The sequence below is a fragment of the Vitis riparia genome, chromosome 18, assembly GCF_004353265.1.
Source record: "Vitis riparia cultivar Riparia Gloire de Montpellier isolate 1030 chromosome 18, EGFV_Vit.rip_1.0, whole genome shotgun sequence".
NCBI lineage: Eukaryota > Viridiplantae > Streptophyta > Magnoliopsida > Vitales > Vitaceae > Vitis > Vitis riparia.
Window position 1 is genome coordinate 14,008,659 of NC_048448.1, and position 69,894 is coordinate 14,078,552.

At 31.9% G+C, this 69,894-nt stretch overlaps 5 protein-coding genes and 1 non-coding gene across 8 annotated transcripts; 5 read left to right on the forward strand and 1 right to left on the reverse strand.

Annotated features, from left to right (window-relative positions):
- Nucleotides 1-19,903: 19,903 nt before the first annotated feature.
- On the forward strand, nt 19,904-32,153 carry LOC117906860 (protein LAZ1 homolog 1). The gene is made up of 9 exons (XM_034820108.1): nt 19,904-20,131; nt 25,463-25,984; nt 26,191-26,247; nt 26,631-26,739; nt 27,846-28,030; nt 28,131-28,219; nt 28,741-28,996; nt 30,959-31,204; nt 31,312-32,153. Exons 2-9 carry the CDS (start codon nt 25,769-25,771, stop codon nt 31,603-31,605), a joined length of 1,452 nt encoding a protein of 483 aa, XP_034675999.1. The 5' UTR covers nt 19,904-20,131; nt 25,463-25,768; the 3' UTR covers nt 31,606-32,153.
- Nucleotides 32,154-33,740: 1,587 nt separating this feature from the next.
- LOC117908011 lies at nt 33,741-33,828 on the forward strand. Its single transcript, XR_004650131.1, has one exon. It is a non-coding gene; the product is annotated as a small nucleolar RNA Z221/R21b (small nucleolar RNA).
- A 2,949-nt stretch (nt 33,829-36,777) lies between these two features.
- LOC117906233 (pathogen-related protein-like) lies at nt 36,778-42,817 on the forward strand. Its single transcript, XM_034819207.1, has 5 exons — nt 36,778-36,932; nt 37,017-37,149; nt 37,234-37,278; nt 41,949-42,160; nt 42,257-42,817. The coding sequence occupies exons 1-5, from the start codon at nt 36,795-36,797 to the stop codon at nt 42,398-42,400; spliced, it is 672 nt and encodes a 223-aa protein (XP_034675098.1). The 5' UTR covers nt 36,778-36,794; the 3' UTR covers nt 42,401-42,817.
- Nucleotides 42,818-43,055: 238 nt separating this feature from the next.
- LOC117906232 (pathogen-related protein-like) lies at nt 43,056-44,317 on the forward strand. Of its 2 annotated transcripts, none has more exons than XM_034819204.1 (4): nt 43,056-43,247; nt 43,346-43,478; nt 43,569-43,870; nt 43,958-44,317. In XM_034819204.1, exons 1-4 carry the CDS (start codon nt 43,110-43,112, stop codon nt 44,099-44,101), a joined length of 717 nt encoding a protein of 238 aa, XP_034675095.1. In that variant the 5' UTR covers nt 43,056-43,109; the 3' UTR covers nt 44,102-44,317. The 2 variants fall into 2 exon arrangements, with proteins under 2 accessions (XP_034675095.1, XP_034675096.1); XM_034819205.1 differs by having other exon boundaries at nt 43,985-44,317.
- Nucleotides 44,318-46,916: 2,599 nt separating this feature from the next.
- Nucleotides 46,917-48,057, forward strand: LOC117907024 (pathogen-related protein-like). The gene is made up of 3 exons (XM_034820350.1): nt 46,917-47,239; nt 47,359-47,660; nt 47,732-48,057. Exons 1-3 carry the CDS (start codon nt 46,969-46,971, stop codon nt 47,870-47,872), a joined length of 714 nt encoding a protein of 237 aa, XP_034676241.1. The 5' UTR covers nt 46,917-46,968; the 3' UTR covers nt 47,873-48,057.
- A 224-nt stretch (nt 48,058-48,281) lies between these two features.
- LOC117907023 (uncharacterized protein C57A10.07) lies at nt 48,282-53,360 on the reverse strand. 2 transcript variants are annotated; one of them, XM_034820348.1, is made up of 4 exons: nt 53,223-53,360; nt 52,312-52,969; nt 49,391-49,515; nt 48,282-48,831 (listed from the first exon to the last, which is right to left on the reverse strand). In XM_034820348.1, the coding sequence occupies exons 2-4, from the start codon at nt 52,901-52,903 to the stop codon at nt 48,511-48,513; spliced, it is 1,038 nt and encodes a 345-aa protein (XP_034676239.1). In that variant the 5' UTR covers nt 52,904-52,969; nt 53,223-53,360; the 3' UTR covers nt 48,282-48,510. The 2 variants fall into 2 exon arrangements, with proteins under 2 accessions (XP_034676239.1, XP_034676238.1); XM_034820347.1 differs by having other exon boundaries at nt 52,312-53,075.
- Nucleotides 53,361-69,894: the final 16,534 nt, after the last annotated feature.

Sequence of the window (69,894 nt, forward strand, 5' to 3'; positions counted from 1 at the left end):
TTTAATTGAAAACATGAAATCATCCAATTTTAAAAGGATTTAAAATGAATTAATTCTTGGATGATTTTGGTGCATAAGTAAAGAATGTAATGCATGAAAAAACCTAGTGCACCAACAACCTTACAAAGAGATCTTATGAAGCTTGGGTCTTGAAAAGCACTTCTCTTTGAGGTGGTCTTCTTCTTCATGATTTCTCTTTGGCTTGATATGTCTTTGTAATTGCCACTTTGGAAATCATCTTGCCTAATCACACTTAAAATATAATCATTAGTTCTAAACCTTGTTTTGTTATCATCAAAATCAAGATTAACCAAACCTTGGTTTCACAGATGCATTTCAAATAATTTCACACCATTCTTTTAGAGCTAGTTTTCCTCCCATTTGCGGAAAAATAATCATCTTGTAATAATTTGTATAACATGTCATACTATCTTTTAGGTATATAAATGGGATAGTCACTAGGTAAAAATTTCAAAATTATAATGTATGGTTGTGTGACTTTGTAATGACTTAATGAATCATTGTTTATCCCGGGGGACCAAGTTGATCTTACAAGATTATTCTAGATTTAGCAACATAGAAAACATTATTTACATGAAATCAAATGCTACTAACGATGTGTGACTTTTTTTGGACTCTTTAATAAGGTTTTCATTACTTGAGATGGTATTAACATTATTTCTTATTAAGTTTGTACAATTAATGACACAAGAGTTTCATCAAAATGACACCTTATAAAACATACCATAAAAAACCTTAGAAGAATCTTATTATAGAGTGGGAGTTAAAATCAACAGAAAAATACTAGTCAATATATATATATATATATATATATATATATATATATATGTAACATAACATAACATAACATAACATAACATAAAAAACAAATATGTAAAAAAAAGAGTTTAATATACTTACCCCCAACCTATAGTGTGTTTTACATATTGCCCCATCGAGTTCAAAATCGAGCAATTTACCCCCCACAACCTTTATAATTGCATGCAATGTGCATTTTTTGAGAGACAATGTTAACTTTTTTAATAGAAAGACATGTGTTCTCCACGTGATTAAGGGTAAAATGAATAATTTTTTGGGTTTATTACACTTTACCCCCTAACATATAACATGTTTTGCACATTGCCCCATTGAGTTTCAAAATCGAGCAATGTACCCTCCATCCTTTATAATCATATGCAATGTGCATTTTTTGAGAGACGTTATATATATATATATATATATATATATATATATATATTTTATAGAAAAACATGTGGTCTCTATGTGATTGAGGGCAAAATGGTCAATTTATAAAACCCTAACCAATCTGCCCTCCTCTTCCTTTGTTTTTTTTCTTTTCTTTTCACTCTTTCTTTCTCCTCCCTCAATCGATGACTGCATCTCTTGAAATTTTAGCCTTAAAACCTAACTAGGGTAAGTATTCAGAAATGGGCTTTGAGGAAGGATGTGATGAAAACAACAAAAACCCATATTCCATTTTATTCAAACCAACAACTCCCACAATTCAACGTAATCAAGTTTATGACTATAAGGAGTTGAAAATTCAACTTTAATGTTAAAGCTCGAAACCCTCTAAAAGAGGAAAAAAAATACTTCAATTTGGTATGATTATCGATCACAACCAAAGATTAAAAAAAAAAAAAAAAAACAAAGCTTTTTGAAAAATCCCAAATCAAGAATCTGGAAGACCCACATCACACAATTCTGCAATTTTTTTTTGACAAAAATCTTAGGAAACCAAAACTTTTCCTTTGTGGGTATCTTTTTATAGGTGAAAAACAGATGTCTAAATGCTTATCTAGCATTGACCATAGTGGAAATAGAAAGAAGGGAGAAAAAGTGGAGAGAAGAAGAAGAACGAAGAAAGAAAAGGTTGGTTAGGGTTTTATAAATTGATCTTTTTGCCCCCAGTCATGTGAAAAAAACATGCTTTTCTATATATATATATATATATATATATATATATATATATATAATAATGTCGTCTCTCAAAAAATACACATTGCATACGATTATAAAGGATGAATGGTACATTACTCGATTTTGAAACTCAATGGGTCAATGTGCAAAACATATTATATGTTGGGGGGTAAAATGTAATAAAAAATGACTATTTTGCCCTCGATCACATGGAGAACACATGTGTTTCTATTAAAAAAATTAATGACGTCTCTCAAAAAATGCACATTGCATACAATTATAAAAGTTGAAGGGTACATTGCTTGATTTTGAACTCGATGAGGCAATGTGCAAAACACGCTAAGGTTGGGAGGGAGGGGGAGGGGGGAGGGGAGGGGAGGGGGGGATTAAAATGTATTAAACCCAAAAAAGAATTTAAAGTTATATATCACTTAATCCTATTACACATTTGATTTTGTAAGTGTAGAGCAATTTATATAAGAAATAATTCAAAACTATTTCATAATCAAACTAATTGTAATAATGCATTAATAATATTTATTCATGCATTTTTATGATTTAATTTAATATAAAAAATTGATTCATAGATGAAAATTTTAAGGAGATGTGTCATGATTTAAAACATCTTGCAATTTGTCCATACCTTAAAACTTTTAATTGAAACACCATGAATCTATCCAAAAATAATATAAAAATATAATAAATATATTTAAAATAACATATGAACCTAATGAATTCTCAAAATTATTCTTTAATGATAAAATGATAAATTTATGGTGTTGATAAAAACACCATATGTTGTAAAATGTAATATTAATAATATATGTTATTTAACTCAATTTTTTTTTTCAAACATACAAAACATTCCTTAAAGAAAATTGACATAAAATCAAATACGTCATTTATATGACCAAGTCATGATATATTTCATATATCACACCCAGAATCATAAAACTATGGTTTAATTTTAATATAAAGAGGTTAATCTATAATTATAAAATTAAAAATATGAATTAAAGGATAATTATATAATGTTTATAATATAGTATGTTAATAATTTATTTTTATATTTAGAAATTTTAATTGTTCAAATAACAACTAGTTTTTTTTTTTTAAAACTAAATATATGTTTTTAAATAATGGAAATAACACAACACTATATTTTACACTTTCCAAATTCAAAATTTTATTTCTTTTAAAAATTTAGATAACATGATCCAACAAAGATTTTTCAAATATGTCCTACGTGTTTTCGAAATTCTATTAAATATGGAAATATGTTCTTTTTAAAAGTTTCAAAATTTAAAATAAAAAATGATGGATACTATTGTTTTCATGTTGGTGATATGGTGATACTTAAAATATTTTTAATTTTTTTTTATCCTTGATAATTTCTTTTGGGCAAACTTTTTTTTTTTATATATATAATAAAAATCAGTAAAAACTATCAATGTTAACTAACATTGGAAAATTAGATTTTTATTTACCTAAAATTAAGTTCAAAAAGTATTTTTTTGGGTTATAGTGTTAGATATTTTATTATTTACATTGTTAGCTTAAAGCAAATTGAGATATAAATTATTAAATAATAAAATATTACATTTACTTAAATATAGTGTTGAGAGTAAAATCGTGCAAAGCTAATTGTGCCATACCTAACTAGTGAACCACTCAAATTGCACACCTTCATATTTTAATCATTTTGCGCACTTCCAACTCTAATTGTGCACCTTAAACTTGCATACCTCCAACCAACTTAAGTTTTGCACCTTTCCAGTTCTACACATCTTGACTTACACCTTTGCGTGGATTATAAATTGTGCACCTCTTCTACTTTAACTTAACTTGTGCACCATAACTACTCATCTCTCTAGTTTAAAACACTTTGCACACCTCTAGCTATGCACCTTCTCCTCTTTTATCTTAGGTTTGGGCACCAATAACACAAGCCACCTACACAATTTTTCTTCCCTTATTTTAAATTCAATATTTTTCAGTATTTGACCAAGTTCTATAAGTGTGAAACCAAGGTTTGGTTAATCTCAATTTTGATAATAACAAAATAAGATTTGAAATTAATGATTATCTTTCAAGTGTGATTAGAAAAAAACATTTTCAAAGTGGAAATCACAAAGACAAAATCAAGCCAAAGGAAAATCAATAAGAAGAAGAAGACCTCAAAGAAAAGTGTTTTTCAAGACCTAAGTTTCATAGGATCTCTTTGTAAGGTTGTTGGTGCACTAGGTCTTTCATGCATTACATTATTAATTTATGCACCAAAATCATCCAAAAGTAAATTTTGTTTTAAATTGGATGATTTCATGTTTTCAACTAAAACCTTGTATTAAATGCTTTCCAAACTTGTTTAAAAGGTTTTAAGTTGAAAAATATGGTTGTTGAGCCAAAAACGACTCAACCGATTGAACCGAATGAGGAACCGGTTGACTAGTTTAGCTCAAACGGTCGAGTGGTGCAAAAACCTTCTTTTTCTTCCAGAATGCTTGTTCAGCCGATCGACGGGCTGTTGAGATCCAACAGTCATGCATTAAATGCTAATAGCTAGTGTACCGGTCGAACCAAAGCTTGACCAGATGAATCATTAATGAGTAGTTTAGCATATTTCCTTAATAAAAAAGCTTCAATCTTCATTGTTTCTAGAGCTTAACTTTCCTAATCCTTTCTTCAATATATTTGAGCCTTGGCAGAGTGTTTTTTAGTGCACCATTGTTCTAAAACTTGCATATCATTAGTGCACATTTCAATCCTAGTTTTCTTGTACATTTGAGCCTAAAGTTTTGTACTAGGATTTTGTGAGAATATTTCTTATCATCATTTATGAATCTTTGAGAAGAAAAGTCTAAGTGTGAGGTATCACTTAAGGATTCTCAAGAGTGATGTATCTCTTAAAGATTGCAAATGGTGCTTGGAGCCTAAAGTCCAAAAGAGTGGATTGGAACCATAATCCAATCGTATTACTTGAAGGCCTGGTTTGGAAGCATTGAATTAGTGGAACCTCAAGCTTGCGATTGAAGCTAGAGGAGAGTGGACATAGGTCAGGTTGCGTCGAACCACTGTAAAAATATTGTGTTTGCATTCTCTTTTCCCTACTCTTTGACTTTATATGTTATCTTTATATTGTTTTATTATATATTTACATATAATTGTCTCTTGCATTCACATAATTTAAATTTGCAAAAAGAGACCATCACTCTATTCACCTACCCTTAAGGTGATTATCTTAGGTTAGACTAACCCAAATTTTCTAACAATAAGTTATCTTTTCTCTCCATTAAAGAACCATAAACACATGAGAAATTTTCTACAAAAATGAAAAATCATGAAATTGTCCAATCTAATAGAAAAACTAAAACAACATCAAACCATCTCAACCTATAATATCAAATATACACCTTATTTATTCTGTTAAAGTCTTATACATGCCATTTAAATTATTATATACAAGCACAACTATTACATACAACTCTAGTTTTTTGGTTCTATTAATATTACAAAACTCTCTAACATCAAATTGTTAACTACACTTTATGCAAAAATAAATATTTTCAAAAATGATTTTGGATGCATAAAGCATGATAGATGTAACGAATAAAAGAGGAAAAAATAATGATTATATTCTTGCCTTGATCCATAATACTGATAGTACTTCTGATGTAAGCCTAAGTCACCTTATGAATTATTAGGTCAAGGTTTTTAACACACTACTCTCATATAGTGGATGTGTCACTTGTGTGGTGTATGACGTTATTATAAGAAAAACAACTAAAAACATAAGAATGAGAGTGTAGCTTGGGACCTTAACCTTATAAAATAATAATAATTTAACTCTTAGTGTTCCAATTAAGGATTATATGAGAGTTATACTCATTATTTACAAACATTATGCAAAAATTAATGGATAATGGTGGGTTACCAATGTGAATGCTTTCATGTAATTACATAAGTTACATTCTTTCATCTTCTTCCATTGCTTAAAATTTATATGCAAATTAAATCACATAATGATAGGGCTACAAATGTTGTAACATCATATTTACATAAATGAAAATTTTTTAACTTCCCATTTATAATTTTACTTTTCTATATACAAGACTCTTAAATGTCCAATTAATTAATTCACCTACTTATCAATTGATACTCTTAAATCATATATATCAATCCATTACACAAATATAATTATAAAAGACCATACATTATATATATATATATATATATAAATACTAATTACAGTCTCTTACTTGGCCTACATAATTATATTTGTAATAGATTAAAACATAATATGACCATAGCAATTTCTCAAAAATGACATATCTTACGTTACAATTATGTTTCATGGACCTCATCAACTTTACGTACAAATTAAATCACATAATGATGAGGTTGCAAAAGTTATAACACCATATTCATATAAATGAAAACTCTAACTTCCCATTTATAATTTTAGCCTTTTATACACAAGATTCTTGGATGGCCAATCAATTGATTCACCTACATATCAATTGATACTCTTAAATAATATATATCAATCAATTTCACAAATATAATTTTGAATGACCACACATTATAGAAAAAAAAATGCTAACAATCTCTTTGGGCTATACACGACTTGGAGATTGATGGGAGATTTGGAAATGTAGGATTCTTTGGTATACACATCTTGGAGAATGAGAGAAGATTTGGAAAGGTAAGGTTCTTTGATATACATGACTTAGATAGGAAAATTGGAAGAATATGATTGGCACTAAATATATCAAAAATAAATAAAAATTGAAGCCAGAGAGAAAAAAGAGATTTGAGAGTGGATTCATGCCATATTGAGATTGAAAGGTAGGTACATGGTTTTGGAGAGTCAGAGATAAGAAATGACTCTCTCTTTAGAAAGAAAGACTCGTGATATTGACTTTTGTCTCAAAAGGATTCACACATAGGGATCATTGAGAATTTGAAGATACACAACATATGAAATTTTTTTGAGATTAAAGAGGATTCTTAGATATAGACATGGTTGCTAATAAGATTGGGTGCACGACTTAGAGATTTTTTGAGGAGGATAGGACTCTTTTTGAGAAAGATTTGTCGTTGCCATAGAGAGATAGAAGATATATCTTTATTTCGTGGTTTTGGAATTTTGAGAAAGAGATTATTTTATTTTTATTTTTTTTGGAGGGCATGACTACCATATTGACATTAGAGGGAGACTCACAATTATTAAGGAGAGAAGACACCACTGAAAAGGGAGAACATGATTGACACTAATTGAAAGAGAAGAAAATATGAAGTCTTGAGGGAAAAAAAGTGAAGTCTTAAAAAAAAAATGAAGTCTTGAGAGAAAATGTGAAGTCTTGAAAGAAAAAGTTGAAGTCTTGAGAGGAAAGAATGTGAAACATGACATAGGAAAGTAAGAAGGATAAGCAAGTTTTCATTTTTTTTGGAAGAGAGGTATGTTCTCTTTCATTTTCTGTTTATCTTGATTATGATAATCTCTTTATCTCTCTTTTTTCCATCCATCTTGTCTAGTTATGAGAAGTATCTTTGGTTGGTGTGGATGCATAGGTTACACAAATTGTTGGCATTCATTGGTTGGATGATTGTTAAAGATGATTGATTATTAATGCTTAGGATTTATTTTACTCATTATTTTTCTTAGTTTTCCTAGTTTGCTTGACTCACTGACTTTTGTGATGAAAAATCGAAATAAAGACATTTAGAGTTTTTATAAAATATTTTGATATTTTCATGATGTTTCTACCTTCCTAAACTTGTCAAATATATTTAATTTGGGTCCATTTTTCAATTGTGAGATTTAAATAAGTTTTTATACAAGTCCAATTTCGACCATTTTCTAGATACCCTAATTGATTTTGCATAATGAAATTATTTTTTAGGTTCTTTAATTTTATTTGGAATTTTTTCTTCTTAATCTAGACTTCTCAAAGTTAATTTTAGAATCTTGTTTTGTTGAAAATCAATTCCTTAAGTGGAAGAAAAAAAATTGTCTTTCTATACCTATTATATCGAACCTATTCTATAGTTAGGGACTATTTGGATTAATTTAAATATGCTCTTTATATAATTTAACCATGTTGTCATTTTTTCTATCATAAAGACATTTAATGTATTATATAATTTTTATTTTTATTTTTTTATTTTATCATGCTTCTATTTTTGTCAAATAAATTCATTTTGATATATTATTGAAATTTGTTTTGTTTCGGACGAATGTGATTGTGATTAAATTTGGTATTAAATAAGACATAATTAAATAATTTGATCTTTTGGGTTGTAATACATCATAGGGGATGTTATCCAATTTTTTTTCATGATGAAATTCCTTTTTAAAATATTTTTTTTTTAGGATTTGTGTTGCAAGTTCATCTATTCTAGTCGTATATTGATTATTTTGTAAAGTGTCCTAAGTATGAATTAATTTGGTATTGATTGGCACCTAATTAAATAATTTGACATTTTGGGTTGTAATCTAGACACGAGATATTTTTCAATTTCTTTCATGAAGAAATTCATTTATTAGATTTTTTTTAGGACATATTTTGTGGATGTCGTATTTTGTCATGTTGTTGAAAGTCTTGTTTGTTGTTGATAATTTAGCTTCCTTAGGCATTCTTTTAGGTTACTTTGACTTTTGTTATACATAATAGATATGCTATATATATACTACATGAGTTCTCTTTCATATCCTTATCCCTCTTTTGACATACTATTTGGAATTAATTTTTGAATGAATCTAGGCTGAATTCTTAAATCTAATTGTTGTGTATTATTTCATTTTACTTCACTTCTTTGTTCTTTAATTTGGATTTGATTGTATATGATATGAGACCTTGTCTATGATATTTTATTCACTATTTCATTCATTAAGCTAACACCATTGATCTTATGAAAACGCTCTATATGCTATCAAGGTTCGCTTTTTTTATCCCATGTTTACTTAATTTTATGGACATGTATGCCTTGTTTTTATATATTCTCATGCTTGATTACATCTTATTATGCCTTGATCACTTCTTAGATTCTTGATTTGAGTGGAATGCATGTCGTGTGTATTATAGGGGACATTTGCTATGTTATACTCGTTGAACTAGCCCTATTATTTTATGGAAGTGCTTTGAATTGCAATTGAGATACGTTCCTTCTCTTTTCTTATATGCTTGATTCCACTTGATATGCATGTCTTGTGTGAGTGTAGTATTTTGCTATACTTTTGTTATTATCACCTTTGCCTTATTCTTGTTCATAGTATTTACTAATTTATAAATCAATTATCATAATTACCTCATCTTGATTAGTAAAGACCTTTATTTAGGACTAGAGGGGTAACCTTATGGTACCTTCTCGATAGGTAACCTAAACCTTGGACTTAGACTCGATTTTTAAAGGCATGTTTTTCCAAATAAAGAGTCATTTTTTTAGGGTTTTATTTTTTAGTTTATTTTCCCTTTAAAAAAATAAAGAAAAATAAGTGGTGACTCCAATTTTTACAAAAATTAGTTTTTTACTAAAAAAAAAGAGTCTTACTATCGAGTGGAAATAAACATGAAAAATATGGGTTCACAATAAGATAAAAGAGACTATGAATATTTGCAATCTAAATTCAATGAATAAAGATTACCATTAAAGTGTCAAAGCTAACCAAACAAGAATTATAGAATAAGGAAACTCCATTATTTCTAAACTTTAATTCATAACCATAAAAATCAAGTCTTGGAACTGAAATTAGGTTTCTAGTAAAAGTAGGAACATAAACTATATCTACTATATCCATAATGAAACTATATCTAAAATTAAATGTAGAGTGTCAATAGCCTCAATTTCCACTTTTATTCCATTTCTTAAAGTAATGGTTTGCTCTTCTTTACTCAGTCTTTTTCTTGTAAGGTATTCATGCAATGAATTCCTTATGTGAATGCTTGCACCAATATTAATCCACTAAGAGTTTGGTGGTATATCAACTACATAGGGTTCATAAGAACTAAGCATTGAGTTTTACCCTTCTTTTCCAACCAAGCCTTAAAACAAGAACAATCTCTTCTTTTGTGACCTTTGTTGTGGCAAAAATGACATTGTATATTATTTTCATCCTTTTGCCCATTATAAGATGCATCATTACCTTGCTTCTTTTCTTACTTTTACTTATCTTAAAGGACTTTTTACTTGAACTCACAATAGTGAGATGAGTCATATCATGTTTTTCCACTTTAAGCCTCTTTTCTTCTTGAATACACATGGAAATTAGTTTATTCATTTTCCACTTATGCTTTTCAATATTATAATTAATTTTGAAATGAATAAATTGTGAAGGAATAGAAATTATTATGAATTGAATAAGAAAACCTTCAAAAATTTTCATGTCTATTCCTTTAAATTGAGAAGTCATATCACTCACTTTCATGATATGCTCACGAACACTACTATGACTATCGTATTTCATTGTTATTATTTTGATCATAAGAGTACTTGGAGGTTCCTAAGAATTGTTCTTCAACTAATTTAGTATAGTTCATTACATTATCTAAATTTGGGATTGTTTCACGAATTGTAGGAATGATTGAACTTTTCATAATCATTAGATTCATGCAATTAAGGTGCTTTCACTTTTCATATAAAACCTTTTATTCATTAGTACTTTCAAAAATAGGCTTTATGGGTGTAGGTTCTCTTAAAGCATAGTCTAAATCCATACAACCAAGAACAATTCTAATATGTTCTTTCCATTTTTAAAGTTATCCCCATTTTATTGTTCATTACCAGACAAATAGCTTGTAATAGCAGTATGATTCATTGTTGTAAAATAAAATTTAATTCAAAAAGAAAATTATTTCTATGTCATGATGATATTTAACACCACACTTTACAATAATATAACTATAACAAAAAAAGTAGTTGATATCACATTAATCATATCATAATTCTTTCATTGGACCGAACTACAATAACATAATACAAAAAGTATATTACTATAATCCTTCCATTGGGTTGAATTATAATAATTTATAAATTATATAAATATGACATAACTATTAAAATAAAAGTATTAAAACTTAAAGAAGTTTAATACCATTGGGGGAAAACTTAATCAAGCATAGTGATGATCCTCCGTTGGGTTGATTAACACTTGTTTCATAAGTTGAACAACATATAGCATGATCAACCACAAACAAACAAATAAATATACATACTAGATAAAACTATCTCTTAAGATCTCCATGATCACATGTTTAAATTACTAATCATATTTTTGCAACTTTCATAAAATTATGCAATAGATATGATTAAAATTATGAAACATTGAAAATGTATGTTAATACATCATTCATATACATCATATCATATATATTTTAGTTATCCATAAGATTAAACAATAATCAAAATTTAAAAATATGTTTTATGATCCAAAATTGGTTGACTCTGATACAAATTGTTAACTAAACCTTATGCTGAAATAATTATTTTAAAAAATCAATTTGGATGCATAAAAAATAAAAGACAAAAGGAATAAAGAAATTACAAAATAATGATTATATTCTTACCTTGATCCATGATATTGATAACACTTCTGATATAAGCCTGAGTCACCTTATGAATTGTTAGGTCAAGGTCTTCAACTCACTACTCTCATATAGTGAATAAGTCACTTGTGTGGTATATGTTGTTAAAAGTGAAACGATTACAAGAATAAGCATGAAAGCGTGTCTTGGGACCTTAATCTTATAAAAAAGATTTATAACTCTTAATCTTCCCATTAAAGACTACATGAGAGTTATACTTATTATTTACAAATGTTATGTACAAATTCATGGATAATGATGGGTTACCAACTTGAATGCATTAATGTAATTACATAGGTTACACTTTTCCATCTTCATCCATTACTCAAAAACTTTATGTACAAAATTAAATCACATAATATTGAGGTTATAAAAGTTGTAATACTATTTTCATATAATTGAAAATTTTCTAACTCTCCATTTATAATTTTAGTCTTCTATACATAGGACTCTTGGATGTCGAATCAATTGATTTACCCACCTATCAATTGATATTCTTAAATAATATATATCAATCCATTATACAAATATAATCATAAATGACTACATATTATAGAAAAAATGCTAACAAAAACAACTATACTTCCAAAAGCACATCATTTAAGGTCTCTTATTAGCAACATAGAAAGTCATCTCCTCCTTCATGCTTAACCCTTTCAGCTTGGTCTAGAAAAAAAAATGATTTTAAGTAAAAAAGATGGAGAGCTACAACTCAGAAAATGGTTTAATAAAATAAAAGAGTTTATAATATGATTGTTTAAAATACCTTGTACAACTCATATTAACAATTTATATAAACACATATTTTCACTTTACATGCAAAGTTAATCACATCCAACAATAGATATCACACCATATACCTTTTTTGAACTTATTTTCATAACTTGTAACAGTTATTGTAGTACATAAAGTATTTTGGGGCTCTTAGGGATGTTTTGGATCTCATCCCAAGGTTCTCTATCTTTCTTCCTTTAGGGATTTGCACTAAGGGATTATTCCCCCATGTGTTTTTAGCTTTCTTTCAGGCCACCCTTATTGGTGTCTTTTCCCTAAATTATACTAATGTTTTTAACACTTTTCCATATTACTAAAGTTGCAACAAGTTAGTTTCAACAAGAACAGTGCATGTTTCAACCAAAATAGAGTATATCACAACTTGTTTCAATTACCAAGTATATCAAATACATTAGCTCAAACTTGAAACAAGGAATTAAATCAATATTTTCAATAGCAATTTGGTAAGTTTAACTTCAATTTCCTCTCCAAAGAAAGTCTTGTTGTGCGCACATTTTGATTTTACTAAAACTATCAGGCATTTAATATTAAAACAATCTTAGTGTCCTTTACTTAACCAATTTCTTGCACCTTTAATGAACCCTTTTAGGAAGAAATTCAAGGTAGCAAATGACAATTAGTCACCAACTATTAAATTTACAACCACCTACTTAAGCACATAACTAAGTTGCTAGCTTGTTTCCTAAAAAAACACAAACTCCACTGCTGCCAATCCTTCATTAAATCAAGTTGTTAATCTTTATCAAGAGAATAAAAAAAAAATTAACTAACTCTAAATCAAACTCAGATCAATACATCATATACATCCAAAATAGAAAATTTATATAATCAAAAATTTTAAAAATGTCTCTAGAAAATCAATTATAAATCAAATATATACTTTATACATATTTATTTAAGTTTTCATATATTTTGAATACATCAAAACAAAATATTTATTTTTCAAAAAACATGGTATTAAAATACGTACATTATATTTTAAAAACTCTTCATAGCTGCAAGTCATAAAAATAGTATTATTCTATCAATCTCAAATGTCCAAAATTTTGAAATATTTCAACATTGATATTCATGTATAAAATCTTATGAAATATCACATATTTTCTAAGATATTCAAGGGATATATTTCTATATTCAAGTAAATATCTTCAAGTTTTAAATAAGGAAAAAAAATATATGAATATGTATTTAAAAATAAACCAAAATTTAAAATATATCCATATAAATATAGTATTTATTTCTACTCTTGATAAACAAGATCCATAAAAAAAAAAAAAAATTATTATAATAAATTATGTGTTAGGAAAACTATTTTTTTTTTTTCATATCATTTCCAACATTTACAACATAGAATTTTTTGCATTAAATTCTCAACACGTAACCTAAAACTTTTTCAACATAAGAGAAATTTTTATACATGCTTTTAGAATATTTGAAAATTGAAATTGTGTACATACAAATAACAAGATATTATCAAGAATTTTCACTATATAAATATACATAATATTCATAAATTCCAACTTTCTATATGAATAGCAAACATATTTCATTGTCATATACTCTCAAATATTGGAAAAAAAGATTAAAATTAATTTTAATTGTTATATAATATAAAAATATTCTTGTATATTAAACAACTAAAAATATAAATATTTAAATATCACTCTAAAACAAGAGTTCTAACTATAAGATCATGCCTTCATGTAACCCAAATTTAACTTCTATGTGCAAACATTTATACTGGTGACTTTATATAACTTCTAATTATAAGAATTAAAAAAATTATCAATCACTTACCTATTTGGTAAAGTTCAATATACAAAATGCTCATCTTTGATAATGTGTAAATATTATCTACATGTTTATTGCAAATAATATCTACATGTTTATTAGTATAACTTCAAACTATAAACTATTTTTATATAATTACAACAAACTGTAAAAATAATAATTGCATATGCTTTAAGTTATAAAATATTTTTCTAATAACTTTTGGTTATATTTATTCTTTATAGTTTTTAGTTATAAGAAAATATATATTAACAACTTTGACATGTCTTTTGACTATATTGCAAATATTATTATTATTATTTTTTTTTGTCTTCACAATCTTTGGTTATGGACATAATAATTATATAACTTTGGGTATATATAATTTAAGTTTATAATAAAACATTTTCTATATAACTTCTAGTTATATGAGTTTTAACATTTATTAATTTATTAATTTTTCTATATAATTTCAAATTATGAATAATTAAATTTAAGTGATCATGTAAACATAAAACAACTGATAAATTATAATAATTACAACAAGAATAAAAATTATATTATCATATAATTTTTGGTTATACAACTGAATCTCTTGTATAGTTTTTTTACTATAAAGTAGTTTATTGGATCAAACTTTGACCATCTCACCTGAAGCCAAATTAATGTCCAATAAGGGTAGGTGTAGACCCTCTATTTTGTCCTCACAACATATGTTATTCATCATATTTATTACCCTTACCTTGTGTTTTCTTATAGTATGTGCATAGGATCCCCTTCTATTTAGCTATTCATTGCACTCCTTAATGGTTTTCTTGTTACGTACTTGACTTGGGTACTAGCTTTTAGGCTCTATTTGGAGGGAGTTTTTGGATCCGTCACGTAACTTTAGTGGCATCCTAGGTTTCCTCAAAGTTCCGATGCTATTGGAGCTTGTTTGAGACTATTTTGTGAGACCTGTGATCTTTTTGGGATAAAACTGATTGAGGTTAATTGGTTCAATCGATTGATCGGGTTTTGCGTGTTTTAGGTCTATTTTGAATCCTTTTCGAACCTCGCTTTTTTGTTGGTCTGTTAAGGTTCTCAAGAGTGCTTTAGGTTAGTTTTTGTGAACCTTAGCTCGGGATTAGAGGTCCCTTCAATTTAGTTTAAGAAGGTTTTAGATGTTTTGAGCTTTGGAAGAGACGAAGACAAGTGTCCAATCTCCACTATCCCTTATCCTATAAAAAAAGAGCCTTGGGAGCTCGATTTTGAAGAATTCTCTAAGGATTTTAGGAGGAGAAACTTTACCAATTTTAGAGAGAGGGAGAAGGAGAGAGAGAGAGAAAAAAAAAAAAGCTTACCTTGGAAGAAGATTTGGAGATTGCAAGAATGCAAGTGACTCACTTGTGTAGAGATAGCTTGGTAAGTAACTTTGATTTCATTGTCTTATCCTCATTCACTGTTTATCCTTTTTCTTTAATTGTATCTTAAGATTATTTGCTTATTCAGTGTGGATATTGGAGGCCACACATTTGATTATTGGTTTTTTGTTCATGATCTATGGTTATTCTTCTTTTTTTTTCTTTGATTCATATTGATTGCTTGATCATCAATTTATTTTGATGTATAATGGTTTTTGAGCTTTGTGTAATTTGATTTTGATATCTTTTGGGTATTTTTACCAATTTTTAAGCCCATTAATCACTCATGAGATAAGGGTTTGTTAGGATTTGAAATCTTAGTTTTCTTTTGATTTTTCTCTTTTAAGGATTTCACTTTTCCCTTTATTTCATTCAATTTTGAAAATATTTTTGATTGATTTTGAAATAAAATTTGAGAGCCACAAGTGTTTGTTTATTTGCCAATGATTTTTCATAAATAAATAAATAAATATATATATATATATATATATATATATATATATATATATATATATATATATTGAGGCCATTTTTGGCATCTTTTGATTTTCTTTTCAAATTTGATTGTAAAATCCATTTCCAAACCCTCTTTGATTGAGATTTCAAGCATTCTTTAATGGTCATTTTGGTGGCCAAAGATCAAGTCTCTCATCATAGGCTTTGATTTTACATTTATGCATGATTAAATAGATAGTTGCTTTCTTGATTTATGTGATTTTGAAATGTTTTTTCCAAATTAATTCTTAATGAGCCATTGTCAGCCCTTTTGAACCTCTCTTCATGGTTAATTAGGGTTAGAGATTCTGGTCATTAATGGCTACCATGTTCATTGGTACACAATGCATGTTTTTCACATTAGAACATCTTTATTTCTAGGTGTTCTTTATGCATTTTAGCTCTCGTTTTCATGTGTGAGTGTTAACTTGGTCCTTCATGCCTCTTATGAGCTCAGTCCATACTTATTTAGGGGTTGAGGAGTGAATGCCCTGTGGATTGGTCCATGGCTCACTCATTTGGCCTACATCACCATTTTTCTAACTTATGAGAAACATAAACTAATCTTACAAATATTAATTTAAAGGGATTATCTCCAACCCTCTTGAGCTTCCTTCCATGATCATTAAAGGGTTAAAGATGTGGATTAATCCATGGAAATTAATTTGGACCTTGGTAATGCCCACTTTCTTTGATTTTTAAAATTCATTCACTTGTTGACTTGTTTTTAACCCCTAAACTGTTTTTCTAAATTTGGACTTTTTATCTTGTTCTAAAATATATTTGAGGCTTGGATGATGTTTTAGACTTCTCACATATATCAAAGAATTTTTGGTTTTGTTGAAAAAGCCTTCTCCAAGCTTGTTGAATAAATAAGTTTTTCCAAGTGTTCATATTCTACCCTTTTTGTAACCTCTAGAATGTTTTTGTAAATATGTATTAGCTCGTGGGTTTTTAATTATTTTTTATATTTTACCTGTATACTAGACTTCTTAGATAAGGGTTTGGACTATGATTTCATTCAAAAATCATTTTCCAAGCTTGAACATTAATTCTATCTTTCATTGCTTATTGTGCTGACTTGAATTTGGAGTTGTGAGTTGTTATTTGAAATCTAGGATAATTGGTGCATGTTTGAGCTTCATAAAATTTTTTCATGGATCTAAACACTTTTAATAGGTTGTGAAATTTTTGTTTTGATTTTATCTTACTTCTATGGTTGTCAAATAATTCAATCTTTGCATGACTTGTTGTTTTACCCTATTTTTAAGCAGCAATATGGTTGGCTGAATTTGGATTAATTGGTGTATGTTTAGGCACTTTAGGATTTTGGATTGTATTTTAGATGCTTTGAACATATTGTAATTTTTTTTTTAATTTTATCGAATCGTTAACTATTTTATTTTGATTTATTTTATAAGTACCTGCTTATCGTCCAACTTCCGTATCTCTTAAATAAACTTGGTAATTTAGCCTCCTTTTGCATACTTCTAGCCTTCTTTGATTCTTGATTTCCATTATAAAAATATTGTACATGTTATCCAATCCTTCCTTTATATCATGATCATCCTCTAACAATTTTATTTGGATTTATTTTGTGAGTACCTGTTTGTGGCCTTGTTCTGATCCCTGTGCATGATTAGTGTATATTACTTTATTTTGATCCTAGTTTAGTCATCTTTGATTCATTGATTTGAATTGTATATATGTTGTACATGTTGGGAGGCCTTTTTTTTGATACCATATCTTTTATCTTGCTTGTGAACTAACCTTCTTTTCCTTATGTAAGCATGTTGCCTTATTTTAGGCATTTTTGTGGTATGCTCCCTTTCTTTCTTGTTTACTTGATTTCTTTGATATGCATGTCATACTTTGAGTGTTCTTCACCTTACCTAGTTGATTATATTCATTTTGTTGTTTCTTAATATCCATTGGTTTATTAAGCAATTGTCTTAGTTTCCTATACTTGTTTAATAAAAACCTTTTTAGGGCTTAGAGGGGTATTATTCTATGGTACCTTTCCAATAAGTAACTTGACCCCCCTCTTCGAAATTGGACTCGATTTTCATAGACATACCTTTCTTTTCAAAATGAGTCATTTAAAGTTTTATTTCTTATTTTGTTTTTTCTTTTAGAAATAAATAAAAATACACGATGGTTCTAACTTTTTTCAAGAATTAATTTTTTATAGTAAGAAGTGAGTCTCGTCGTCAAGTGGGGATACATGTGAAAAATGTGGGTCTATAGTAGGCTAAGTCTTTTATGACATTTGATCACCATCATTTTGGTGAACCATCCACTGGACTTAAGAACAATATTGTTGCTCCCAACAATCCTGCAAGCTCAAACTCATGACCTTGGCTTTGATTCCAATTATTGGATAGAGCTTTGACCATATCAATTGAAAACCAAATGGTGTCCAATGAGAATAGGTTAAGAAAGCATTTGCGTGTTTCTATTTGAAGTGTTTTTAGGGAAGTATTTTTAAGAGAACCATCTAAGAAGTGTTTCTTTATAAAATATTATAAGTGATTTTTCAACACTATAAGTAATTTTTAAAATTTTTAGAAGTGTTTCCTAAATTTTGCCAAACACATAATATTTTTTCAAAAACACTTTTCAAACTTAAAAACACTCCCTAGAATCATTGTCAAATAAAATCTAATCCTTTTATGACATTTGACCACCATTATTTAGGTGATCCTTAAGAACGATATTGTTGCACCTCAATATAATTGTCAATATAGATGGTATCCAAAGCTTTTGGTTATGAAAAAAATTTCTTTATGGCTTTTGACTATTACAAAATTAAAATATCAATGATTACAAACTTTTGACTATAAGATATGACTTATATAACTTTTGGTTATGAGATAAAGTAAATAAAAATTATAACATTAAAAAAAGAATCGATTGATGTATCACTTTTTATATATGTTTTAGAACAAGAGTTTTTTAAGAAAATAAGATTGAATACTTATAAAAGCTCTTATAAATAAAATGTTTCTCTTTTTCTATTTAGAGTGTCGTGTTAATATCGTGTTCATACATAATAGAAAATAGACGTAGACTTAAAAGGGAAGAAGAAAAGAAATCAAAATGATAGAATAACTTAATTCTTTTTTTTTTTTTAAATATATATATATTAATTCATAAGCCCATATTTTCAAGTTAAGGGTAATAACAACATTATAAAAGTACAAATATGATATAGTTTCATCATCAACAAACCAATATAAATATTTATGACAATTTTAATAACTTTCTTATTTTTCATAATTGTTTTCAATGATTTAGCTTATCAATCACAAAATCAACAAGTCTTTAAAAATATTAATATATATAAGTATTTATGTAATTTAAAAAAATTTCATCATATCATATTGAAATATTGTCCAATCACGTTAAATTCATAACTCGTCATGATTTGGATTTGGATTGACTTTTTAATTTACAAATTGAAAAACATTATTTTAGATAATAGAAAGCTTTTTTCATAATTTATGAAAAAATTATTTTATATTTAATAGCAAAATTTAAAATATCATATTGCTATCTATAATTATTTTATATTAAAATTCCCATTAAAGTCAAAATGTAACAACTATACTAAAATAAGAATTTGGTATTTCAAATTTTCAATACTAGCGTTATGCATAAGCCTCTTAAATTGAAAGTTAGTTTATTGGTGAAGACTGGTTGGTTTGAGGTGCTTCAATGACAAGAAAGAAGAAAAATTGGCTTAGTCAGACCTAACAATGACACCTCATCCAACCGGTCCACTGATGAGGTGGACACCCAATAATACACATCACCACTGCCATGTGTACTTCCTTGCGTGGTACACTTTCTAGATCCATCCTAAACTCACCTCCTTTTCATGACCTCTCTGGTCACAGCCCCATCCATCACCGCCATATTCAAAGCCAGGGGCAGCTACGGTTCAGATCCACGGGGCAGAGCATGACTGTCACCGAGAATTGCTGCACCAAGTGGTGATCCTCTCTTGAATAGTTTTAATAATGAGCCTCGCAAAATAGTGTTGTGTGTTCCCAACCGCCGAAGCAAAATCGGTTCATGCGAACTTTCCTTCTATTTTCTCTCGGAAAATCGCGTTTGTTTCCCGAGAAAAATTTCTACAAACAGGTTTGAGTTTAATCCTCTATTTGTAATCCTTTGTAATATCGCGCAATTTTCAGATTTATATGATATTTTTTTTGTTCGCTCTGGGAATAGGGTTATTCGTTTCCAGAAGTACCGCTGATTTTCTGGAGCTTTTTGTGGCTTTGTTTTGATTTCCTCAGTGTATATTTAATTTATTTTGGAAATGTCTTTTTTTAAATGTTTATTACTGATTTTTCTTGTTGCAGATTACATTTCTTACCGTTGTTTGGTTAAATTTTTTGAACACTACATCTGTATGGAGAGCAGACCTTGACTTAGCCAAATAGATGTGCTGGGTTCAGTTGAGTGGACGTTTATGTTTCCTAGGGGTCTCAGAAGGTTCAAAAGTTTAATGTATTCTATTGTCCTGCATTCTCCCAAGAACAAAATGGAGTATTTGTTTTTCCTTTTTTTCTCCCTTGGATGGGTTGCTCTCTAAATCGCTCTGACAATTCTTTTTTCATTTTTTGAGATGATAGTCGTGAAGTTCTTGGCTTAATATCAGTACCGTCAATAGTTGATGGTTCGATTTAATTGGTTCCAGAGCTTGGACTCAACAACTCAACATAGTGAAGCATTAATCTCAGCTATTTAGCGTTGGTTCAGAGAGGGCAAAAATTACTGCATTCTCTGAATTGCCTAAGAGGCGTTACCAATAGAATATGGTTTTTGAAGAGAAAACTATATGAGAGCTGATTTAATGGGTTTCAAACGAGAGAGTTTCTAGGTCTAACATGAGCCTCTTACCTGCCTTTTATTTAGTAAGGTTTAAGTGTTTCAGTTTTGAGATTGCTTTTACATTTTTTATTTGTATGTTTTTCTTTTTGAATCAGGAATACGGCTGGGCTTTTTCTCCCCACATCTATACATGGTTGATGCAAATAAAAGGAATGGTTCCAAATATTCTGTAATAAGATAATAGCGATTGTTTGGGTCAGAAAATGAAAACATGCAGCATTATAGGGTGTGGAAGGCAATTAGGAGTGGGTTGGATATTTTCAAGGGTAGAACTGGTTTCAAGGTGAGTAGTGAGTATAAGGTGAAAATTTTGAAAGGATAAGTGGTATGATGACACTTCTTTGAAGAAGTTATTCCTAGAGCTCTTCTCAATAGCCTCCTCTAAGGACACATGCGTTGTTAAGATGTGGGAGGGGCCAGTTGGAATCTTGAGTTTATAAGATGGTTTAATGATGGGGAGTTAGAGGAGGTGGAAGCCTTCTTAAAGGAAGCTGCATGAGCCCTCCATCATGAGGGACAAGATAATTGGTTTGGTTGAACTTCAAGAGTGACCTTTTTTCCATTAGGTCAATTTTTATTTTTTATTTTTTATAATATGATCCAAACCTAGTTCCATGCCAAAATACAAGTGTTGAAAATTGACAACGCAGGAGATTATTTTAATTCTATCCTTGGGGAATTCTTATTAAAAGAAGGTATAGTTCATCAAAGTTCTTGCATTGATACTCCTCAACAAAATGGAATAGCCAAGAAAAGGAATAGACACTTGTTAAAAGTTGTAAGGGCCCTTATGCTCTCCTCCCATGTGTGAAAGAATTTTTGGGGAGCGATTGTACTTACTACAGCCTATCTCATCAATAGAATACCTTCTCGTGTCTTGAGTTTCCAAACATCGTACAAAGTCTTTATCAAATCATACCCTAGACTCGACTCATTTCCTCCATTCCATTGAAGGTATTTGGTTGCTCAACCTTTGTTCACATTCCCTAACAACATTGAAGTAAGCTTGATCCTAGGGCTATTTAGTGTATTTTCCTAGGATACTCTCCAAACCAGAAGGGCTATAAGTGTTACTCTCCCGTTACAAAAAATTTCTATACCTCCATGGATATGACATTCTTTGAAAATCAGTCCTATTACTCCAAAACCGATATTCAGGGGGAGAATAGAATTCAGGAATACCAGTTTTGAGAAATAGAAACCATGACCGAACCTCGAACACTTGAGTCTGTTATTGTTCACAACTCTAATCTTATCTCTCTTGCTCCAAGTCTCCCACTCCAAACTACTAAATTTGTATACACTGAGCCAACCTCTTCACCTAAACCAATCTTAGATTGTTAATAACAATGAGTTCATTGTCTACTCAAGGAAAAAGAAGAAGTCTCAAGAAAATATAGAGCAATGAACACATCTCAAGCTAGTACATGAAACTGAACCAAATTTAGTCCTAAAAGAGACACTCAGGTAATATTGATTCTAATCTTAAAGAGTCAGAAGATGATGAACTCAATTTGCCAATTGCGAAAAGGAAAGGAGTAAGATCTTGCATAAATCATTTGATTTATAACTTTATCCCTTATAAGAGTTCATCACTAGGCTATCGAGCTTTTGTTACCAGTCTTACGAATATTCGAATTCCCAACAATATCTAGGAAGCCCTGCAAATACCTAAATGGAAATTAACCATTGAAGAAGAGATCTGAGCTCTTAAAAAGAATGAGACATGGGAACTTGTTGAGTTTTCAAAAGGAAAGAATCCGGTCAGGAGTAAGTGGATCTTCATAGTCAAGTACAAAGCAAAGCTCAACTAGTTGTTAAGTGATTTATGCAGTCGCACAGAATTGACTACCAAGAAACCTTTGCTCCAATTGCCAAATTGAATACAATTCATATTCTATTGTCATTAGTTGTTAACTGAGATTGAACTTTTCATCAATTGGACATCAAGAATACCTTCCTCAATGGTGACCTAGAAGAAGAAGTGTACATGGAAATTCCTTTAGGTCTTGAGATGAGACAAACATTAACAAAGTCTGTAGATAAAAAATTCCTTATATGGTCTCAAGCAATCTCTTCAAGCTTGGTTTGATCATTTCACCAAGGTTGTGAAGAGGTTTGGTTACTCCTAGTGTCAATTTGACCCCACTTTATTTGTAAAACATACTGCTGAGGGAAGAACTGCCATTATCATTGTTTATATGGATGGCATAATGTTGAGTAGAGATCACGATGAAGAAATAGACAAGCTCAAGAGTTTTCTTGCCCATGAGTACAAAATTAAAGACCTGGGGAATCTTAAATATTTTCTTGGGATGAAAATTGCTAGATAAAAAATGGTTATTGTAGTCTCCCAATGTTAGTATGTCCTAGACTTGCTAAAGGAGACTAGATGCTTGGTTGTAAACCTGCAGACACACCTATGGACTACACTGCTAAACTAGGAACAGTCAAATGAAGTGCTTCAGTGGATAAAGGGAGATATCAAAGACTTGAGGGAAAACTCATCTATCCTTCTCACATAAGACCAGATATTGCTTTTTCAATAAGCATGGGTGGTCAATTCATGAACAATCCAATTGAGGAACATATGAAAGTTATGTATCATATTCTAAGATATCTCAAAATGATTCCGGGAAAGTGACTATTTCAAAAGAACATAGAAGATAATATTGAAATGTTTTCAGATGCAGACTAGGTTGGCTCCATAATTGACCGAAGATCAGGATATTGCACCTATGTGTAGGGGAATTTGCTTACTTGGCGAAGCAAGAAACAATCTGTTATAGCTTGTAGTAGTGCAAAAGCAAAATTTAGAGCTATGACACATGAAATTTGTCAAGGAATGTGGTTAGAAAGACTTCTAAACAAGCTGAAAATTCTAGTAGAAGATTCTATGAAGATGTTCCGTGACAATTAAGCTGCCATAAGTATATCTAAGAACCTGGTTCATCATGATTGGACAAAGCGTGTGGAAATAGATTGTCTTTTATTGAGGAGAAGATAGAAGAAGGGATGATTTCATTGGTTCACACTCCAACAACTCTCTAGATAGCAGACATTCTTACCAAGACACTTTCTAGAACCAACTTTGAAGACTTGAGATCCAAACTGGAAATGATCAACATCTACAACCCAATTTGAGGGGGGATTTATGAAGGAATTTATCCTAAAATCAAGGATTAAATTTCTTTTTCCTAGGGTAGATGACCTTAGTTATTCATGTATTAATATCGATGCAAGAATCAATTTGTAAGTTGGGTGATTTCTTCATAAACTTCTAATTCTTGAAGAGTCTTTTTTATACCTTTCATATAAGAATTAAATACAAGAGAAGCATAAACTTGTAAATAAAATTATAAACATTTTTAAACAAAAAAAATAATTGTACACATATCATCATTTCTTTTATATTTTTTTAATACATCCAGATTAGATAGGTTATCATTTTAGTATTAAACGTTTTTTCAAGTTCTCTATATTATTATTGAACGTTACAAATTTTATTAGACATGTGTTGTTATCTTCAATAAAACAACTTCAATATGTGTATTATTGCTTGTTTGATCATTTCTTTGAATGGAAATGGTTTGATTAAGATTTTTACTCTAGGTCAGTTTAAAAGAGAGGTTTGTCTTTGGAAAATTGATGCCTATGAGGTTTTTTCGTCTTCCTTTTTGGTACTCCTTGGGTGAATCCTTTTTTTTTTTTTGGTGAGAGAGACCTCATTAGGTTGGAATAGACCAATAGGAGTTTTGTGGGCAAAAAGTGGAGGAAGGTGTGGAGGTTTTGTTTGTTTTGGACATGTGTAGGAAGTGGTTTAAGTGTTAAAAAACTCCTCCATATGTGCCTACTTCTTTGGCGGAGAAAGTCCTGTGATGCAGGGTCTTTGTCTATGTTAGATATCATTGACTGGTTTTGTTCTTTTAATTGGAGGGTGCTGGATTATTCTATTGCTTTTGCTTTTGAATGCCCTTTACATACTTCATATGTAATTGGGTTATGCCTTGTTTTTTGTTACATGCTTTTAATAAAATTTATCTTTGCCTATATGTGAAAAAAAATTAGGGTTGTTTAGATGAATATATTGTGATGGACATGCAGAAGGCTGTGGAAAGTTCAGATTAGAAATGACTGGAATCTAAAGAGCTTATAATCTTGTGGATTTGGTGAGGCATTTCAGTATAAATTGGTGCTACAGCAGGGAATCATTTTTTGTTGTACAATTGTTTGGGCTGGGAGCTTTGGACATTTATTTGCCTTCCAGATATCTATGTTGTAGAGCACATTTTTATTTTTTCATTTTTAGTATATTGCCTATGTACTTTGAATGTGCCCCTACAAAGGAATTTTAGTAATTACAAATGGAAACTATATATTGAAACTAGTGGTGCTTCCTTTAGATCATGTGTTGAATTTGCCTTCAAGTGTCATACTCTTAAGTGTTTGGACCATCCCAACTTTGTATGTTTTGATTTCTTAAAGCATTGGTATTCATTGTTATGGGGTTCTACCAATATGTTTCTGGTTTTCGTACAGTGGTTTGTTGATCTACTGGTTCTATTTTCATTGCAGGTTTCCTGAACCTGGCCCATGAATGTTGTTTCCCTTTTTCTTTCTTGAGCAATTGGTTCTTACCGAGTTGTTTAGGGTTATTTTTGTAAGGAATAATTGTGGCAGGCAAGCTCGTTGGCTTTCCTCATTTACAATATTATGATTTTGAGGAGATGAGTTTTGCTAGTAACGGTGTAAAGAGAAGTCACTATAACAGCATCCTGGTCTACTCTTTATGCATTGATAATGTGAAGTCTTGAATTGAGTATTGTATACTCTTGATCATACACGATCCATATCAAGTTGCATTCTTCATAATTCCGCTCTATGGGATGGAGGGGGAGCTTCTACTTTTTATTTTTTCTTCTTACTCTGGTGGAATCCTCAAGCAGACCAGGGACAATGTGGTTACTAGATCTTGATGCAAAGTCTCCATCAGTCTACAGCTGGGCAATCTCCAGTGCAAGCATATTTGTACTTGTTGCTCTTGTGCTGTCCATGTATCTTATTGTCGAGCACCTAGCTGCTTATAATCAGCCTGAGGTTCATTTCATTTCTCACATTCCCTTTGATTATTTAGTGTTCTAGTGATTCCATTGACATGATATTTAATGCTATGCTTGTGTTCATATTTCCTCATGTGGTGATCTTCATTACATGTGGCTTGGCTTGTAAATATTAATTTTACCTTGTTATTTCTTTTGATATTATCTTGTGGAGTTGATAGAGTTGTTGGTTTGAAATTTCAGGAGCAGAAGTTTCTAATTGGACTCATTTTGATGGTCCCTGTGTATGCACTGGAATCGGTATTGATCAATCTTATTATCATCCTTAGTAGTACTGCTACTATTACTATTACTATTATATTGTTATTATCATTATTGTAATATCTTCATCCTTTGGGCATTCATTGTGTTGTTACTGGGGTTCTGGTTATTTCTGTTGAATATGTTCAAACTGTTTTCCGAAGGAAAGTGTTCTGAGCGCATGGTAGGATATGATAGAATTAGTTTTGGTTTTCTTTCTTGCGAACAGGTAGACAAGAACATAATGTTGTTCCATGAGTATGTTGGACTCTCCCAACCTGCATTTCATTTTACAAATCTAGTTTATGTTGTCTTGAAGTTATCATCAGCATTTATGTGAGGACTGATTGTGTTTTTGGATTGCCAATGTTTTCTTGCAACAGTTTTTGTCACTGTTGGATTCCAATGCTGCCTTCAACTGCCAAATAATTCGGGACTGTTATGAGGCTTTTGCATTATACTGCTTTGAGAGATATTTGATAGCCTGCTTAGGTATGCTGGAAGACTGAATTTGTCCCCTGCTTATTACATTTACTAAGAAACATCATATCTTCAATGATTCAATTTGGTATTTGTAATATGCTGTTAATGAATTCCTTGACTGGATTTTTTCCTCTTCTTCGTTTATATTTTATTTGTGTTTATGTTCATGGTGTCTTCAGAGATTAAGGTCAAAATTCAAGATTCTGACCTCACTTGGTTGGTCATTATGGAGCAAAAGTTAGGAATATGCCATTGTACTTCTCAATGCAATATAGTGAACTCCACTTCATTAATTATACATCCACAGTATATAATAGTTCTGTCAAGGCCTTGAAGGGACACCAAATAAATCCATCCATGCTAGTTGAGGCATGGTCTAGGGAACCAATACTCTACTATATTTTCCTTTGTAAATCATTTATGTAATGTTAATAATACATGCAAATTATTGCTCAGTAGAGTAAATTTTCCTTATCTGAGTGGTTGGATTGCATTTGGAACTCTAGAATTATTAAAAGGGAGAACACAGAAAGAGTTATATTACACAAAACGGTGCTTCACAAAGATGGTCTATAATTAACCCTTGCATATTTCCTTGATTCTTAAATGATTATCAACTAGGTGAGGATCATTTACTGTTGGGTTCTTTTGTTTCCAAAAAACACTTATGGTATGTATGGGCAAGGGCACTTGCTGAAACTATATTATTTTTCCTTTTGGGCAGCTTGGATAGGCAATGCCCAGGCTATGCCTTAGGTGACACCTTGACTACATTCTTATCTACAATATTTATTATGTGTACTCTGGCAGAAACATGTATACATGCATATGGATACATACAAATACACAGACTCATAGATAATGAGGACAGAGATATATGCACAAGCAATCATGTATGCAAGCATGTATATTTCAATAATTGGTGCTTGCTGAGTTGCCATAGTGGCAGTGAAAAATCTGTACGAGATGAATATTTTTTTCTTCTCTCTGCTGGTTTACTTTTTCAGCTTAAAATTTTGTCTTTTTCCATGAGCTGTTCACCAAGTGGTTGGAATCTTTTGAATACACTTGATAAGGTTTACATACCTGTTTTTGATGAGATTTTGCACTGAAAGGTGGTGAGAAGAGTACAGTTGAATTCATGGAAAGTCAACGGCTAATTGATTGCAGCACACCACTTTTGGAAGAAGCGTATACTTATGGGATTGTAGAACATCCTTTTCCATTAAATTTCTTTCTAAGGGAGTGGTACCTTGGTCGGGACTTCTACCAAGCTGTTAAAGTTGGCATTGTTCAATATGTATGTACCCATTTGTTTGTTACAGTTTATTTGAATTTTCTATCCTATTTGAATTTCACAGCCTTTAGTTAAGTGCTTCACTGAAACATCTACTTTTCAGATGATACTGAAGATGATCTGTGCACTATTGGCAATCTTTCTTGAATTTTTGGGGGTTTATGGAGAAGGGAAATTTGAGTGGAGATATGGGTAAGATGCTCATTCTGTTGGTGTTTCCTGTAATGCAAGTTTCTTGCCTAAATTTGACAACTAAATTTATTACCTGAACTTAAATTTATTATTTTCCACTTGGTGGTTATTAATTATTTTCCTGGACCTTTGGTAATTTGAATTATTATCTAACATATGTAGCTTGAACGCTTGTTAAGGGGAGTGGCAGCCATGTTGACCTGATAATCCTCTGATGCTCCTAAACACAGCTTGAATGCTCCCCAGATGTGTCTAAAATTTTTATTTTCATATTTCATGTGTGGCCTACACAGCCCAAGCACATATATTGGAACACAAATTTTGTTTAATGTGAAATAGAATATAATTTTGAAGGAAAAAGCTAGAATAAGAGAGGGGCAATACTAGCATGTGTGTGTGTGTGGGTAGGTATAGTCTTCAAGCTTCTTGTTCCTTACTATGCAATAGGTAGTGTGTAATATTGAACTTATATGTTGTTTCTAGTTATGCCCTGAAACTCTTCTTTTGTTTTTTGCTTGCAGCTATCCTTACTTGGCAGTTGTTCTTAATTTCAGTCAAACCTGGGCCTTGTATTGCCTTGTACAGTTCTACACTGTCACTAAGGATAAGCTGGAACCTATTAAACCTTTGGCCAAGTTTCTTGTATTCAAGTCAATTGTATTCCTGACATGGTGGCAAGGTGTTGCTGTTGCATTTCTTTTCTCAATAGGTGCCTTTAAAGGGTCTTTGGCTCAGGAGTTGAAAACACGCATACAAGACTATATCATCTGTATTGAGGTCTGCAATGGATGATGACCTCTGAGTATTGTTCCTTGCTTCCATTGGTTTATTTTAGCTTGGAAGATGTCTATATATGAAATTCACGTAAGGCAATTTTCTGAATTTCTTCTCCAAATAGGCACACAATGATATATGGATGTAATTTTTTGAAAAATTAGGGATGATTACTTGTTTCTATTTGGAGAAGCAATTCAGAGAATTCCTTAATGTGATTTAGAATTACTTAATACATTCTACACTGCTTATACATTTACATTACATACACTGCTGTTTTATGTGATATTTCTGAGTACAGATTAGACCATGTGCTTTGCATTGCAACTGGTGCTTTTCATCCCAAAATAATGCCTGAACAACCTTTGATGTCAAGAATTCTTGAGAGTCCAAAAGATGCCACCAGACCAATGATGAACAGGTCATTGGTCTTATTATCTATTTCAAAATTTCTTTTTCCTTGATGGAAAAATAAAATTTATTAAATAGCACCTAACAAAAGGGTCCCTGCCTAAGTACATTGTAAGTATAAAAAGAGTACTAAAGGCAAGAAAAGGGAAAACAAGCTAAACTACCAGCTAGCTCTTCCTAAACCATAAAAAAATCAATTAAGGCCATTTCAAAATTCCGAAGTGAGTACATGCAAGTGTGTACAGTAGGTGTTTGCCCAAGTTGATATATGATATTTGAAAGAACATTGTACTTAATAGGTTTGGTATTGCATCAAGCTTGTTTAGAGAACTAATGTGCTCTAGTGGATAGTGTTTTGGTCTCTCATTATTTCTCACAATTTAATTTATTTATTACTCAGCGATGAAAAAAGAGGGTGTTGAAGTATAGAAAAAAGAGGAAGATCAACCAAATGTTTGGGGTCTCATTATTTCCCAATAACCTTTAATCTATATTAAAATTATTCAATATAGATAAAACCAGTCTTCTTAAGTCCCTCCATCTCTCTCGCTCTCCTTCTATCTCCATGGTGTTTCAATTTCTCAATTTCTTGATAGCAACCTCATTGTTACTTCATCCACAGTAGGGTTTCGTTGCCTGAGAAAAAAGGGAAAAACGTGGGAGGCTGATAACCTCTTCTCCCTCTTATCTGCCAACAGATTGATTGGGGATTTGGTGACAAATCAAGGCATAAAGATGAAAACCTTCCTTTTAAATGCTGGCAGACTACTTAACTGTTTTCTTATGTGTTTCACATTTGCATAGCTTATATTTATTTTTTCTTCAATCTCTATGTTTTCCAGCTTGCTTGGTGACCATGTTATTTGATATCCTTTTGTATGTACCTTTATACTCCTTTAGTTGTATCCTGCATTGCTCTAGGTCAAAAGCCCAGGGTTTGCGTCATTGGCTGTGCTAGGCTAAAAAATTGCAGCCTAAGCTTGGTCTTGTAGTAGGTTTGTAATCGGCAGTTGATTGATTGGACAAACTCAACATGTCCCTCAGGGATTAGGTCCAATCTGGTCTGTTGTAAGGTTTCTATGCCATGTCTAATGCATGGCTTCCCTGGCTGGATGTCTGCAGCAGGCCGTTTAGGCGAAGTTCAACATAGTTCCTTGAGGAAAAGTTTGCTTTTCTTGGTTTTCCGCGACTCCAGAGCTGGTTTGGGAATGTCAACTCCTCTACGAATATTCTTGATCTTCCTTCTTTTTGTTTTCATAGTTCTAGGAACTATTGAGAGACCATGCATACACTAGGCATTTTACACAGTGCTGAGATGGTGATTCATATTTTGTTGGTTTCTGAACACAATTCAAGAGACCACCTTTGGACAGTTTGTATAAATTTGTGATGGTGCATTAAGTTGGACTTCTCAAGATAGTACCTTTTTTTTTTTCCTTTTTGTTTAGTGAGCTTCTATTGGTGTTCATGTCTAGATAGAATCTTCCTCATTTAATTTTTGAAACTATTCCTGTTGGAGGTTTCTAATTTAGAGATTGTCAATCTTATCAATAGATGGGTGTTGCTGCTGTGGTGCATCTTTATGTCTTTCCTGCAGTACCTTATCAACGTGGAGAAAGATGTGTCCGTAATGTAGCTGTAATGGCTGATTATGCATCATTGGATACTCCTCCAGATCCTGAGGAGGTTAGAGACTGCGAGAGATCTACAAGAATACGTTTGGCTCGTCATGATGAGAGAGAAAAGCGTCTGAATTTCCCCCAGAGTGTTCGTGATGTGGTCCTTGGAAGTGGTGAAATTGTAAGATTGCTTTTACAGTCTTTCCACTTACTGCCTTAGAATTTCTTGCTAACCATTCATCCTTTTTAACATGTTGGTGACTCCTTTGTTATTATGTGTTCCCTTAGATTGTTGATGACATGAAGTTCACAGTTTCACACGTAGTTGAACCGGTTGAAAGGGGAATTGCAAAAATAAATAAGACTTTCCATCAGATATCTGAAAATGTGAAACGTCATGAGGAGCGAAAGAGGAATGCTAAGGATGATAGTTATGTTATACCCTTGAATTCGTGGACAAGGGAATTTTCTGAAGTCCATGATAATCTTGTTGAAGGGAGCATTAGTGATAGTGGATTGTCCAATGGGAAGAGACAACATTACCAAACCAAAGCTACAGCTTCTCGGAGATCTGCCCGATGATTCACTGCTATTTATCATACTGAAGAGGAATGTTAAAATGCCATTTGTGAGTTTGACGAAGTTTTTTGACAATGACAATATATGGCAAATAGATTTGCTCTGGTGGTTGTCTCAGTTTGCTTGCCTTGTAGCAAGATCATACATGCAAAGTTTTGAAGGGTTGATTTGTTCCTACGGTGGAGAAAATTTGGAGATTGAAAACCTTCATGTCTTCCACTGTAAACCTGTACAGAGCCTCGGAAGAAGGCTGGCACCAATGGGATCTGACTAAAACTTTCCTGCACAGTCATGGCTAGGAAAATTCTGATGCTGCAACAGGTATCAGTTTGTCATATGCTTGATTATGAATTGTAAGCAGTTCTATTGTCAAAACCAAAAGTAATGTACATAATGATGACTTTACATCAATTCTCGCATGGGAAGGGAGCATTCTTTTGGGCGTTAAAAGAATTGAAGACTTGCCCTTTGAATTGAAAATATACTGTCACCCTCAAATGAAATTTCAGTTGTGCTAATTTGAGTAGGATTATAAAATTTTTGTGTTTGTTTATACAACTGATTTAGAATTTGTATGGTAGTTGATTATAAGAAGTGCTTATAATCATTTTAGTACTTGAAAATTTTGTCAAAGAATCGATTGTGAGTGTAAGAAAAACTAGAAATGTTTCTTAAAATTACTGTCTAATAAGCTTTTAGTTATCAGTAAGTACTAAGGAAACAAAAAAAAAAAAAAAAAAAATTTAAATGATTTTCTTATGTTTAATTGTCTTATAGAAAACATTTTTAAATTATTTAATGTTTATAACGAAAAGATGAAATAAGTAAAATGAGTTTAAAATAACACATAACAATAACTTATTAACTTTAAATTTATGTTTTATTTTTCTTCATTTTTTTTTGTCTCTAATTTTTCTTTTATATTTTCCTTCCTCTATTTTACCTCAGATTTTTGGGAGATGGTTTTAAAAAATTCGATGGAAAATGTGAGCTAAAGAAAATAAATAAGAAAAGTGAGGAAAGAAAAAAGAACGAAATTAAAAAATAGATTTAAAATCAATAAATCGTTTTTATATTTTTCTTCAAATTTATTTTACTTTTTCTCCCCCATTACATAAACATAAAATAATTTTAAAATGTATAAATTTTTAATAATTTTTAATTATATTTTATTTTTATTTTTATTTTTATAATTAAACTAAATATATAAAAATTATTATTTTTTCTTCTTTTCTCAATTCTTTTGGAAACCCATGGGGGATGCCCGCTTCTTTTTTCTTTCTCATTTTTGTTCTTTGGAGAAATACTTACCTTCTTATTTTGCTCACCCAACGGGCTTACTGTTGGGTGAAATTTTAAATGTGCTTTCAAAATTTAAGTGTGATTTGGATACTTTTTATTTATTTTTTTTATATTTAAAAATAAAAAATAATAATAAAATTTACATAAAATATAAAATGTTTTTAAAATTTATATTAAATAAATATTTTTTTTTAAGAATTATTAAATTTTTTATTATTTCATATTTTATAATATCCATGCTTTTATATAAAAAGTATTATTTTTATATAAAATTATAATTATTTTTTATTTTTAAAAATAAAAATAAAAAATATATCGAAACAAACACTTAATTAGTGGTTTTGTTGGTCAGTTATGATTTGTTGACCTGGTCAATTGAATGGAAATTTCAAATTTTGAAAAAAGTGCGAAAAAAAAGAGACAAATTAGTAAAATATATAAATGGGCAAATGGGTCGTTTCATTTTTATTATTATTATTATTATTATGAATGAATGAAAATTTGTATAAATAATAATAAATAAAAAAAGTTAAAATTAAATTTCAAAATCCTCCGGAGGTGGAAATAATTGGGTAGGGTAAGTTGGTAACGGTAGCGGAAGGCGAGGGTAGAAATGTAATAACGCATGGCCGATTTAGGATTAGGGTTTTAGTTCTCTGGGAGTAGGTGGGTATCTCGCCGACCCTTATATATATATATATATGGGATAGATTAAGACTGAAGCAGCGTTCTCGTGTTGCTATTGCGTTTGATTGTTTTAGGGTTTTCTCTTCCTTTCTCTTTTATACTAGTAGATGAAGAAGAAGTCGGTCGATGGACTGAGGCTTCTAGTTTGGGGGCAGTGATGAGATTGAAGAAAGTCATGCACCACTCTGATTGATCTGTGCTGATAAATCTTTCTTACCCATTTTTTTTTCTGAGCCCCTTTTCTTCTTTTCTTCTTTCCGCTTTCATCACATTTCCCTTCCTTTCTCTTTCTGTTTTCTTGTGGGTTAAGTTTCAGAATTGTTTATGTGATTTCTTGATTTGATTTGATTTTTCTTTTCATATTCTTGGAATTAAAATGGATTGAATTGTTGAGAGATGAAAAGGTAAAAGGAGCCAAGTGATGGGGTCTTGTTTTCCAAAGAAGGCCAAAACCATGATGCGGACCGCATAAAGCAATGGCTTTGGCTTTTGCTTCTGGGGATGAACTTTTGGTTTCTGATGGTTTCCTCCTTTAGAAATTTTCAGTTTTTTCATTGCTCCAATTTATTTATATTTTCGTTTTAAAGGGTTTTATTTTTTATTTTTTATTTTTATGTTTGCTTATTTAAATAATTAATAAATATTTAAATTTATGTTGAAGGGGAGTTATATCAGCTTCACATTCTTCCTATATTGAGGTTTTATTAATTTTCGTTTTCTTCTATGTTGTTGTGTTGAAATGATCTTTTTAAATTTGAGGTAAAAGGCAACACAGTCATCCAATTGAAAACCCAAACCCTTTGGAGAAGAAATCCTCAAATTTGGGGTGTAGATTAAGCCCTTATTTAATTCTCAAATCATAACCTACAAAGAACTTTAATCCCTGAATCATCATCATATTCAAATCTCACACATTATTGAGATGATGAGGGGAAGAACTGAAGAAGTGGTCACCCAAACTTATTTATTTGTTTATTTAGGGTTTGTATGAGGAATGGCTCTAAGCTCCAATGGGCCTTGTTGGTGGGTGCGACCCAATGTTTAGTGGGTCATTATGTCCAATGTGTCGGGTTAAGCTAGTCTATGTAAACCAAATGGATGACTCGGTCGTTGGCGAGATCCATGGGTAATTCATTTGTTAAAATTTTTAATTTAATTTTTTAAATCATTTTGTCTTAAAAGGTTTTTTTTTTACTTTAAATCTTTAATAATTATATTTTTAATTTTTATATATTTAACTTGTATAAAATTTGTTGAAATATTAACCTTCTATTTTTAAAAATAGTAAAAAATTTATATTTGAATTTGTAAGAAGTAAAAATTATTATTTGAGTAGGTGAAGTGGGCTAGGAAGACAGGCAACACAACAAGCCGACATAATGGCATGATGACTCAACACAACTTTCTCCTTTGGGTTGTGCTGGCTCGGGCCGTTATAGTAACCGGGCTGTGCTAACCCGGCCTGACCTTTGGGCCATGGGCCAACATGGGGCCTGGCCCATAGGACACCTTTATAAGCCTTCAACCATTCCTGAGAATGAATGAATATAGGGAATGTGGGTCTTTCTGTAGGGTAGGAAAATAGAGAGGGTGGAGGTGGAGACGTTAAAAATGTATGCTTTGGATTCCAGGCACAATGAGCAACGTAGTGAGTCACTGAATGAAGATCGGAGTACTGAAAAACGTGAATGGAATATAAGACTGAAAATTATGAAACAAACAACGTTTGAAGGAAAGATACTCATGTGGGTGCATTTGGGCTTTGAATTATATACATATATGATAAGATTATATAAGAATTTTTTTACTAGGGGATTGAGACAAACAAAGAGTAGTGAATCTCTCAACATACTTGTCTTTGTAGTCGATTTTCAAGGATGACATAAAATCATTTCATTGCATCATTTAGAATATCATACCTAAATGAAATCATTATCAAATTTTAAAACATCTTATATTTTTTCATTTCTTATACAACCTTTATCTTTCCCACTTTCTTATCCTTTCTAAATCATCTTATATTTTCATATTTTTATATCTATATTGCGAGTCATAATGACTCGTATCTCAATCTACTATAGTTTTCGTATTTTCATCTCATAATTATTTTCTCAAATACTTAAAATACTTGTAAAAATATTTCTAATAACTTTTCTCAATTTACAATAGGCACTTTCTAGTAGCTTTCCTAAATTTGTAGGAAATTCAACACAACTTGGCTCTATCAATGCAACTTATCTGAACATTGTGTGACTGATAAATGGATAGGTGGATAATGGAAAGTACCGAGGCAAATCTCGCCCGGTCCCCCCCCCCCCCCCCCCCCCCCCCCCCATCTGGCATGTGTGTGTCCTTATTTACATTAGATTTTTTCTATTTTTTTTTAAACAAAAATTCAAATTAAGTTTAGAATCTAATGTCTGTTTCAAATCAAGAAATCATTTCCGGTTAGAATTTACATTTTTTTTTCTGGGTTTTTTTTTTTTTAACCCAGAAGATAAGAAAGGAAAAAAAAAAAATTAAATCCCAACCATTAGATTTACATTAGATTTTTTTTTTTTTTTTTAACAAAAATTCTAATAAAGTTTAGAATCTAACGTCTGTTTTCAAATCAAGAAATCATTTCCGGTTAGAATTTACTTTTTTTTTTTTTCTGGGTTTTTTTTTAACCCAGAAGATAAGAAAGGAAAAAAAAAAAATTAAATCCCAACCATTAGAAACATATATGTTCAAATTGTTTACATGTTGATGTTAAGTTTCATGTCTTACAAAGCCGTATCCAAATTGTTTTCCCGGTGATAATAATAGGAGGGAGATTAAGGTGGTATTTGTTTTTTTGCTTTTTTGCTGAAAACAATTTGTTTTCATAATTTAGATTATTTGTTTTTTTACTTTTTCACGACTTATAATAAATTTTTTACTAAATAGAAAAAGCCAAAATATGTAATTTTTTTTAAATAGAAAAAATAACATATTGATTTTTCTTTACTTTTCAATACCTAATAAAAATAAAATATTAAAAAAAAACAACTTAATATTTAACACTATTAAGCATTAAGATTCTATTTAGAATTGAGTAAAAAAAACAAACACCACCTAAGACTATTCTTCATGATGTGAGGGATTTTGGCTCTATATAACTTCTCCTTTGTCCATGGAGATTAATAATAAGAGATCAGTAGCCAATCTGTAGTGCCAGGAAAATGGCATCTTCAGTTGGTGAGGGTGACAAATATCGGTCTCATTTGGATGGAGAGGAGGAGAAGAACACTGAATGGAGATATGGGGCTCCTCCTAACTATGAGGTTGTGAACAAGCTCTTTGAAGAAGGCAGGACTAAGGTTTGTGGATGTGATTATATATCAATCTGATGAATCTGAGAAACTGTATATGTATGAATTAACTAACTTGTTCATGCATTGCAGATATGGCCTGCTGGATCACTCGAAGAAAAAGTGCAGAATCTTGTGAAGACATGGGAAATGGAGATGTTCCATAAGGTCAATTTGGATGACTACAAAACGACTGATCCCAAAAAATATACTTTCAACCTGAATGGTAATTCCAAAAGCTAGAGATCCACACTTCTTTTATGGGTGTTAATATTTTGGGTTTAAGTATATTCTAACTCACTCTTGATAGGGAGGGAACCTATGAACTATGAAGAGATCATGAAAAATGGAGGCTATAATCCTGTTGGGCTTTGTGGAGCCTAGTTTTGTTTGATCTAGTTTGATGATCCGACTCGAATAATATTGCATGACTTTTTAATGGGAGATTTACTAAGGCATGTTGGGCTCGTTTAGCCCATTGTGGAACCACCTTTTGTAATTGAGGTTTTTTTTTGTGTGGTGTGGTTGCTGTGTTATATATAGAGAAAAAATATTGTAGCCGCTGTGGTTGTACTCTGTATTTTTCCCTGATAATAGTGATATCCCTACAACTCCATGGACGTAGGCAAAATTGCTGAACCACGTAAATACTATCTTGTGCGTGTGATTGTTTTTCTTTGGTGTGTGTTTTTCTCTATTTTTGTTTCTCACAGGTTGGGAATTCGGTTTAATTCCCTACAACTGGTATCAGAGCCTAAGGTTAGGTTTGAGTGGGAGCAATGGCAGAGGAAGTAGGAAAGACATCTGGAATAGAAAAGTTCAATGGCACAGATTTTCCATATTGGAGGATGCAGATTGAAGATTATCTCTATGGGAAGAAATTGCATCTGCCTCTTTTGGGGACAAAACCTGAGAGTATGAAGGTTGAGGAATGGGCGCTTCTTGACAAACAGGTTCTAGGAGTTATTAGGTTAACTATGTCTAGGTCTGTTGCACACAATGTTGTAAAGGAGAAGACCACAACAAATCTGATGAAGGCTTTGTCCGGTATGTATGAAAAGTCGTCTACAAATAATAAGGTGCATCTGATGAAAAAATTGTTCAATTTGAAGATGGCAAAGAATGCATCAGTAGCACAACATCTGAATGAATTTAATACAATCACAAATCAATTGTCGTTTGTAGAAATTGATTTTGATGATGAGATTCGTGCTCTGATCATCTTGGCTTCTTTGCCAAACAGTTGAGAGGCAATGAGGATGGCAGTAAGCAATTCTACAGGAAAGGAAAAGCTCAAGTACAATGATATACGAGATTTAATTCTGACTGAGGAGATTCGCCGAAGAGATGCAGGCGAAACCTCAGGATTTGGTTCTGCCCCAAACCTTGAGACAAGAGGTAGAGGTAATGACAGAAATTCAAACCAGGGTAGATCAAAATCCAGAAATTCTAATCGGAACAAAAGCAAATCTAGATCAGGCCAACAAGTACAATGCTGGAACTATGGGAAAACAGGTCACTTTAAAAGGCAATGCAAAAGCCCTAAGAAGAAGAATGAAGATGATTCTGCTAATGTTGTAACAGAAGAGGTACATGATGCATTACTTCTTGCAGTAGACAGTCCACTGGATGATTGGGTTTTGGATTCAGGAGCTTCGTTTCATACCACTTCATATTGAGAAATCATATAGAATTATGTTGCAGGTGATTTTGGTAAGGTGTATTTGGCTGATGGTTCAACCTTAGATGTTGTGAGTTTGGGATACGTTCAGATATCGTTGCTCCATGGGTCTGTTTGGTTATTGGAGAAGGTTCGACATATTCCTGACCTGAGGAGGAATTTGATTTCTGTTGGACAACTTGATGATGAAGGACATACAATACTATTTGTTAGTGGTACTTGGAAGGTTACAAAGGGAGCTAGGGTATTGGCTCGTGGAAAGAAGACTGGTACTCTGTATATGACCTCATGTCCAAGAGACACAATTGCAGTTGCTGATGCAAGTACTGATACAAGCCTATGGCACCGTAGACTTGGTCACATGAGTGAGAAATGGATGAAGATGTTGTTGTCAAAAGGAAAACTACCAGAATTGAAGTCCATTGATTTTGACATGTGTGAAAGTTGCATCTTAGGAAAGCAAAAAAAGGTGAGCTTCTTGAAAACTGGCAGGACATCGAAGGCTGAAAAATTGGAACTAGTACACACTAATTTGTGGGGGCCTTCTCCGGTTGCATCCCTTGGAGGTTCAAGGTACTACATCACTTTTATTAATGACTCAAGCAGAAATGTATGAGTTTATTTTCTAAAAAATAAATTTGATGTATTTAAAACTTTTAAGAAGTGGAAGGTCATGATTGAGACAGAAATAGGTTTGAAAGTAAAATGTTTGAGGTCAAATAATGGAGGAGAGTACATAGATGGAGGGTTCAGTGAGTATTGTGCTACACAGGGAATTAGGATGGAGAAGACTATTCCTGAGACACCACAACAGAATGGTGTGGCTAAGCGCATGAACATAACTCTCAATGAGTGTGCTAGAAGTATGAGGTTGCATGCTGGACTATCAAAAACTTTTTGGGTTGATGCTGTTAGCACTGCAGCTTACCTGATAAACCGAGGACCATCAGTTCCCATGGAGTTCAGACTTCCTGAGGAGGTTTGGAGTGGTAAAGAGGTGAAGTTTTCACATTTAAAAATTTTTTGTTGTGTTTCTTATGTTCATATTGATTCTGATGCTCGTAGTAAACTCGATGCAAAGTCAAAAATATGTTTTTTCATTGGCTATGAGGATGAGAAATTTGGCTATAGGTTTTGGGATGAACAAAACAGGAAAATCATTAGAAGTAGAAATGTGATATTTAATGAACAGGTTATGTACAAGGACAGGTCAACTGTAGTGTCAGATGTTACAGAGATAGATCAAAAGAAATCTGAGTTTGTCAACTTAGATGAATTGATTGAAAGTACTGTCCAAAAAAGGGGTGAAGAAGATAAGGAGAATGTAAATTCACAGGTAGATCTGAGTACACTTGTAGCTGAAGTTCGCAAATCTTCCAGGAACATTAGACCTCAGCAACGTTATTCACCTATTTTAAATTATCTCATCTTGACTGATGGTGGTGAGCCAGAGTGTTATGATGAAGCCTTGCGAGATGAGAATTCTAGCAAGTGGGAGTTAGCCATGAAGGATGAGATGGATTCCTTGTTGGGGAATCAGACATGAGAATTGACTAAATTGCCAATAGGAAAGAAAGCTTTGCACAACAAGTGGGTATACAGAATAAAGAATGAACATGATGGTAGCAAACATTACAAGGCCAGATTAGTTGTTAAAGGGTTCCAGCAGAAGGAGGGCATTGACTACACAGAGATATTTTCTCCAGTTGTGAAGATGTCAACAATCAGACTTGTACTAGGAATGGTGGTTGTAGAAAACTTACATCTTGAGCAGTTAGATGTGAAGACAACATTCCTTCATGGTGACTTGGAGGAAGACTTTTACATGATTCAGCCAGAAGGGTTCATTGTTCAGGGATAAGAGAATCTAGTATGCAAACTGAGAAAGAGCTTGTATGACCTTAAGCAAGCTCCTAGACAGTGGTACAAGAAGTTAGACAATTTTATGCATAGAATTGGGTTCAAGAGATGTGAAGCTGATCATTGTTGCTATGTTAAGTTTTTTGACAATTCTTACATCATATTACTGTTGTATGTGGATAATATGCTCATTAGAGACAAGGCTAATGGTACATTGAACCTTTCATAGTCAAAGTATGTGAAGAAAGTTCTCAGCAGGTTCAACATGAATGAAGCTAAACCAGTGAGCACACCCTTGGGGAGTCATTTTAAACTAAACAAAGAACAGTCACCGAAGATAGAAGAAGAAAGGGACCATATGAGCAAGGTGCCCTATGTCTCAGCTATTAGCAACTTGATGTATGCTATGGTGTGTACAAGGCCAAACATTGCACATGCAGTGGGATTTGTGAGCAGATTCATGAGTAGGCCTGGAAAGCAGCATTGGGAGGCAGTCAAGTGGATTCTAAGATATCTAAAGGGTTCATTAGATACATGTCTTTGCTTCACAGGTGCAAGTTTGAAACTGCAGGGTTATGTAGATGCTGATTTTGATGGTGATATTGATAGTAGGAAGAGTACTACTGGGTTTGTTTTTACTCTAGGTGGTACAACTATATCATGGGCTTCAAATCTACAAAAGATTGTTACTTTGTCTACTACAGAAGCTAAGTATGTTGCAGCAACTGAAGTTGGAAAGGAGATGATTTGGCTACATGGTTTCTTAGATGAATTGGGTAAGAAGCAGGAGATGGGCATTCTACACAGTGACAGTCAGAGTGCAATTTTTTTTGTCAAAAATTCGGCTTTTCATTCAAAGTCGAAGCATATACAAACAAAATACCACTTTATCTGTTATCTTGTTGAAGATAAACTGGTAATACTTGAGAAGATTTGTGGATCTAAGAACCCGACAGACATGTTGACTAAGGGTGTCACTATTGAGAAGTTGAAGTTGTGCGCAACTTTAATTGGTCTTCTAGCTTGAGGACAGGAGGATAAGTTGCAGGGATGAGAGATTGGAGGATAGCGGTTTGATGTTGGTGATTGAACTAGTCTCCAAGTGGGAGATTTGTTGGGCTTTGTGGAGCCTAGTTTTGTTTGATCCGGTTTGACGACCCGACTCGAATAATATTGCATGACTTTTTAATGGGAGATTTACTGAGGCTTGTTGGGCTTGTTTAGCCCATTGTGGAACCATCTTTTGTAATTAGGGTTTTTTTGTGTGGTGTGGTTGCCGTGTTATATATAGAGAGAAAATATTGTAGCCGCTGTGGTTGTACTCTGTATTCTTCCCTGATAATAGTGATATCCCTGCAACTTCATGGACTTAGGCAAAATTGCCGAACCACGTAAATACTGTCTTATGTGTGCGTTTTTCTTTGGCGTGTGTTTTTCTCTTTTTTTGTTTCTCATAGGTTGAGAATTCGGTTTAATTTCCTACAATAATCCACTGCTACAAACCTCCTTGCCTGAGAATCTCCGGGTCTATAACCCAGCTGATGAAACTGCACAGTCATCTCACCTGGCTTTCACCACAACCTTTCCACGAGGTTTTGCACTGGAGATTCTCCATGTCTATTCTGGGCCACCGGTGATTAAAGGACATGCACCCACTGGAGAAATGGTAGAATTCTTTGGGATGGCAGTCCTTGAGGTACCCTTTAGTAGTACTAAGATCTGCCTTTTGCTTATTGTAGGTTCCTTTTTTTCTTGTATGGCATGGAATTAATTTTCTGTTGTGTTGAAACAGTTGGATGAACGTATGAAAATTGTTAAGGTGGAGTTCTTTTACGACTCTGGTGATCTGCTTGGAGGTCTTGTGAAGGGTCCTACCCTGGATAGCACTGCAGATGGGGCGTCAGCAGGCTGCCCTGTTCTGAGGAACACAGGGTAGCATTACAACAAATTTGTTATGTGTGATGTTTCTGCAGTATGGGGTTGAAATTAAGAGTACAGTTTCACAAACAATAGGCAGCTAAAGATCTTTAAGAACTTTGGTTTCTTAAAATTCCCTTTTTATGCTAGAAGTGCAGATCTCTTGCTGGCTGCATGTTCTAATATCTGTGTGTGCTCTGTGGAAGAAGACATAAATGTATTTGCTCTTGTTCTAGAGAAAAATATGAATCTGTTTGACCGAATCCTTTAATCTTTGTTTAATGGTTCTCCCACCAATTCAATGTAGGATGATTGATTTGGGCATTGAGCTTGTGTATGTTCCAACCCTCCGACTATGTCAAAAGCCGAAAACTTTGTATGATGAATTATAGACCACTACTCATAGTACTACTCCAATACATATTTTACATGTTCAGAAAACGACTTTGATCATCCTACCTAACTATATATAATTTGTCACTATATTGATTCTGATAATCCCACCTAATATAAAATCAAATCATATAAATTGCTTATCTTCAAAGAATTGGTAATAGAATTATGAAGCTGGACTCAGTCCAATTAGAAACAGCAATTTTTAAGTTGTTTGTCTCTATGAGACCATGAATATTCTAATCATGTTAGGTGGTTTTTGCTCATATATAATCACTTTGCATCCCAATTGATGTCAAAGCAGAGCTAATCTTCTCTTGTGTTTTGGAGTGAAAATGGCATCTTCGGTTGTTGAGGGTGATAAGTACCGTTCCTACTTGAGTGGGGACGATGAGAAGAATACTGAATGGAGATATGGTGCTCCTCCTAACTATGATGTTGTGAACAAACTCTTTGAAGAGGGCAGAACTAAGGTCTATGTTGTGTATGCATTCTGTATATATGTTATAGTCATAGACTAATCTAATGTATGAGAAGGTTTCTAATTGATAAATTTGTTCATGTATGGCAGATATGGCCTGCTGGGTCACTGGAAGAAAAAGTGCAGAATCTTGTGAAGACATGGGAAATGGAGATTTTCCATAAGACCAACCCGAATGAATACAAATCACTTGATCCCAAGAAGTATACTTTCAGCCTTAATGGTAATACCAAACTGTTCGACAAAAATTGACAGTTCTTTGTTGTATGTGCTATGTTTTTGTGTTCAAGCAATTTATATACATGATTTACAGGAAGGAAACCGATAAATTTTGGGCAACTCCGCCAACTTGGAGGGGGCTATAATCCATTGATGCTGACCTCCTTGCCTGAGAAGCTCCGGGTCTATAACCCAGCCGATGAAACCGCACAGACATCTCACCTGGCCTTCACCACCGCCTTCCCCCGAGGTTTTGCACTGGAGATTCTCCATGTTTATACAGGGCCACCAGTGATTGTGTACAAATTTAGGCACTGGGGCTTCGTGGAGGGTCCTTTTAAAGGACATGCACCCACCGGAGAAATGGTAGAATTCTTTGGGATGGCAGTCTTTGAGGTACCCTCAATGCTCAAATCCGTCTTCCTATTCTTCTTCTTTGGCATTGAATTGAATTGAATTTAATTCTCCTATTTGATGAACCAGTTAGATGAACATATAAAAATTGTGAAGGTGGAGTTCTTTTACGACCGTGGGGAACTGCTTGGAGGTCTTCTAAAGGGTACTGCCATGGATGGTCCTGCCATTGAGGCATCTTCAAGCTGCCCTGTCCTGAGGAGCACAATGTAGAATGATGCCCTTCCTCCTACATGTGTATACTTTTGTGGCGCCGGGTTGAACGCAAGAGCATGGTTTGATAGTCAATAAGCACTTAAACAATCTCCAGTCCCACCCTCTAGCTTTGGGTTTTCAAGTTGGCTGGCTTGGATCTAATGTATGTGTATATTTTCTGTTTCACAAAGATAAAAATAAGTATATTTCTTAAGATTGTTAAGGTTGCTTGGATCTTCTACTGTACGGAATTCATCCTTCCACACGAAGGTTTTAGTCCGGATGGTATTTATCTCATGGCAAAAAGGCTGAGGCAATGCTTGATGGAAGGCTACGGTCCACATGAATTATAGTGACTGCGTCATCTTCCAATCTGATTAATGGGATTTTTGACAAATTTACACTAAATTAAAAAAAAAAAAAATTGTAAAAAGTGTTAGTTTTAATAAATTTATCAATTAAATTATTATCAACATTCAATAAAAGTCTTGTATCATTATTATTATTATTAATCATGTCTTTGAAAATATGATTTTTATAAAATACACTAAAATCGTATTTTAAGTTATGAGTTTTGTAAAATTCATTAAGATCATATCTTCGAATCATAATTTTAGTAAAATGCATTAAAATCTATGTGGGGCTTTGTTAGTATAAGATCTCATAGATTTGAAAATATTTTTTAAAATATAGTGTTCTAAAAAATGTTTTTTAAAATTATGGTATTTCATTTTTTTTTTTTTTAAAAAAAGCCTGATTTATGACTAGGAGGGGTGTTTTCAATATCATTGCCGAAAAGGGGGACAAAAGAAAAGTCATACCTACAGTCTTTACATTCATTCTAGCCATTTATAATTTCTGCACCATGAATGTTACCACAAGTTTCATATACCATTTTTCTTTAGAGGAGAAAAAAAAAAAAAAGTGGACTTGGTCAATGATTCTTGGCCACCAAACACATCCATTAGCTTGGTGATGACAACGAAATTTCGTGGATTATTCATGGGCAACGAAGTCTAGGATAATGCCAAAAAAAATTGTGGCGGACAGGCTCCCCTGGCCATGTTCAGATCCCAAAAACAAATTCTTTAAGCTAGCTTGATTTGATTTGAAAACCGGTAAGGCTGATTCAGTGCATGGAACCCATAATCGGAGCGTTGACTCAAAATATTACGTTAAAGTACCTCATTTCTAAAATAATGTCCAATCTAATGTATCTGTGCCATATAAATTACCACGTCATAAAACTGTAGTTGGTAACTACGGTTTTATTTTTTAAAAATAATCAAAACCGTAGTCACCAACCATAGTTTTAACTTAAAGTTAAAACCATAGTTGGTGACTACGGCTTTAATTTTAATTTTATATATAAATATATATTTATATATACATTTAACTTTAATTTTTTTAAATAAAATATTATATTATATTGATTTTATATTGATTAAAAATATATAAGTGGTGTAATAAAAATATTTAACTTTAATTGATCTTATTATTTAAAGAATAATAATATATAAAATTAAATAATTGATGTCTTTAATTTGATATAAAAATATATTTTGATAATTTTATGAAAATATTTGACACTACATTCAATATAAATACAATTAGTTATAAATATATTATTTTGTAACCTTGTGCAAAAATTAAAGACAATTATGCACTTGTTCAAAATATAATATGACTTCAAGTGGGTAAATAATTGGAAAATTACTTAAATACAACAATTTTTTTTTTTTTTTTCCATTTTTCTCCTTTCAAAATGGGATCAAAATGGAATGGAAAGGCTTAAAATGTTAAACTTAAAATGTCAACCTAAAAGAATTTGTTTTTCCACTTCTTAAAATATAGAATTGTAGAAAGAAAATACTTTTGTTTATCCAATCAATTCACTATTTAGTTTAATTGTTTTAGTAAATAGATGAAAATGCTTTTGAAATATTTTTGTAAATTCATTGATAATAAGAAAAATGTTTTTTATTGGGTACTAATGGGAGTTTTGGGCAAAAATGATTTCTTTAAAACAGAAAATTCATAAAATAATTTTATTCATAAAATAATTTTATTGTCAAAATAATTTTTAATGTGATGTGTGTCTTATTCATGTGGGTATTCACATCACAAAACAGTAATTGGTAATCATGATTTTTGATTTTTTTTTTTAAAAAAATAGTCAAAATAGTAGTTGGTGATCATAACTTTAAATTTAAACCTAAAACCAATTTTTTAAATTCAAATTTTAAATCACGTGAATGTTCAATTTTTTAAAAATTATTTTGATTGGAGGTTTAGATTGTAAATTTTTTTTAATATATTATTTTTTCTATATCAATATAGTGTTGTTGTAACTAATTAGTTATAAATATAATTAGTTTAAATTTAAACCTAAAACCAATTAGTTTAAATGAATAAAACTAATTGGAAAAGGGGGAAAAGGTAAAGGAAAGTTAAAGCCGTAGTTGGTGACTACGGCTTTGACTGTTTTTTAAACTTAAAGTTAAAACCGTGGTTGGTGACTACGGTTTTAACTATTTTTAAAAAATAAAACCATAATTACCAATTACGGTTTTATGACGTGGCAATCTACGTGGCGCAGACACATTAGATTGGACATTATTTTAGAATGGGGGTACTTTATGGATTTTTTTTTTAAAATGTAGTATTTTGGGTCAAAGCTCCCCATGATCCTAATTGAATAATATTCAATCACTAGCAATCGTTAGTATCCTAGTGTTTTTGGTCTTCTCCTGGACACCGTCCAGATTGATGACTGGTGGCGGCATACTGCAAAGACTATTCTTTCTCGTTTGGTTTTAGTTGTATAATAATAAGATAGTGTGCCACAATAATTAAGGTTGAGCAGCAGACGATACTTTCAGAAGATGGGTGCTTCAGCTGCCCAGGGAGATAAGTACAGGTCTTACTTGTATGGAGAAGGAGAGGAAAACACTGAATGGAGATATGGGGCTCCTCCCAATTATGACGTTGTAAACAAGCTCTTTGAAGAAGGCAGAACTAAGATATGGCCTCCTGGGTCACTAGAGGAGCAGGTGCAGAACATGGTGAAGACTTGGGAGATGGAGATGTTCCATAAAGTGAAGATGGAAGACTTTAAGTCAGTTGATCCAAACAAGTATACTTTCAGCCTCAATGGTGATGGGAAAACTTCTTTCTTCTCTCTTTTTGTTGTCTTTGATTTCTCTTAATAGTTTTGTTAACTTGAAATCCATCAAAGTATTCAGAATTCTTTGGAATTGGATCATGCTTCACAGGAAGGAAGCCGATATCGCTGGAAGAGAAGAGAAAGCTTGGAGGAGGCTATAATCCACTGCTGCAAACCTCCTTGCCAGAGAAGTTCCGTGCTTATAATCCAGATGGTGAAACAGCGATTTCGTCTCACCTGGCTTTCACAACAGCGTTTCCTCGTGGTTTTGCACTGGAGATTCTGCAGGTTTACTCTGGACCACCAGTGATCCTATACAAGTTCAGGCACTGGGGTTATATGGAGGGTCCTTTTAAAGGGCATGCACCCACTGGAGAACGGATAGAAGTCTTTGGGATGGCCATTTTTGAGGTGCTCCTTCAACCTACTCTTCTTACTCCTCTCCTTTGTTATGGAGCTAATTCTCTTATGTCTTGAAACAGCAAGATGAGCATTCAAAAATTGTGAAGGTGGAGTTCTTTTACGACCGTGGAGAACTGCTTGGAGGCCTTCTGAAGGCTGTCTCTGATGGTTCCATGGATGCCACTCCCTCAAACTGCCCTGTCATGAGGAGCACTGGGTAGATAAGTAACAACCAATATTCTGTTGTATACTTGTATGGATGAAGTCTTATGCAGTGTGCCCAGTGCCCACAGTTTCATCCGCAAGTATATCTATGTTCTATTGTGCTAAGTATTCTCTCATGATTATCAACATGTTTTAACAGCGTTTGAAGTAAATAAAGTGAAAAAAATATCATGATCTTCAATTCCAAAATGAACCAATTACTGGAACAGGAAGATGTTTAACATACACATTACATCCATGAAACCTGGATTACAGTCTGTTAGGCAGAATTACAATATGCTATGTTAGTAGTCAGTTGAGCAGAGGATCTGGTGTGATGGTGATGGGGGCAACAAGAAAGCCAACCCATAAGGGCAGGGGTTTCAAACAAAATGCATGCCTAACATCATGAGACATTTCCCAGAATATAGAAAAAGCTCCATAAATCTTGACTTGTCATCTAATGGTGTGATTCTATCACATTTTCTATGCAAACAGCCAAACGAATCTTGTATTTCCATATTCCTAAAAACTGAATACAAAAATTACTAGAAAAACAAGCTTACTGTTATTGTCATATCAAGTATCTATTTGGTGGTGGTTTAGGAGGTTTTACACTGTAACAGGTCAAAAAAGGTTAAATATTAAGGTTACTTTATGAAGCCCAAGGAAGGGATCCTGGATATGGAGCTGCCCCACAGTATTTGAACAGTCCTTCAATTTCAGGGCATCCATTAGGATATGGTATCGTCCGGTGAAAAGGATCACGGCCCAGTTTTTTACGACGAAGTGAACTGGAACACCCATAGGGATCGTCATGGAATTGAGCCATTACTAAAGCTTCACCCTTCATAGCCGCTTCTTTTGAAGTTGATGAAGCTGGGGTGCCTGAGTAGAAGAACCTCGACTCTGGGAACCCAATTGCAGAACGATGTAGATATGCAAATCTCTCCTCCTTGAAATCGTAACTTACAACCTAATTTTCAAATTAATGGAAAATACATATTTAGCAAACAAATTGAGATCTGGTAGAGAATGAAAATCAACATGGAAAAGGGAACAAAGGAAAAAGATGGCTGTAATAAAAATAAATCGTTATATGGAATGAATTGGATTAAGGTATCTCAGAGGAAAGACAGTAATTTTGCACTTCGATTGCAAAACCATAGCTTAGTTCCAATTTTCCACACAATGTATAAGATCCACAAATGAATTTTAAGAATTACTAGTCACAATATTGAAAAAAAGGGAGTTGGAGAATCTTTCAAAGTACAAGTAATTCAAAAAAATGTTTAGACAGCCTATGGTAACTGGTTCTCTGGGTCCAAACAAGTTGAAGGCCTCAGTTGGCTAGTAGTTCTTTAGCTTCTTACAGACAATTGGGCACTTTGTTATTTTTGAATCACTAGTTTTAAATCTAAAGAAAGAAGATAATATTATGAAAATACAATCCTTATTTCCTTTGTATACTTCTATTCTATATCAAATATTTGACAAATCAAGCCAGCAGAACATCTCTAAGAAAATGGGCTTACAGTTATATTGTGAGGGTATGAGCCAGTAAGCTCCCGGAACCGACACACACTAAAGAGAAGATTCTCGAAGCTGTCTCTTGCATGCTCTTCTGTTAGTGCCTTCCATCTGACAGCTTCTTGCTTGCCTATAACCATAATTACAATGTGAAAGGTAAAACAATCAGAAGAAATAAAATGACTTAGCTCTCATGTGGGAATTGAATTTTAACATACAACTGAGAAAAGGGGAAATAGGACTAAGGATGAAAACAAACACATACAGAAACAGAGAGCTCTTGACAAGTGACTATAAAGAACTATTGCAGCGAGGAAACTTATCTAGTATAATTGCAGAAATGAAAATTTTGGCTGTTTCGATTAACAGAAAGAATATCAGCATGCAAGCAATCTTTATCACACCATAAAAAGCCTCAGCTCATAGAAATAACAGAACATGCTTTAGGCATCTTCCTGATATGGTTCTGATATTTGACAGGCATATCATATACACTATTCATTATCGAGAATCCTAGAGATAGGAATTTCAAGTATTAGCAAAGCAGTCAAAAATTTCATTAGCAGTTAACCCAATTTGAATAACAATCAGAAACCAGCTCCAACTCTAGTACAATCACTAAATAATTAAACAGATAAAAGCAAGAAAGAGAACGCCTAGTCCAGACTCTGACTACAGGAGGTTCAGCAATTTTGATGAAAGAAACCAAACCAAATCCCAATAGAAATAACTGCCTTTAAGTTTTCAACATGATTACCTTAAACAATCACAAAAAAATGCATGGTCTGATTTAGAGTTAAAATTTTAGTAACTAAAACATGTCTAGTTGAACCAATTACACTTTTGAGGCTTATGACTGCCATGTAATGCGTTCAAGCTTACAAGAAGGTCCGTTGATGATGACATGCTTACAAGATCTTTCCACTTCGACATTACAGATTCTCTAGGGGCATCTAGTGTATCCAAATTATTGCACATCGTTTAAATTAGGATTGCATCGCCCTGAATCAAGCCAATATGTAAACACTAAAACTGATAAGGGCTTCAGGAGATCATTTCAAACTAATTTTGTTATTTGCTATAAAACTCATACATGGATTTGAGTAAATGCCTAGATGAGCCTAGCTGATATCCTGGAGCTAGACACCAATGCTAGACAAGCCAATGTGGCACATGCTACATTTTTTAAGTACTATAACTAAATCAGTTATTAGGTCTACAAATCTATGAAGTATGGTATTTGCAATGAAAATATTGAAGAGGAAGTTGTAGTAGAAAAAGTAGATCCAATAAAAGTTCTCTTACTAGCAAGGCAGATAGAATATTATATACATAAATAAATAAATAAACAGTAGTTTTTAAAATCAAACAGAAATGATTAAAAAAAAGTTTAGACTGTTCTCCAAAAAAAAAAAGGGATTTTCTACCAACAATATGGTGGAGGTAGTCAATCAATATCCATTAATCTAAAATCTAATTCAAATGAAATACAACACCTATGGTAGGAAGATTGCAACCATTCTTTTTTATGAATAATCAGATTGCTATTTTGAACAGGGAATTCAAAGGGATCAGCTAGGAAGCACACAAGGAATTTTAGCACTTACTCTAGATTCCTAATAATCTTAATTAATCATGATAAATTAAATCAAAGAGCAGATATGTCATGCCAGTAGCCAGCACATCCATGATTGTAACAGAAGTCCCCAAAATGAACATTGAATTAGTCATGTTAACAGTAGTTACTCTTTGGTTGAGGATTAGTTAGAAGCTTTTTAAATTTTTTTTTTTTTTTTTTTTTGCCTACTCTACTGAGCGCAACTCATCAGTCACAAAAATTTTAGTCTTGTTTTAAACAAATGCTAAATGCCTGTTTTTTAGTTTACCGTATTATCCTAACTGGCTGGCCACTGGCAACATTTAGTGGTGGCTTATTGTAAATGATCTCAGGTTTGCACATATAGCACTGATGGAGTGCCTACCTCAATATTATTCTTTAGTAGATACTTGGTTGAGAAGCCTTGTTTCATTCTTTCTCCTTTTTACTATCATACCAAATATGAACTCATTCCTAGCATATTCTTTAAGTCATTTTTCAAGGAGATCCTCAATACCTGTAATTCATTGGTTTGTTATTACTCTCCTGATCAAGCACAACATTTAGAGGCAGCTTAGTATTTGCCTAGGTGCTACTGTTTAGCCATGAAAAAATATGTTCACATACAACACCGACAAGAGCACCTAACTTAGCATTTGCCTTGGTGCCATTGTTTAGCCTTAAAAGATAGCTGGCAATGCCCAATTATTCACCCAAGTGAGAATTTTCCATCGTTGAGTATAAACAGTTTATATTCTAACAACAATTTGGATAAGACAAACAAATATAAATTACCTAGTCAACAAGAATTTGGATGACTTCTATTCAAGATCTCTAAAGAGCTTATAGCATTTGCAAGGAATTTGGCTTAACTGTTCAGCAATGGTGCACCACATTTCAGTACAACTGTTTTCTGACTCATCATCATAAAACCACTCCTCAAAAGAGAAAAAGATGGATTGGCACAAAGATCGGAGAAAGTCATATGTTGCAAAACAATTAAAAAAACATCATTTAAAAGAACAGTCATCAGTTAAAAATAGACCAGCTTTTGGATATGGAAAAGAATGGGGAATGAAAAGGGAGGCCAAAAGTACTTTGGATTCCTTTCTCAAGGTATTTTCAGCATTATCCTTTCCTTTCCCTTCATTCCTCATTCTATTCGAGATCCAACACAGACTCAGGAATCAGTAAATATTTCTACCCTGTTACTCCCTAGCTTCCAATCTCTAAAGAATCAAAAAGGATTTTTTTTTTAAGTTTATGAACCATCCACATTCAAAATAAGTTACCAAAACAAGGAGGAAAAGGAGAGAGACAGGAACTGACCAAACCATCCTTCCGATTCAGCCACAGCCCAGTAACTCTGTGCCTCACTCCGAGGACCAGCATCTTTCCGAGTCTCTCCACCACTAAACAAAAGCAAAGCTCCATCATCTTTTGCTGCAATTTCAACCCCCTCCTTTATGTGGGCCAAAAAGGTTGCAGCTTGACCAGGATGCTTCTGATAAGACTCCAAAAACCAGGAATCCTCCTTGTCAACTTTCCCACAACTACTACTTGTAAACACCGAATGCCCAGCAACCATTACAAGGTTCTGAAGCTTGGTAAACGGATAATCATTGTAACCCATACTCAATTTTTGGTAATTACTCATGGCTCGAAATTGGCTTTCATATACAGATAGAATTATGAGAACTGTGAGCCCAAATGACAGAGAAATAAAGAAGACAACAAGTGGGTGAAGCTTGTAATAGTAGTGAATTCGTGTTCCAAGGGATTTAAGCATTTTGATGGGCTGAAATGGAGAGCTTTTCGGCTTTCTGGCTTTCTTGGTGGATCCTGATTCTAAATCAAAGTCGCCTCTTGGGTAAGCGTGGAAGGACTTGGGACTTCCAGACCCGTAGGAGTGAATATTCATGATAGATTAAATCCAGCTTATAGGTTGGGAAAGTCGGTGAAATCAAACATGCCCAGGCGAAAATTCCTACAGATAATCAATGGGGTCATCAAATCCCTCTTCAAATGGAAAAATCAAGCACCGCTAGGAGGGAATTTAGCGAATCGGAGAGACATTTTTGTGCCATAAAGTGCTAGTTATTTTCAAAAGAACCAAAATGAGAAAAATAATAATAATAATAATTAAAAAAAAAAAAAAAAACTAATCAATTCACAGAAAATCAAGACAAAAAAGCAAATAAATAAATGAGATGGATCATGAAATCAAAGAGAGCACTCACCAGAGATTTGTGAGAGAAAAGATCCACATTCCCGACGACGCTTCCCGTGTTTAGAGGGGAAGACCAACTGATCCGAGTGGTTGACACAGCTTTTATACATACCCCTGATTTCTTCAAACACCCTTTCTTTCACCCCCACAATTTTGGTAATTTGTGGGCATGGCCATGGGGTACTTTTGTCCAATACAAAAAGGACGAATTTGTCTGTGCTCATGAATTGAGAGTGGTAACAATTTATTAATGAAATAGAAACCAAAGACCCAGGCCAAAGTTGATGGGTTACGGAAAGACAACGAAAGAGGAGAATTGTGTTCCCAGGTTTCTTGGGCTTTATAATTGCCCCGATCCCCAATTTTTAAATTAAAAACCTAATCATAAAGTAGAAATTGAGGTGAAATATATTACTTTTCAAAAATTTATAAAATATATTTATTATTAAATAAAAAAACTAACATATCCTCACTCTCGTTCTCTTTTTCAGTCTCTCTCTTTATTTACCTCACATTTTCTCACTTATTTATTAATGAGACCAAGTTAAATGATTTTTCAATCGTTTTTCTTCAATAAATTGAATATTTGATATAAATGGTTAAAAATGATTATTACCAAATGCATTTTTGAATTAAATATTTTTTAAACACTTCACAAATATTATTCTTTTTTTAAAAAAAGAAACTTGTATAATATATAATAAATATTTTTAAGAACTTTAGAAAATATTTTTTAAATACCTTGAAATTTTTCATAATATATAATAAATATTATTCTTTATTTCAAACTTAATTTATTTCTCATATATATTAAACAATTTTTAAACACCTCTTAAAGTATTATTATTTTTTGTTTGTTCTAACTTACAAATTAGACATATGGTGTTTATTATTTCTCATATTATTATAAAAATAATATAAACACTCACATGTGTGTGTGTGTGTATATATATATATATATATATATATATATATGAGAAAATGAGATTAATCTTAATTAGGAAAACACCTAAGAGGGGTTGAATTGGGTTTTTTTAAAAAAAAAAAAAAGTCAAACACAATAAATTCAAGCAAAAGAAATACAAATATAAAGAAATAGAGTTAGAGGAAGCAAACACATATTTTATGGTGGTTTAGCACCCTTTCCCTACATCTACTCTCCTCAAACTCCTAATTGAGCGAGGGTTTCACTATCCTTGAAACTTCAACCAAACTTCCAACATCTTTACACTTGGATTCTAACTCCAATGGGGTCTTACACAATCATTCAAGTATTCACCAACTTGAAACTTTCTATTTACACAATCTCACTTAAAAACAATGGAGGAAACTCTCAACTTAGTTCAATAAAGACTCAAATATAACCAAAATGCTAAGAAGAATGACAAGAGTGCACTAAAGAGTATGCAAGTGAGGATTTAATGCACCAAGGAGAGAATGAGAGATTTTAAGAGAAAAACAAGTAGTTAAACAATTGAATGCAAGTGTTCTCATGCTCATAAATGAAGTGGAGCTTTCAATTTATAGGTTTATAGTCACGAGAGCCAAAATTGTCAAAACGTAGCATCGATTGGTCGAGAATGGGGGTCAACCAATTGAGTAGCCGTTGGGCAATAAATGCATGATAAGTGACCATTAAGCCTCGATTGGGAATACCTACCCATTAATTGGGGAGACTTATCCATCTATTGAGAATGCATAGCTACTGAAAGAGAGAGAATATTTTTTACTGTCGGTTCTCGACTAAGAAGGCTTAACCGATCAACCAGTACCCTAACCAATTAAGCCAGTTGATCAATCCCTTGATCGGTTCACCTACTTTAGCTTGAAAGCCTATTTTCTCTGTTCATTTCACTTCTAACACTTAGGCAATGTCTTTAGGAGCATTAATAAGTTAAACTTAAAACGATTTGCTTAAGGTTTGTATAAGAAAACTCGGGTTTTAATGGAAATTTAACTTTAATGCATAAACCGAGTTTTTAAAAATGCATGAAAATATATGAAAATCATAAGTGCATTCATGCATTCATCTTACTATATTTTCTAAGATTAAAATGTCTTTTATATGTCTTAATCTTGCATTCATTGGGTCTTTTGATAAATTTCTCAGATATTCTTTTGAATTTTCAAATTAAACCTAAAATTCTTTTAATTCAAAATAATTAGAAACTTAATTATGATTTGTTATCATCAAAACACGATTAGGAGAACTCTTGGCTAACAATATATATATAATTAAGTTGATTTTTATATAATATTTAATCAAGAAGACAATATTTTTAAGACAAATTTACCACCCTTCCAATAATTTTACGAGTGTAAATAGGGTAATTGATAGAATATAGATATAAAATAAAACAAATTTTTATACAATATTTAATCAAGAAGACAATATTATTAAGACAAATTTATAACCCTTACAATAATTTTACGAGTGTAAATAGGATAATGGGAAGAATTAAAGTATTCAAGATATTCAAAATTTCTCAATTTCAAAATTACCTAATTGCCCCCACACTAATCCTAAATATTTTAAAATAAAGATTTAAATATTTAAAACCATTAAAATAAATATTTTCATATTAAAGCATTTTTTTATAAAAATAATAAGATAAAAATCATGAAATCTTCAAACTATAATTACAAAAAAAAAAATTTAACTAATTCCATAATTTAAATTAATGATTTTTAAAAAATACAAATGTTACAAAAATAATTTTCTTTATTTTTAATTCCATTTAAATATAATTTTTTAATCTCTATTGATAACAGTGAAATTATGTTTATAAGGGCACAATAGTAAAAAAATATATATTTCATTTAGTTTACTTCAATTTACTTAATAAATAATTCAAATATGATTAATTTTAATTTTATTTCCTATATTTTAATTTAATAGGGAAGGTCTTAATGGCATAGTTTGGTAAGCAAAAAAATAAAATAAAATCGATAATCATTCTAATGTCAAGCTCAAGTTATTTACAAATTGTACAAAACTTATTAGAAGCCTTATACACCCTTTGTACAATTAGTATCTTCCTTGTAATGGTATTCTAGTTATGCCTCCTTCATAACTTATTTGAATGTCTAAACAAAGAACATTGCTAAAACTACAATATGTCTATATATATGGAGTTACAAATTTTGAATGATGAAATTTAAAAATCAGAGTCAAGCGAGTTTTTAAAAATTAGTTGAAATATCCATTTTCGTATATTGATTTGGTCATGGAGCTCCGATGCTCATCCAACAAATCATGATCTTCAACATCACAACGAATTTGGAGCACTTGGATATAGGGTCATAAAGTGTTAATCATGTGATATCAACAATAATTAAATAATACTTTTATTCATCTTGGACAACTTGATTTAAGATTTTCCACATCTTTAGATTATTTGGTTTTTTTTTCCTGATAAATGCTCTATAAATATTATTAAGGTTTGCATTAAGGTTACCATATTTGGGAGTCATATAATGATAAAAAAATTTATTTATATCGATGAATTAAAATTGAGGTGTCATTTTTCTTTTTCTTTTTTTCTCATGTCATATTGAGTTCTTGAAAATACAAGAAGAAAAATAGAGGGGGAAAAAAAGTTTTAGAGCTTATTTGGAAAGTATTTTTAAAAACTGTTTTTTGTTTTTGAAAACAAAAAGCATGTTTGGTGATCATTCTCCAAGTTTTTTAAGTTGTTCTTAGTGTTCTCAAATTCATGTTTTTGAAGAACAATATAAAGTTGTTTTCCTTGTTTTTTATACTGTTAACAATATAAATATGAACATAAAAAAAAATAACATAGGGACAACAAACCCTCAAACCTTCAAACCCTCAAGAAATGCATCATACAACAAATCCAACCAAACCTTAAATCCATTTAACCTCAAACCCTCAAGAGATGTCTTTTTCCATTTCCAACTAAAAAGAATAAATTTGTGATAGTAGTGGTCATAGAGGAGGAGGATGGTGGTGTTGCAATCTAAACTTCGTGCAGCAAAAATGGGTATGACTATGAACAATATTTAGATGAGAAAATATATAAGAAAGAGAATAATATAGGAGAAGGATTGGGAAAATGGAGGTGATGTGAAGATAGAAGGAGATATGAGAAGTATTAGGAAAAAAAAATGTGAGAAAAAAAAAAGATGGAGAAGCTATGGTGATAGGGAACTAAGAAGAGAAAGAAAAGTGCTGAGAAGAAAAAAAAAAGGAAAAAGGATAAAGGATGGGTAGTGAAAAGGGTTAAAAAAAAAAACAAATTTTATAATTAAAAATGGATACATTTTTAAAAATTTAAAATTATGAACATTATTTTTAAAATAGATATAATTTTTTAATTAAAATTTATTTATATTTATTAGAAAACTAAAAGCCCAATAGGGAACACTCAAACGAGGGGTGAATGAGTGATTTAAAAGTTTTTAATAAAGATTTATATGTTATACTCAATTATTTTACCCCAATAGATATTAGGGATCCCCTAAATAACTAAAAGGGTTATACCTAAAATCTTTATGTATATAAAAATATGATTTTTACTTTTTAAGGATACCCTGCGAGATGTTACGAATAGTCAATTCTATCAAATATAGGCAATTCAAACCGAATATTAAATATAAAAGATATAAACTATAAGACACAAGATTTTTTACGTGAAAAACTCTCACACTAACTGTGGAGATAAAAAAAAAAACCACGAGATCTAAGACCCACTAATCTAAATCTACTAAACGAAATCAAGTTACATAGATTTATTTAGCCGCTTTACCTTAAAGACTTACTCTTTAGTACCTACAACTTGATTCACGTCTGCGATGCAACAACCTCCGATTGCTTTAGTGGATAACTTCAATCTCGCTAAAATGATGAAAGTTTTCAAACCAATATTCAAATATCGAATTCTTGAATGAGAGATCAAGAATGGTGTGGCACTTTAGGTTTTCTCTCTAAGAAACCCTCTATAGAGAATAGTATGATATATCTAACCAATTTCCAAAATCTCTTAATGATCTCTAACCCTCAAGGGGTTAATAGGGAGGTATTTATAGACAAAAGCCCGAAGAGTTTCGGTTTTGGAAGAGTTCTAAACCATATTTTTGTGAAAAATATTGACAGAATCTGCATGATTGCTCAAGCCAACTTATCAACCTCTTGAGCGCCTTGAGCGCTTGAACGGTACGATTTGCTTGAGATATCTTAAGTGTTTGAGTCTTCTAGGCCACTTGAACAGTCCTACCATGATTCAAATGTCAATTTTAAAACTTTTAAGTTCAAAACAAAACTAATCATCTTAATACCTCAATGTAGCCTAATTTGTCACAAGTCAAACCTCTTTAGACATACCTATGACTTCTAGGTTGGACAAACAGTAAGGTGGTGTTTGTTTTTTGGCTTTTTACTTAAAACAATTTGTTTTCAAAATTTAGGTTGTTTGTTTTTTTACTTTTTCATGACTTATTATAAACTTTTTACTAAATAGAAAAAGCCAAAATATGTAGTTTTTTCTAAATAGAAAAAATAACATATGAGTTTTTTTTACTTTTTAATACTTAATAGAAATAAAATACTACAAAAACAAACAACTTAACATTTAATACTATTAAGCATTAAGGTTCTATTTAGAATTAAGTAAAAAAACAAACACCACCTAACTCTTGATCTTTAATGAAGAATAAGTCACTATCTAAAAAGACTTTTATGGTCAAACATTAAAAAAACAAAATTGTTAACAATTAAACAAGAGCCAACGTCCTAACATTTACAATATTAAGTTCATAAAAGAAAATACAAAAAAATAAAATAAAATAATCCTTGTTTTATAAAATTGTTTTTTATTCATTGAATTGAACATTTTTTTTAAGGACAAAAAACTGTTTTTTAGAATTCAATTCCCAAACATAATTTTGCTTTTGAAAACAGCAAAAACTATTCTGAAAAACTATTTTTCATAACTATTTTCAAAAACACTTCCTAAATAGACCCTTAATATTTTTTCTCATTCTTTGGTTGTTTATAAATAATGAGGACTCCAAACCCACCACCCTCTTAGCATGCCTATGTTCTTAAACCCATTACACTCTAGTAAGCCAAATATTTGAGGCCAAACACCTTTTTTCAAACATATGAATCTCGTTGGATAGCCTATGTGAAACGATAATACCAACATTGCTACGCTTGAGGTCTAACATCCCTACAATGTCGTCACTATAGGTACAAGTGTCGCATTATAGGCAATGTTAACCACTAGTCTCTTGTAATTCATGTCTCTCAATTAGATATGAGTAGGTAGTTAAATCCTGGCCTTGCCACAAGGCTACTTTTGACCAACCATGGGCTACCATTTGTCCCATAAACCAAAATGCTCTCTTGGAGATACTATGCAGCATAGTATCCAAGGTAAGGGGCATGTTATGCATTCCTCCAAAGCTTTGTCATTTTTCTCTCAACTACTGATTTAACTTTACCATGGAAAGAAATACTGTTTAAACTTAGTTAATCTTAGAGTATGCAAACTCAATCACTTTTCTTTCTAACAGATAAATTAAGAAAAAAAATTAAATTGTTGAGAAATGTACTTTTGCTAAACTTTCTCCACATTTTTTTTTATGTGCTAATTTTTTTTTTAAAAAAAAATGATTTCTCACAAAAAATACTATAAATTCAAAGACACATATAAAAATGATTTATTAATTTAAAATTTATTTTTTATTTTTTTTCTTTCTATTTTTTTCTCATATTTTCTCTCTATCATAATTGAATTAATTACTTGTAAGAATTTATATAAATTTAAAATATATAACGAAATTTTTGTCATTTACATTTGCATCAATATTTTCATATAGTATACCATCCTAATCTACAAAAAAATGTCATTTTTTTTTATACCATTGGATATATTTTAATAGTGTTTGATATAATTTTTAACAAAATAGAGGAGGTCTAAGCTAGGATTTATTTATTAAAAGTACGGTATTTTTAAAATACAACATATTGGAAAATAATTCCAATTTTATGATGGTTTGTGCCATGTTACATTCTTAAGTGGAGAAAATTCCAAATCTAAACACCCCACCCATTTTCCCAAACCAAAATACCTTGACCCATTTCCCTTTTTCCCTCAACATTTTCCTGTACCTTGTTGTTCACCATTGAAGTGGAGTTCTAGACCCCTTATATTGACATTGACGGAAAGAAGGTAAAGACAATTATGGGACATCGTCAGCCAAGTGTTAAGTAATTTTTGTTGTTTTTTTTAGTGTGATTTTGTTTAGTTGCTGAGAAAGTATGGGAAATTTGAAGAGAAGGAAGTTTAATTTTTTTTTTTTAATAATTTGGGAAAAGTTCCAAATTTGTTCCATTGAACCTTAAAAAACAGTGTTTAGATCTTCCACCTAAAAGTGAATCACTGTTTGAGCCTTGAGGTAAGCTCCTTTGTGGTCATATGCTAAAGTGATAGTGATTGAGTAATGTTCATTACCTATTTGATGAAATCCCCTTGAGATGTTTGTGTTTCTTTGTGGCATGTTTTCTATTTTTTTTTTCATTTTTGGTGTGTTTTTGTTGGAGTTTTCTTTGTGCCATGTGTAGGCTTCCTTTGTGACTATGTGTTGTAGCGAACATTCAGATCTTTTTTTTTTTTCCTTGGCTTTAGGAAATTGAAATGTGGTGGTGTTTGATTGGAACTTTACTCTTTTATTTCTTCAGCAATCCTTTAGTCTTCAATTTTTTGTTTTAATTGAAATTTGTTATATAGGTATGTGAAATTCAACTCCCATAGTTTTGAGTTAGTACAAATTTTTTAAAAAAAAAAACCCTAAAAAACTCCATTACTACCAAAAAATGAGCCCAAAAAGAGTCTTAAAAATCAAGCCCAGACAACCAAAAACAATTTGTCATGAACTAAATCCCGAAATAGCATACTCTTTGCATTGTCTTGGTTCAATTGATCATGTATCCCTTGTTTCACATTTGATTTACAAACTATTTAAAGCATTGAATTCTTAACTTCCTAATCTTCAAAACATATATGGATTGCCCTAAGAAACTTATGAGAGGTAGCCCCAATTTCGAGTCAAAGTTAACATCGTTATGCTCTCATAGATCTCAAAATAAGAACTTCCAAGAATCTTTCTTTTTTCTTAAGTCACCATAAGATCTCAAAAAAGAAACTTATAAAATATTTCTTTTCTCTTAGGTCACCATAGATGGATAAAAAAAAATTACAACAAAAAAATTATATGCTCCTATTTTTACAACCTATCTATTGAAAAGAAAATATTTTTATAATAAAATAAAATTCTTATATCCCTTATGGGGTATACAACCCAATCTAGAAAATCAAAAGGCAAACATCACCTTCATCCATATTTATTCATTCAAATTGAACAAATAAAAACATCTCATTCATTCATTCTCAGGGGTTATAGGATGAATAAAATAGCCCTACAAAATAGAGTTAGCACACTGATTGGAGCCAAAATATGTGCTCTAATGGCACATATTCGATATGATTTGTGCACCAAAGGACATTCAAATCACCCAACTTGACCTAAATCAATGCTAAGGCCCTAGCCATGAGTTTAATCTATACTTTGGAGATTTATCTCAGGTTCAAGGGAAGAAAATTGTGCAAATTGAATGACTTTAGATTTTGAAAGATCAAGAAATGGCTAAATGAGGAAATAAGTGAGTCAAGACCCATTGAATGTAAGTAAAGGCAAAACAAGGATATCATGAGGTTAGAGGATGATAAATTACCATTATGGAGTAAGAAAGAAGGCAAGAAAGCATGGGAAATGAGGCATAAAGCAAGATTGAGCTGCATGGAAATTTAGAACTCAAAAATTTGATGGTATTATATACTCTGACTTTGAGGACAAATTTGGATCACTTTCTGAAGTTCATTATATACATATTATATATCGTTTAGAAGCTCGGGAAGTCAGGAGTTCAACGCTTCAAACGGTTTGCAAATTGGAGCTGAAATGGAGAAGTTATGGCCATTTGAAGACAACTGCACCAAGTTGGAGGGTCATTTCAAAATGATTTCGAAATTCAACTTATGATTTCGAAATTCAACTTATGAATTCGAAATCCACTTCAAAATGATACCAATTTCGAATTCACCCACTGCCACTTTGATGTTCTACCTCCTCTACCTCGGGAATTGCATCTAAAGCACTCCATCCGCCCTAGGTGGACCCCACAAGACTAGAAATCACCATTTTATTATTTTTTAATCATTTTTAGGAAATTATTTTGTAATAAGTGGCCAATGAGAGTGTGCCACATGTTAGGTAATTGAGGATATTATATAAACTCTCTCAATTCTAGGTTTTAGGGATCTTGTATTTTTTTTCTGGAGAGTTTGACATTGAAGGTGGAAGAAGACGAGAACTTTGGTTTGTTTTATTTTTCTTCTCTATTGAATATATTGTTTTTAGTTTCTTTTTATTCAAATTATGGATTTTTACCCTATTATGGATTGTGAATGTGACATCACCCCCATGAGAGGCTAAAAGCCAACTTGGGGCTTGAAGCATGAAAACCTAAGGGCTAGGAAACCTATAGGGACAATAGGTAAATTACTATAACAATGAGATTAATTATTGGTTGGGTGACAATTTATCATATTTTTTTTTATCCTATCCTTGTGAGTTCGTTTAGGGAATGATATGATAGGTTATTACTTGATACTAGTGATTCTTGGTAATTCTTGATCATTAGTTATCCTCGTCTTCCCTACCGTCATTTGCCCCTAAACAAAGCTATAAGGAGTAGGAAGGGTTAAAAAGTCAAATCTTAAATTGATAATCAATCTCATTCATTTGATGGTTTTAGGAATCTGTTTTAAAAAGGAAAAATTAGGTTTCGGATGCAATCTTGAGTTATAGTACTCAACTTGATCGCGAACGGCCAAGGATCCTAAAACCCTAAGATCATATTACTTAAAATACCCTTGTTTTCTCTAATTTCTATACCCTAGGTTGGATTATGGAAACCCCAAACTTGAATCAATTGAATTTAAAATCAATATTCATTTTTTTCTTATTAATTTAATTTCTTTTACTTAGTTTCACATTATTCACATATTGTTTTTTTTCATTTAAGGATTTAAACAAAAACAATTCATTTATTCTAGTATTGACAATTTTCATAAGCCAGTCCTTGAGAACGATACCCGGAATACTACAAAAGCCGTAGTGACTCTTTCTCTAGTTTTTCTTGACCAGAGTTACTACGTAAAAAGGCTAAGTATTTTGGTACAATAGAGAAATTTCGGTCAAGAAATTGACCCTATAAAGGATCCCACTTGCTAGAACCTACCCTAAGGCTTTGATACTAGTTGATGGGAACTCCAAATTACTACCTTCCTAGGCCCTGGATCTCGTAGGGTGTATGAATTTATCCCTAAACATCTCTAAATCTATTGCAACAAAATAAAATGACAATAAAAACTATTATTAACTATAAATCTAGAGATATAATACTCATAACTGGAATTGGATGTTCCCAAATCAATTCCTTGCGGTGAAGAACATGTTTGAATAGTCTGAAGGTTTCACCTAAGATCTTTCGCTTAATGACTCGAACCATGATTTTGGTACTCCAAAGTGTGGGCTTTGGAATGAGGGAAATCTAGACTCTGTGTGTATGTCGAGGTGAAAGACCACTATCTAAATCTATGGAAACCCTAACCCCCTATCCATTTATAAGATTCTTTTACTAAGGTGACCGAACTTCTCTATTGTACCAAAATACTTAACCTTTTTACGTAGCAACTCTAGTCAAGAAAAACTAGAGAAAGAGTCACTACGACTTTTGTAGTACTCCGAGTATCGTCCTCAAGGGTTAGCTTATGAAAATTGTCAATACTAGAATAAATTAATTGTTTTTGTTTAAATCCTAAAGTGAAAAACAATATGTGAATAATGTGAAACTAAGTAAAAGAAATTAAATTAATCAAAAAAATGAATATTGATTTTAAATTCAATTGATTCAAGTTTGGGGTTTTCCACAATCCAACCTAGAGTATAGAAATTAGAGAAAATAAGGGTCTTTTAAGTAATATGATCTTAGGGTTTTGGGATCTTTGGTCACTCACGATCAAGTTGAGTTCTATAACTCAAAATTGCATCCGAAACCTAATTTTTCCTTTTTTAAAAAAAATTCCTAAAACCATCAAATGAATGAGATTGATTACTAGTTTAAGATTCTGCTTTTTAACCTTCCTACTCCTTATAGTTTTGTTTTGGGACAAATAATGATAGGAAAGACGAGAATAACCAATGATCAAGAATTACCAAGAATCACTAGTATCGGGTAATAACCTACTGTATCATTCCCTAAACTAACTCATAAGGATAGAATAAAAAAAATTGATAAATTGTCACCCAACCAATAATTAATCTCATTGTTATAATAATTTACCCATTGTCCCTATAGGTTTCCTAGCCCTTAAGTTTTCATGCTTCAAGCCCCAAGTTGGCTCTTAGCCTCTCATGGGGGTGATGTCACATTCATAATCCATAATAGGGTAAAAATCCATAATTTGAATCAAAAGAAACTAAAAACAATATATTTAATAAAGAAGAAAAATAAAACAAACCAAAGTTCTCGTCTTCTTCCACCTTCAATGTCAAACTCTCTGGAAAAATATCCAAGATCCCTAAAACCTAGAATTAAGAGAGTTTATATAATATCATCAATTACCTAACATGTGGCACACTCTCATTGGCCACTTATTACAAAATAATTTCCTAAAAATGATTTAAAAAGTAATAAAATGGTGATTTCTAGTCGTGTAGGGTCCACTTAGGGCGGATGGAGTGCCCTAAATGCAATTCCCAAGGTAGAGGAGTTGAAACATCAAACTGGCAGTAGGTGAATTCGAAATTGGTGTCATTCCGAAGTGGATTTCGAATCATAAGTTGAATTTCGAAATCATTTCGAAATGACCCTTCAACTTGGTGCAGTTGTTTTCAAATGGTCATAACTTCTTCATTTCACCTCTGATTTGCACACTGTTTAAAGCATTGGACTTCTGACTTCTTGATCTTCGAAAAAAATATATAGTATGTATAAAATGGACTCTGTAAAGTGATCTAAATTTTTTCTCAAAGTTAGAGTATATATTGCCATCAGATTTTTGAGTTCTAAATTTCCATGTAGCTGAATCTTGCTTCATGCCTTATTTCTCATGTTTTCTTGCCTTCTTTCTTACTCCATAATGGTCATTTATCATCTTCCAAACTCATGATGTCCTCGTCTTGCCTTTCCTTGTGGTCTATGAGTCTCGACTCACTTATTTACTCATTTAGCCATTTCTTGATCTTTCAAAATTTAAAGTGATTCAATTTGCACCTTTTTCTTCCCTTGAACCTGAGATAAGTCTCCAAAGTACAAATTAAACTCATGGATAGGACCTTAGCATCGATTTAGGTCATATTGGGTGATTTGAATGTCCTTTGGTGTATAAATCATATCAAATATGTATCATTAGAGCACATATTTTGGCTCTAATCATAGGGCTTAAGTAACTTAAGTACACAAAGGCTTGAGTCACTTAATCTAACCAAAATATATCATAATTGGTTAATTAATCTAATAGGGTTGTCTAATCAATCAATTAGCCCAATCCAAAGAGCCTTTTCACTATCCTCTATGCAACCTTACATAATTACCAAATGTCCTTATGCACAAAAGTGAACCTAAAGTCAATCTAACCCTTATAAACTATGTTAACATGGTATATAAGCTCAAAGTAGAGACCACTGAGACCCATAGAAGTACTGAACCTCTCAAAATCCAATTATAAAGTTGATTCAACATGCCATTACAAAGGATTAATTGCACTCCAATACCCTATGTAAATGACAATGAGATAAAGTTCGGGCCCTTAACCCTATCTACTACATGTGGACTCCTCGTGAATTGGTATTCATACTCTAGCAACATAGTGCTATCACTTATCAAAATTACCTTTTCAATCCTTGAGTTATAAATCTCACTTATTATGTGATCAACATATATACTAAAACTCTAAGGTGTTAAATTCCATTAAAGGAACTACTACGACCATAAATTTCATGATTATTGTCCTTTGGATCACCCAATGAGACACATTGTCACAATCCTATGAAATATTATGGTGTCTCTATTGAGAATACTTGTTACCACCAACCTTCATCAACAGTGATACAATCCTATAGGGATATATGATCACCCTAGGGTCTTACCCATAGGTTAAAGTCTCTTGTTGACTTTAGCATAGACTTAATATCCTCTCAAGGTTGAGAATCCGTGCAGTATAGTAACTTGGTGAATCATGACAATCGATAGTCTTACATCATGATTTACCATAAGTCCTATCTAATGTGCATCATATACACTAGTGCACTCACCATGTGAAACTTATCTCAATGATCAAGACAAGTCATCCCTCAAATTAGAAAGTAGTGCATTACAGTATCTACTAGATTGCCCAAATCTATGAACTAACTATGGATAACTTATTTATTTACAAAGACCTTGGTAGGGCATAGAGTCTTGTTTATATGTTGGAAATTTTGTTCCTTTTAATGTTTGACCATAGAAGCCTTTTTAGATGGTGACTTACTCTCCATTGAAGATCAAAGTTTGTTGTTCATCCAATCGAGAAATCACAAGTACATCTAAAAAGGTTTGTGTTGTGACATTAGACTCTTACAAGGTATAAAGAGAATCAGTTTTGTTTTGAACTTAAAATGATTTAAAGTTAATTTTTAAAAAGGGCAGGACTGCTTAAGCAATCCTTATCATTCAAGTGCCCGAGGCGCTTAAACAGTGGGTGAGTTGGCTTGAGCAGTCATGTTATTTCTGCTGAGAATTTTTCATCCAAATTCAATTGAGAAACCTTCCAAAACCGAAACTCTTTGGCTTATTTGCCTATAAATACCTCATTATACCCCTTTGAAAGTTAAAAATTAAAAAAAAAAATATTTCATTTTATTTGAGAGGGTTTCATTGAGGACAACGCCTAAAGTCTCATACCATTCTCAACCTCTCAATTAAAAGATTTAAGGGTTGGATCTTGGGTTGAAGGCCTTCATCCCTTTAGTGAGGCTAAAGTGATCCACTAGAGCAATTAAAGTTTCTTGTGTCATGGACATGAATCAAGTTGTAAGTACTGAAGAGTAAGCATTTAGGGTAAAACGGCCACGTATATCTATGAAACTTAATTTCATATAGTGGATTTAGATTAATATGTCTTAGCCCTCATGGTTTTTTACCTTCATAGTTAGTATTGGGGTTTTCCACGTAAAAATCTAGTGACTATTGCATACTTTTTAATTTCATTGCTAAATCCTTGGATGCTTGAATATCATTGTCATCCCTAACATCTTGCATGTTATTTCTAGAAGATAAAAATCATAATTTTAATACTTAAAGATTTCAAGTATAATCCATTTGGTTATATAGGTTATCCCTAATATCTCTAAAAATAAAAATTGAGGATAATACATATAAACCTTTATTTTAGTTTTTTAAAAATCACTCATTCGCCCCTCCCTTTAGGTGTTTCCTATTGGACTTTCCATGACTTATATCCTCTGTGCAACTCCTAATGCACTCAAATCATGTATAGTGTAAAAGATATAGGTTGAATACTTAAATCAATGTCAATGCATAAAAGAGATACTAAGGAGATAGTCAAGTCTAACTTTGTTACATCATGTCTTGTTTTTAGGGTTTAATTCCAACAACACAAAGGTGATTTGAAAGGTAGACATGATGTTGATTAGATTGCTCGACATTGAGGCTACATTCTACGTTAGGGCTCTAAGCACTAACATATTGTTAGGGGCAAGATGGTTATAGTTTCATTGAGTTATCATGATCCATACATGGTGTGGTACCACTCCATTACTCTTCTATTTCTTATTTGGATTGAGTCCTTTCATAAGCTACTAGTGATTTACATGTGTTAACTTTTTATTGAAGTTTATTTTATTTTTTATGAAATTTAACTTATCTCTTATTTGACATTCATACTATTAGTATACATCAAATATATGATATTCCACCTCTAGATGATATGCATATTCACAAATTGTGTACTATTGTATTAGAGGTCATGCATGAGATAGATCATTTAGATGTTTTGTCTAATGTTGTTGCTATTACACAACTTCAAGCTCAATCAAGAGGTGTACAAACTAAAGGATGAGGGGCATGTGGGATGGAGACTAGACATACACCAATTGTTATAAATGCACCATTGATTGACATCAGTACACCACCTCATCAACAACTGATATCATCCACTACTTCACCTTTGTAGGATCGGACTCCATTTAGTATTGTTGCTACTACATAACTCTAACCTTAATCGAGAGATGTTAGAACTAGAGAAAGAGAAGCTCATGGGAACGAGATTAGGCATGCACTTGTTTTTAGAGATGTATCATCTACTGACATTAACCCACCACCTATGGAGAAGTCCTGTTACACCTATGGAGGTGTCATCTACCCCACCTATAATACCACTTGTTGTGTCATTACCATAACCATTAGAGGCTACATTAGTTGGTGAAGAGTTAATTCCTACAACAAATTATGATCAACAAGGATAGGAGGATTACTGTGGTCAAGGATATAGTCAAGGATGTCGTAGGAGACGTGATCAAGGACAAGGGTGAGGATGTGAGTAAGCACATGCCAGCCCCATAAAGCCAATGGTGGAACATGCATATCATCAAAGTCTATAATGGAAAAAAGAGGCTCCTTCGTGTGGTACACATTGAGGATGTTACTATATATGACTTGTATTTTAGACATTATTAGTGTTTTGCATATCATTATTTTAGACAAATAGTCATGATGTATATATATTACTTTTTATATTTTGGATTTAGTAATTGTTGATTAACATGAGTTTTATAGTATTGTAACTATTTTGGAATTATTTTAGACAAAATAGTAATGCTACTATTTTAAAAGGTGTCAACTTAATTGATATTTGGTGTACTCATTTTAATTGATAATGATTGAAATGTCAAAATATTGATTATGATATATATAAGTGATAAAATTTAGACACTTGGTTGTATTCACGATAAAAGTAACTAAGAGATAGATTTTAATTTCTTTTTTTTAAGTTATCTCTTGAAGAGACAACTTCATTGTAATACGAAGTTGTGTCTTTAAGAGACAACTTTAGATAAAAAAAATTTGTTGAAAATTCAACATTTTTTTTAATGTAAAAGTTTTGGATTTGTTACTTTATTTTTTAGTAAATTTGAATAATTCAAAATAATAAATCTTTTGTTTAACTTTATTAAACAAATAAATCAAATAAATTTCAAATGCTTAACTTTAATAACATAAAAACAAATTTTTATGAATAGTGATTACACTTTATATGGAAAGTATTTTTTTTTAAAGTCATCTTTAGTATAAATTCAAATCTTTTTCAATATGTGACTAATATTCAAATGAAAAGTGTTTTTTCAAAAGACATACTTAGTAGAATTTAATTTAATTTTTTATTTCAATGTGTGATTGATATAATATACGGAAGGTTATGAAAATTGTGGAAGACATCTCTTAAAGAAACAACTTCTAACGTGACCAGTAAATTGCCCAATACTTTTGTTAGGAATTTGAGGTTAATCCAAACTATGATAATCACCCTAGAGGG

Excerpts from the sequence above, each read along its gene's own strand:
- LOC117907024 (XM_034820350.1), top strand. The coding sequence starts at position 46,969 with ATGGGTGCTTCAGCTGCCCAGGGAGATAAGTACAGGTCTTACTTGTAT. Across the intron at positions 47,240-47,358 it reads GTATACTTTCAGCCTCAATG|GAAGGAAGCCGATATCGCTG; the intron begins GTGATGGGAAAA and ends CATGCTTCACAG. Across the intron at positions 47,661-47,731 it reads TTGGGATGGCCATTTTTGAG|CAAGATGAGCATTCAAAAAT; the intron begins GTGCTCCTTCAA and ends GTCTTGAAACAG.
- LOC117907023 (XM_034820348.1), bottom strand. The coding sequence starts at position 52,903 with ATGAATATTCACTCCTACGGGTCTGGAAGTCCCAAGTCCTTCCACGCT. Across the intron at positions 49,516-52,311 it reads TGAATCGGAAGGATGGTTTG|GCAAGCAAGAAGCTGTCAGA; the intron begins GTCAGTTCCTGT and ends TTATGGTTATAG. Across the intron at positions 48,832-49,390 it reads CATACCCTCACAATATAACT|GTTGTAAGTTACGATTTCAA; the intron begins GTAAGCCCATTT and ends TTTGAAAATTAG.
- LOC117906233 (XM_034819207.1), top strand. The coding sequence starts at position 36,795 with ATGGCATCTTCAGTTGGTGAGGGTGACAAATATCGGTCTCATTTGGAT. Across the intron at positions 36,933-37,016 it reads TTGAAGAAGGCAGGACTAAG|ATATGGCCTGCTGGATCACT; the intron begins GTTTGTGGATGT and ends CATGCATTGCAG. Across the intron at positions 42,161-42,256 it reads TTGGGATGGCAGTCCTTGAG|TTGGATGAACGTATGAAAAT; the intron begins GTACCCTTTAGT and ends GTGTTGAAACAG.
- LOC117906232 (XM_034819204.1), top strand. The coding sequence starts at position 43,110 with ATGGCATCTTCGGTTGTTGAGGGTGATAAGTACCGTTCCTACTTGAGT. Across the intron at positions 43,479-43,568 it reads GTATACTTTCAGCCTTAATG|GAAGGAAACCGATAAATTTT; the intron begins GTAATACCAAAC and ends CATGATTTACAG. Across the intron at positions 43,871-43,957 it reads TTGGGATGGCAGTCTTTGAG|TTAGATGAACATATAAAAAT; the intron begins GTACCCTCAATG and ends TTGATGAACCAG.
- LOC117906860 (XM_034820108.1), top strand. The coding sequence starts at position 25,769 with ATGGGATGGAGGGGGAGCTTCTACTTTTTATTTTTTCTTCTTACTCTG. Across the intron at positions 25,985-26,190 it reads CTGCTTATAATCAGCCTGAG|GAGCAGAAGTTTCTAATTGG; the intron begins GTTCATTTCATT and ends TTGAAATTTCAG. Across the intron at positions 28,997-30,958 it reads ACTATATCATCTGTATTGAG|ATGGGTGTTGCTGCTGTGGT; the intron begins GTCTGCAATGGA and ends TCTTATCAATAG.